This window comes from Gymnoscopelus microlampas, assembly GCF_963454915.1.
Source record: "Gymnoscopelus microlampas genome assembly, chromosome: 4".
Classification (NCBI taxonomy): Eukaryota; Metazoa; Chordata; class Actinopteri; order Myctophiformes; family Myctophidae; genus Gymnoscopelus; species Gymnoscopelus microlampas.
Window position 1 is genome coordinate 6,236,101 of NC_139941.1, and position 72,089 is coordinate 6,308,189.

At 42.6% G+C, this 72,089-nt stretch overlaps 1 protein-coding gene across 1 annotated transcript; it reads right to left on the reverse strand.

Annotated features, from left to right (window-relative positions):
• Positions 1–10,409: 10,409 nt before the first annotated feature.
• LOC311043169 (kelch-like protein 21) lies at positions 10,410–44,389 on the reverse strand (the record flags this gene model as incomplete). Its single annotated transcript, XM_084054353.1, has 13 exons — positions 44,275–44,389; positions 42,040–42,158; positions 40,216–40,410; positions 30,608–30,742; positions 30,320–30,511; positions 29,336–29,479; positions 27,678–27,864; positions 22,767–22,916; positions 13,976–14,095; positions 13,384–13,560; positions 11,905–12,051; positions 11,260–11,416; positions 10,410–10,563 (listed from the first exon to the last, which is right to left on the reverse strand). The coding sequence occupies exons 2-13, from the start codon at positions 42,118–42,120 to the stop codon at positions 10,410–10,412; spliced, it is 1,839 nt and encodes a 612-aa protein (XP_083910479.1). The 5' UTR covers positions 42,121–42,158; positions 44,275–44,389.
• Between the last annotated feature and the right edge of the window lie 27,700 nt (positions 44,390–72,089).

Here is a 72,089-nt window from a genome sequence, read left to right on the forward strand (position 1 = left end):
CACTTCTAAAGAATTTGTCACAGACAGGGCTCAAATATAAGTGTTTTACTTTGGAGAACTGCTGCTACCAATTTAAAAAATCACTTATTTAATTGGGCTATATGAGCTTATTTAATTGGGCTATATATGAACTAGAGAAACAATGCTAAATCCCTGTAAATTCATTACAAGGCTACTGAACAACGCCACTGGAAGCAAATCAGACCCAGGTGTTAAGTGGTGCAGGTATGTAGCAGAGTAGTGTGTATATCTGTCTGTCTCTTATATGTCATCATGATTTGTGTGCATGAGGATCTCATCTTAAAGGAGAATTTTGGACGAAAGTTTTCTTACCTTTACTATGACGTTATGATATCTTAGGATGAATGGTACAGTAGAAACATTTCAAAACTCCATCCCTTGTCCGCCACAGCTTAAAACGTGCGCGGATAGGCCTTAGGTTAGATCACATATTTTAACATTTATTTATTTTATTTTTTTGTGAGATTTGACGTTCATAATGACAGAACACTGTCCAAAAAAAACCCAACAGAAGTCTCGCTAGACGAGATTTCAATCTCGAGATTTAAATCTCGTCTAGCGAGACTTGGGTTTTTCTTTTTCTTTTTTTTTTTGGTTGCATAGTGTTCTATGCAACCAAATTTTTCTACTGTACCATTCATCCTAAGATATCATAACATCATAGAAAAGGTAAGAAAACTTTAGTCCAAAATTCTCCTTTAAAGGCATTGTAGGGAGTTCAGACATAATCAAAGAAAAAAACTGTTGTCAAACACCGCCCCTCCAGCAGTTCTTTTCCCCGACCACCAGGGGGTGACGCAGGGGGGACTTTTTAAATGAGTCATGCCCAAAATAGGTTGCCTTATGCGGATACAATTCGCGGAAATGCCCGACCCTACGGTTCTCTGAATTTATATTTTTAAATAGGCTCTTTCATGATAAATTGACCACATATATGAAGCTAAACAACTAAATTCTATCCAAACGATTTTTTAAAAGTAAATTATGTGCCTCAAAAAAGAAGTTTGAGAGCGTTTTAAAACCGAAAGTAAAAAAGTTGATACGGGCACGGACGCGCACGGACACGCACATGCGTGCGTTAATTTACGACCCGGACATAAACAACATGAACATAAACAGAAGGGAAAATACGGATTTCAGACAGAGGACTGTGTTTCAATGAAGGAAAACACCCCAGCATCATTATATAGTGGCTGATAGAGGGGAGAAAATGCAAAAAATATATATATACATATTTTTTAAATTTAGGCTTAATGTTCCCTACAATGCCTTTAAGATGAGATCCCCATGCACACAAATCTTTAGTAGACCTTGTATTGTGAATTTGTACTGTTGTACTGTTGTTCTCATGTCTTACTAAATAAAGTACATCAATCAATCAAAAACTGTTACATCTGGTTACACCACTGTTTCCCAAACAGTGGGTCGGGACCCATTTTTATAAATAAATGATAGTTATACAAAGCAGATATACACTCACCGGCCACTTCAGTATATCAAACTTTCATCTGCATTGTCTTTGTCCCACTGTTCCTTCCTACCACATAACTTATCGAATACAGGACGAGTGGGCACCTGAGAAATCTGGGCAACTCAATGTGAAGTTGGCAATTTTTTCAAAATGTGAAAATTAAAGTAAAGAATAAAAGTGTACTTTGGAAAATGGTCTGAAATAATGCAAAGTACACATGATTTAAACATACATGGTACATCATTATTTTTTATCAGACCTACATATACCCTTCAACTTAATGTTTATGCCATAATGACTGGCTATCTCCACAGGTTTTGTAGCAATTGTTGAAATATCAAGCATACAAATCATGTATACTTGTTTTTTACATTTTGGAGGAAAAAAAGAGCTAATTTAACAGTGACATGCCCAGACGTATCAGGTGCCCACTCTTCCAGTTACCCACCTATCACTCCCTCAAGGCAAATAACAACTCACTTATTCTAGGAGTGTACTGTACAAATGGAACCAAATGGACCCGTAAACAAGAGGTTGAAGGGTAAGGTTGGGTTTGATAATTATGCACTGGTGCATGTTCAAATCATGTACATACTTTACATTATTTACGACCATTTATCACAGCTTTTAATCTTTATTTTTGGCCATTAAGGTGATCACAATAAGGCAGACCGGTGCTCCTTTCTTGGATATTCTGTGGTTATGTGGTTTTATATATGCCTTTTTATGTCAACCAACTATACTGCTCAAAAAAAATAAAGGGAACACTTTGATCCCTTAATTATTTTGAGTTTTTTCATGAACTGTGTACATAATGCTAACGAAAACTACTCAAAAGAATTAAGGGATCAAAGTGTTCCCTTTATTTTTTTGAGCAGTTTATATTTGCAGCCTAGTGCTCCAGCACGTTATAAGCACAAATTAACACTATGTGGGCGTATATGTCCATAAAGACAGCCTGCTGATGTCTGGACCTTAACTATATTATTTATAGTATATTTGTTCAACTTACATTTAAGATTCTTGAATTCAAATCTCGAAATATTTCATGGTTTGCTGATGCGCTGGTGTTTTGATTAAATGCTTACGTTGTGTTGTTGATTATGTTGTAAATACTTGCACCTGTAGCAGACTATCTTTAAACAACTGATTAAGTTCAACCATTTCCTCCACATTAATTTATTTACTTGTTTTTGTCTTAAAAAGGTCCAAATAGCACATTAATGAGTGAGAAAATCATTAAACCACTTTCAACCCACAAAATTACCTACCTGGGCTCTATCTTGGAGGCTGACCTCTCTGGTGACAAAAATGCTGAAAAAAACGATCAAAACGGTCCACAAAAAAACACGCTATTTGCGGAGTATTGATCGTAAAGTCAGTAAGAATACTCTGAAGACTCTTGCAGTGGCCCTCATACAAGGTCATTACGATTATGCATGTACTTCGTGGTATCACAACACCTCCAAGGCCTTAAAAACAAGGCTCCAAACATCCCAAAACAAACTCGTAAGGCTACTTCTTGGCCTCAATTACAAAACCCATCTAACCCCTGATCATTTTTGATAGGATTGGATGGCTCAGGGTTGCGGACAGAGTACAGCAACTTGCTATGGGCCTGGTCTTCAAGATATACCACAACATTGGGATCCCCCTGTATTTGTCAAAATACTTCCAAAATGTTAATGATGTCCATGATCACAATACCAGAGGCAGCTCCACAAACCTTGTCCAACCCTTTTTTGGCTCAACAAAGGGAAGTAACTCGTTCTCATGCTATTCATCAAAAATGTGGAACGCCCTACCAAAAGGAGTAAAGGAGTGTAAAACCCTACTCTCTTTCAAAACAGCCCTAAAGATACACCTTCAGGAGGCTGCAATTGGAAAATGGCCCCTGTCTAAGTCCTAACCTAACCTACCCCCCTACCCCCCCCCCCCCTCTCTCCTTCTCCTTTTGTACATATTTCTCACTCTTCATACCAGTAACCTGTAAACTGATTGTATGACATTCTATAGTAGTTGTGTATATCTGTCTGTCTCTTATATGCAGGGTTGAGCTCTAGGGGGTACGGGCGGGTACGGCGTACCCTTAGTTCTGAGACTGTGGGGGCTGGGGGCTCGCGCATGCTCCACATGCACTCACCGTCGGCGGCGGTCGTTAACACCTTAAAGTTTAAACAATAGCCTCTGAAGGTTCGCGCCGTCAGTGGCGAGACATTCTCAATAGCGTCTACCTGGCTGCTTTGCATAACATTAGGCTACTGGAGAAAAGCCATGGACTTGAATTGAATGTGCACTGCAGAGTGTGAGGGGGATTGCTTAGCAGAGCACCCAGTTCTCTGAGACAAGACAAAGACAAGGTGTCTGATTATTTTAACTGCTTATGTGTGGGTGAGTCTATGTAAAGGGATTTTATATAAAACTAAAAGGAAAATAAAATAATTGATTAATTGAAACAAAAATAAAAACAACAAATTAACAATGCAACAAAATAATAAGAAATATAAATACATTAATAATCACATGTTGAATACAGTATTAGTAAGTGGCTATGTGCACATGCCTGCGCACGTGCGCGCGCACGTGACGTCATAAAATACAGTACCCTTAGTTCAAAAATCCACAGCTCACCACTGCTTATATGTCATCATGATTTGTGTGCATGGGGAACTCATTTGAAACAAGCTCAGTGCTTTTTATGAGTCTTCCAGTTTAGTAGACCTTGTATTGTGAATTTGTACTTCCATGTACTGTTGTTCTCATGTCTTACTAAATAAAGTACATCAATCAATCAATCAATCAATTCTCTTGGGAAGAATTATGATTATTGGCAGAATCAAGGAAAGTTAAACACCTACAATACAATACAATAAAACACCATATTTTGTCCCCCTCTATGGGGATGCATAATGCAATTCCAAGGTGAAAAGCTGTTTGGTGAAAAGCCCGGCCAAGTCCCGAAATACCTGTATGATCAAGACTGTGCATCATAAATATATTTGATCGGGTCTGACTTTTACTTTCGTATCTACGATAGTCTTGGCTAGCACCCCCCAGTATGTGCTGCACTTTCACCAGTAAAGCCCGTACTTCTCCGTACATGTACACAAAATATATATAAAGTGCTTACCCGGTTGCCCGAGATGTTAACTCACGCTTTGGAGTCTTTGTGCAATGTATTAGTCCTTATTTTTCAATAAATAAGTGTTTTAAACCCGTATGTGGCCAAACGTTATTTCCCCCCTAGTTTACTTCTTTTTTACATTGAGTGTAATACTGGCTTTCACCGGATGCGCCCCGTCACTGCCGCCCATTGAGGAACACAGGGAATTAAACGGGACGGGATTAAAACAGTCATCCATTGAAACAATATGGACTAATACATTTCACAAAGACTCCGAAGGGCAAGTTAACATTTAGAGCAACCGGGTACGCACCTTACATGTTTGTTTTCTGTACATGTACGGAGAAGTAGGCCTACGGGCTTTACTGGTGAAAGTACATGACGCACTGGGGGTGCTAGACCAGACTATCGTAGATACGAAAGTAAAAGTCAGACTCGATAAAATACATCTATGAGAGTCTTGATCCAAGACTAGTATGGCGTATGTGTGTCTCAAGTACAACAAACACAGTCGTGACATAAATGAACAAACCTCGTAAAACTGCAATGGAATTAAAGTCCGTAAATCAATAAATAAATGTTAGACGTTTCTTTCTCCTCCCGCTTTTTGTCGGCTTTGACGTTCAAAGGAAGCGTGTTTTGTGTTGTGTGTTACCTCTGTGTCCTCCTGACAACAACACACATCACACAAGCAGTTCCGGGCATAAACATGTGTGTGACTGTGCGCGTGTGAGAGAGAACTATTTCTGACAGCAAATGCACAATTCAAACGGTTTTCTAAGCTAGTTTTTTTTTGTAGTTGTAATGTAACAGTTTACAGCCCTGTTTAGCAACACATAAATTTACTCCCTTTTAATTGTACATACATTATTTTGTTTGGATTGTTTGTTCCACTTTTGCTTTGATAATGTAAACATATGTTTTCTCATGCCAATAAAGAAAACCCATTTGAATTGACTTGACTTGAACAAATACTCTGTTTTCTTTTTAACAGATTTATGATAATCTGAGGTTATATATCAATCATCTTCAATTTGAATACAATATACGTGTGTGTGAGATTATCAGTAGAAATAGGGGAGAGCATTGATGCTCTGTAAATGTTGCTGTAAATTGTAATACTTTGGAAAGTTCTATGATTGAGTCTTTGCCTCAGGGTGCAATAACTAACTGAGGCTCCTCAAAGTGAACGTTCTGCCCATGCAGGGCTTCATCAACTTGATGAAGCCCTGCATGGGTGAAAGCTCGTAGATCTGCTATTTTCACTACTTCTTAAATGTTTTTTTTCTCCTAATTTATGGAATTCCTTAGACGTTATTTATTTATGCAATTCTTTGTTTTTTTTTATCAATGAAACATTTTGAATTTTGGGGGGATTTGAAAATACATATTTTGAAATAATTATAATAAAAACAAAATATAGGATAAAAGAAAGGGATATTTACTCGTGGCCCGTAAAACTTGTCCGCGACCCACAAATGGTTCCCGACCCGGTGTTTGGGAAACAATGAGATAAGAGGTGTCCCTGATGATTATCACGCTCTGACATCGCTCTGTGACATCACTTACTCACGGATCAACTTCAGACTCATGTGTGTATCGCAGAGGGACCGCGGTGCCCCATGTGAAGTCGTCAGATCAGCGGTTGTCCAGAACCGCAGATCCAACTAACATGCCCATATAAGGGCATGTCATATATCGTTGCTGTCCGGCAGGAACCAGCTAACTCCATTTTGACGCTTTTGCATTTTTTTTTCATGAATCAGTGCCACTGAACACCCTTTGCGTCTGTGTGTTGAAATGAAAAGCATTAAAAAGCGCTTCTGACTAAACCAGCTAACTCCATTGGATCCTCAAACCTTCTTGCTGGTTTCGCTAACTCCTTGCTCCACCCCCTTTTGACCTCCAACCTCATTGTGTGAGCTTGGAGGTCCATTAAGCTGTTCCTATCAATGATGAACAAAACCTCCTAACTCCACTTTTTTTCATTTCCTGAAAAATGAACATTTTGGAGTTAGCTGGTTTCTGCTGGACAGCAGAGATATTGGCATATACTGATGACATTAGGGATCTCAGGGACAAGGACATAACAAACAGAGATGTCTATAGATTTTTTTAAAATGGGTCATTTTATCATCTACTCAGGCTTTTGTGAGCACCCCGGACAGTTTTTAAGTTGATTTCAGTATTTAGATTTGATATTAATTTTATCAGACACGCCCCCTTCCTATACAAACCCATTGTAACTTCAAACTCCATTTTAACCATGTTAAGGTGACTCTCCATCAAACAGACAGTTCAGACTACTTCAGACTGCAATAAACCTGGTAGTCGGTTGGCAAAAGTTGGCATTTAGTTCAGCATAAGCAGTCGGCCGTTGCGCACATTGTTGTGCTAATGTGTTTGGAACTGGCAGGCTGGACTGCCAGTGTTGCCAGGTTTGCTTATTATAAGCAACTTTGGGCTTGTTTCCCTGCTAAGTCGCTGGTAAATACGTTTTTTCTTCACTGACATGCAGTGGTGTAAAGTAACTAAGTACATTTACTCAAGTACTGCACTTAAGTACAATTTGAGGTAGGCTACTTTTACTTTACTGCAATATTTCCAATTGTCTATACTCTTACTTCTACTCCACTACATCTCAGAGGCAAATATTGTACTTTTACTCCACTACAATTATTTTAACATTTGAGTTACTAGTTACTTTGCAGATATCAATATAAATCATTACATTATAAAACATACATGAACCACTTTAGCCATATTTTATACCAAGGCCATTTGAAAATAGCCGATCTACAAGCTCAATCGACACGTTGTGAGCTTGTAGATCTGCTATTTTCAAACATTTTGGTACTACTACTTTTGGTACTTTAAAGTAATACAATGCAGGTCCACAAATAATGATTTTTAGCAGCCTCTGCTGGTCATTACCATCACTGAAGGTTGTTTGTTTATTCCTGCGTTACCCAGAATTCCATTTGTTTTAACCGGAAGACGGAAGCATTTCAAAAAGCGTTCTTTTAATTGTTTTATACTGTCAGTGGATCGTTTCTCTTAGCCAGTGGAGCATTAGTTACCGTGAGCTGTGTTTTATTTTGCTGTTGTTTTTCAATCTTCAAATACTACAATCTCTTAAAAACAGCGTGAGATTCCTTTTGGTTATTAGCGCGGTAGTTCCTGGCCAAACAGGAAACCGGTGCAGTAGTTCCTGGCCAAACAGGAAACCGGTGCATTTCCGTTTCCATTTTCCGGCCGGATGACGTCATTTTCGCGGGAATGACTACCCTAGCCACCGTTTCAATAGAAAATAGTTAATAAAAGGCTTTCGGGGGTGAAATTCATGGAGTGGGTGTTGTGAAACATTTGCAAGTTACCTAGTATTACTTAAGCACATTTTGATAACAATACTTTAGTACTTTTACTTTTTTTTTATTACAGACTTTTATTACTTGTAACAGACTCAGAGTAGGTTACATCTACATTGCACTATTGGATACTTTTACTTAAGTAAAACATTTGAGTACTTTTTCCATCACTGCTGACGTGTACACGCCATTTTTAAAAACGGTTATTCGAATAATCGAAAATAAATTAATACGTTAATTTATTGAAATGAACACCCAGAAAATAGATAAAACTGAGCACATTTCCATCTATAGGGCCAAATCTAATTTGAAAACATATATTAAGAGTATATGAAAGCCATTCAAAATGTTTATACTACTGGAATCTTACACACCTTCTCCCAAATAATTAATTACATCACATTACGTAAATGTAGGTTTTCATAGACCAGGTCGCTGATTTCACTCACACAATCTGGCAACCTCGAAGGCAGCGTTGCAGAGTGGCTCTACAGCGTTGATCAAACCTTAACCCCTAGCTCTCCCCCCTCTTTTCTATCCGACGATTCTAACAGTCGGTGCAAGAACTGAACATGTCGGGTTCCCCCGAGTCAGCCGAAAAGGTCCCGACGGACTACCCGACGGACCCCTATTCGACTGAACGACGATATCCAACGCTTCCCGACGCTGCGTGGGGCCAAAATCGGTACGGTGGAAAGCTACCTTAAGATTAATCGTAAACACCCGTCGCTGGTTATGGTGACTGATATTGTCCTTCTATCTAATACGTGAGCACACCGTGTTTTACCAGGTTGCAAAACCTGGTCTACATCTACACTCGCTAGTCCTGACTTTTGCGTGACTTTTTCCTCATTGGCTGGTCCTTTAGCCAATGAGGGCTCAATGTCCTCTCAGAATATGGGATCTAAACTAAAGACGACCCACAATACTGTGTTCGGCCACTGTATGTATCTCTATGGTCTGTGGCGCTGTTGCGTGAAAAGAAAGTGTGGTCGTCGCCACCAAACAAACTATTGACTTGACTCCTCATACACAGCGCCGCCTCCAACAGCGACCCAGAAAAAACAAGACAACGCACACAAGCCCTTACTGAGGCACACAAACTGATTTAGCTCTGTTCATAAACTGTTTACTGCCATTTTGGTCATTTTTGTTAGGTCATTTGGTTCCGTGCGGGGACGCTGGAGAGAGCAACCTGGTATAATATGACTGTGTCATATCTTGTTTCAATTACTTTTTTCATGTTTTAATTTTTTTTGGGTGTAAAATGAAAAAACGAATACAATAAAAAATGTAATTCAAAAAGTAATCGGAAAAAACACGGCCATAGCGGATCACAATGTTTCTTATTCTAAATTACAGTGCAGTACATTTATGGATAATGAACTGAAGCAATGGAACAAACTCTGGGTTATTGGGAAAGTCAGTTTTACCATAGATGGATAAACAATAAAATACCACCAAGAAAATAACCAGGCTCAGGTGAGATAGTAAAGTCAAAATTATGTTACCTGACTTCACTGCCCACAGCAACCCAATATTCAATTATAATAATGTTATCAATTGAGAGAGGCAAAACCCTGATGAAGACATAATATGTCGAAACGTTGGTAACTTACAAATAAAAAAGTTTATTGCATCGTGGCTGCGAGTCTGTGCGACCTCTCCTTTTCCTTTATCAATTGAGAGAGGGAAATGCAAAAACAAAGGAAAATCTAGTTAGGTGGGAAAGGGTGTGGTGGGTCTAGTTATGCTACAGGCAACTCCCCATATAGGCCTACTGTAGTCACATGGGGAGATGCGTCATAATTAAGAAAATTAAGACTCAAAACAATTTTTTTCTGGCTCTGTACAAAACTTAATTCCAAACAATATTTTGATCCACTCAAGTCAAAAAGTGACAATATAGAAATCATATATTATGTACAGTCAACAAACAGGGAATATACTGAGAAAATATAATATAAAAAATATATATATAATGAGAAAAATACAGTCTGTTGATAGTGAAACAAAGAAATATGAAGTTAAACACTTAAACCCCAACATCCGAACTGAAAAAAGCAGATCGACAAGCTCATAACGCGACCGCAATCGGCTATTTTCAGTGAAAGACTAGAAAAATACTAGTGCAGAGCCATGAGGGACTCCGCTCAACCATATGGGGTTTAAGGGGGTTAACTAAGCAGGTGACTGTCATGCTACAGTAGTGTACATCCAGTGGTGCCAGGGACGTCAGGGCTCATGAATCCAAGAACATTTATTTGCACTACAAATACCACATATTCATTTATTCATCTAGTTGTGAACATTGTAATACCATTAGCCATAATCACTATCACTACCATACTCATCATAAGAATCATAAGAACTACCACCAAATGCAGTAGCATCGCCACCAGCATCAACCTCCTCCTCGTCATCATCAATCATCAGAATCATCAGAATAAGCTGGAAATGGGAAGTCATCCCTCAGCCTGAAAGACATGCAGTTGAGACCGTAGCAAGCATAGTGGCACTGTCCCACGGTTTTCCACGAGTTTGTCTCTTCACAGTAGCGCTCGATGCTGTTGGGACCCCTGCATGAAGAGAGACCAATACCCATGAGAGAAATATCTGTTGTGGACAAGTCCCAATAATTCCACAATCACAATTATTTGAGATAATCGTAATTATTTTGCACTGCACCACCAGACCATACACATCGGCGCGCGCGCCATGGTCAGCAGTTTTCACGGATGTGGCAACACCGGCGCTTGTTTCACGCACATGATTTGGCAACCCGTGAGCCAGCAAACACAAAAACGCTAATAAACAGCTGACATTTGGGGAAAGCGAAAAACGGGCTTCGGTGTTCCGTGCATATGGTAATGGTCAATGGCTGTGCGCAAATGCAGATCAATTGCTCCAGCCACTGAGGAGACCGGGCAGAAGAGAGTTTGGGCACAGACAGACGCACGCACAGAGCGTTGTAGTAGAATTATAGGATGATTATCGCCATAATCGCCACCAATTGAAAAATCTTCATACATTTTCAAACATATTTTTTAAGTATAAAATGAGTCATTTCTATGTATATTTGTAATTTTTTTTTGTCATATCTATCCTGTGCAATTTTTGTTTACGAAGCCGAAAAAGGCAAACAGAAATGTTTTATTTACATAAAAGTGTTCAATGTCAAAAAGACAATTCAGTTTTCAAACGCAATTATTTGTATGATAATTAATCATCAAATGATGATGGTGACAGGCCTCCAGCAGTGTCTCCCGCTGTACCTATGCCTCCCTCCTAGCACGCAGATCTTTCCATCCACCACCACCACGCCAAGCTCACAGCGTGGCACTTCCATGGGGGCACACACGCTCCACTGGTCGGTCTTGGGGTTGTAGCACTCCATCGTGTTTTCCGCCTTGCGGTTGATATTTATTCCACCTATTTGATCAACAATGATTAACAGGATAGTGACTGTCAGTGGGCTCTATTAGGTTCTCAAACTACAGTGAAGTTGAAGTGAGTCCATTATGGAACTAAGAGTGGTGGTCGAAAGTAACTGAACAAATTTACTCAAGTACTGTGCTTAAAGTACAATGTTGAGGTGCTTTTATTGTACTTGAATATTTCTGTATTTAAGTGTTTAAATGGGCTACATTTTATTTCTACTCCACTACATCTCTGAGGCCAAGTTTTTTCACTTTTTACTTCAACACAGTTACTTTGCAGAATTAGATTCATACAAAAAAAAACTGATAAATTGTGTAATATTTTAGGTTAAGCTATTCAGCAGCACAAATGGGCCATTCTGCATAATGACTAATGAGTATTCTTATGTGTTTAGTACTGCAAGAATGTTTATGCCAATATTTTTACAAGTAAAAACGCTGAGTACTTCTTCCACCACTGACTAAGAACAGGTATGATACCTATAAGGTAGATCTTTCCATTCAGAGTGCAGACAGCTGGCTTATCACGGGGAATCTGCATAGGAGAGACTTCTGTCCATACAGATGTTTCAGGGCTGTACTTGGCCACCTGGGCTGGGTTTGGCTTATGCAAACTTGGAGGGCCACCTAGGGCCCAGGAGGGAGGAGGGAAGCACGCGCACGCACGCACACACACAAAAACTTCAGTGTCAATAGAAGGATAACACGTAATAATACCAAAGGCTTTGGACATTTTCAGTTAACTCTTTGACTGCCAGAAATAAAACATCGTTTGCTATACTACTGCCAGCGATTTTCCAGTGTTTTCACTAACCTTTGAAAAATCATAGAATATTTATCTCCAGTACGATCAATCCCCCGATCGCTTTAAAAGACGTATCCGAGTCTCGTGGAATCAGGGGGGGGGGGGGGGGGGGGTGCCGTCGCGTTCGTCCATTCCATAATTATTGGCAGTTGAATGTAGGTTGTTTTCGCCAAAAAGCAACAGAAAGCAGACACTACACCACTGAAAACACAAAATCTCGTCATTGGCAGTCTGAGCCTTAGCAAACGAGAAATCCCTTCATTGGCAGTCAAGAGTTAACCATCATGCTCAGAGTTCGATTTGCACAAATAACAGAACAAACTAGAAAAAGTGTCCCTCGGAGCAGAGGTCTCTGCCAGGTCAGGTAGGTTATTCTGGACCAGCAATGTTCGGAATTCAGTCATTATAGAGGTGAGTGGCATCTGTGTTAGTTGAGGGATTAATGTTGATGAAGTTAAAGGTAGGGTAAGTGATTTACTTTGGTTAAAATAAGTGTTAAATAGCTCTATATTCTGATACTCATTGCTATAGAGTGTTTGTTCAGTAAAAGGAGTCACCCATGTCTCTCCAGTTGAAAATGCATTTTCATTGCCCTCTCCTGATTGGCTTAGATTTCATCACCTACCTGAAAATGTACTATATTCTGTTAACTAAAGAGCTGGAGAGATCCCTACGACCATACAAACCCTCTGTAGCAATGATTACTATCAGAATATAATACAGGTTTTTCCTTGGCCTCTAGGGAGTGTGCGTGCAAAGTTTCACGCCGATCAGTCCAGTTTTGTGTATCAACGCAAATTGGCCTGTTTTACACAGCCTGTTTCACATAACCGCTATAACAGGCCGATGTGAAACAATTGGGGCAGACGCTCTGCTCTGGCATCCAGTTCACTTTGATCGGGCCAACGATGCCGGTGATTAGCTGTTCACAGATGGACAGACAGGGTGCAAAACTTAGTCTCGGCCACGTCTTCGGCCTGATGGAGACAATAACCACTTAAGCCCTATATACGTAGTCGTACAGCAAATAGCATGGGGGGTATCAAAAGCATGGAAAGCATGGAAAGCATGGAAACCCCCCCCCCCCCCAGCAAATTGAACCCTGATTACTCTTCAGCAGACTGAAACGGCCGATGTGCAAACCTGTTCCATACCAATGAAATAGAGCAGTCCATCTAGTGTGACCACAGAAGGCTGTTTGGAATCACAATAGGTTGCCACCCCGACACACTTGATGAGCTGCCAGGTGTTGGCGTTGGGGTCGTAGCGCTCCATGGAGTCCTTCCCCTGGCCACCCACTGCATACACATAGCCGTCCAGCATCACCAGGCCTATGTGTATGTATAAATAAACCTGATCATTACAACTGATGACCATGGCCATGTGCAAAATGCAGCATATCCTTGGGTAAACCAAGGCAAGGCAAGGGAACTCTTTTAGAGGTTATTCAAAAACAAAGTCACATTAAATTCAACTGCAGTTTCAAACCAAACATCAGTATGGGGGAAAGGGTTATTTAAGTAACTTTGAACGTGGCATGGTTGGTGATGGGGCTGGTCTGAGTATTTCAGCAACTGCTGATCTACTGACATGTTCATGCACAACAAAAATGAATTGAGTTGCAAATGTGATTAGGTTGATTAGAAATTTGCATTCAGGAGCAGAACCTGACTAACTATTGTTGAATTGAAAAGGTTACACACAGTATATGACTTTAAATTGAATGCCATAGTTTGCCGATCTTACTCAAGAGAGCGCGTGTTTCATTCAATGGAGCCATCTTCAACCATGAGTTACGGGTAACGTCATAGCGCCACATGGCCCAACTGTGTCTCAGAAAACCTCCGGCCAAATACACAGTAGTGCCTATGGTGGGAGAAGAGCAGAATAAAAAAGAGTTATGATTGATGATTGTCAAATAAATTAAGATTGTAAATAATATGCATACACAACTTGAATGCTTATATCTAAATTATTATGATGGTTCACTTGTTACTGTTGAACAAGGCCTGACCTGTGAACCTGACAATAGGTTGAAACTCTCTTGCACCTTTAAAGGGCAAGACCACTTGGTAGAGGTTTGGGTTGTGTAGTTATATTGCCATGATGTAACTCCAAAGGTGGACATCAAAAATAATTGCTCCATTGATTAGAAATTGATAATTAAAAATATGCTCCTCATTGACTTACATTGTCCGGTGAAACAGCTCTCAAATTCACTATTTTAGCATGTAAATGAATAAAAACAAAGCTGATTCAGACAATATAGAACATCACCAAACCCAGTACTGTTTTTTTTAATAAAAATGTCAACCTCCTGTTGATTTTACTATTTGAAGATCCGGACTGCGACATAACCTGCCAGATGGGCTATATTCTGTAGCTACCTCAATGCCTAAATTGTAAATTCACTTGCACCCAACTGAATGTGTAGTGCAGAAATTGCTGCAGATCAATTCAGAGGCAAAACAGTAGGATCCATTACAGGCAATGGTGAAAACCAGATTTTCAAACATCAGCATCAAGGTGAATGACTCTTATTACAGCAAAGCGGGAAGTGGTTAAAATCTTTAACATCTTCTTTACAACCATAGCCACTACACTGGTTAACAAACTGCCCGCCTTCTCTGGACGCATTGGTAAAGAGCACTCCCAAGTATTCTACAAAAATCTAGGTGTACGCAAAGATGATTTTAAACTCACCATGGTGACAACAGATGAGGTGTTTAAAAGATGTAGCGCACTACAACAACACAGAGCCACAGGCCTCGACAATATTCCCTCCAAATTTCTAAAAGATTCAGCCGCCTCCATTGCTCCAATCATCACATAATAAACCTCTCCATCAAACAGGGACGGTCCCTAGTGACTTCAAAATAGTAAGAGTGATCCCTCTGTACAAAAAAAGGAAGCAAATTAGACCCCGGCAACAACCACCCTATTTCTATTCTTAGCTCCATCTCGAAAGTCATGGAGAAAATAGTTTATGAACAGGTTGATTTGCGGTTTCTTGCGGATACAAATCTAATTTACAAACTCCAATCTGACTTCAGAAAATCCCACTCCACTGACACCTCCAGAAGGCCTTTGATCACACAAGTATCTCTGTCTGTGGTGGCCTTACTCTATTGCAAGGCTGTGTTCAGTTCACTGAGTCTTGAGTGTCGGGTGTAGACGCTCGCGCTCACTCTCTGCACTCTGAACGCAAATAATAGCAGATAATAACAAAGAAGGACAAAGAATGACAGGTAATGTCACAGACTAGAGAACCAAAAGTTTGGAAATTGAGAAACGAAGCGAAAGAAGAAGCAAAAATGACAAAGAGTAAAGTTGACAAAGAGCTGGAGGAGATCCAAAAATCTCGGAACTTCATGTCGGCTGAGCTGAGCACGGTTGCTAAACAGGTAACCATGCTGCCAGCCCTGAGTTAAGCAGCTCAGGTCACTGGTAAAAGAGAAAGATGCCAAAATCGAGGGACTTGAACGGAGAGTTGATGAATTGGAGCAGTACACAAGAATCGAGGATGTGATAATCAGCGGCCTGAGTGTCAAGCCACGGACCTATGCAAGGGCTGTGGCTACAGATGGAAGCGGCGCAGATCTACCGTCGGAGGACCAACAAACAATTGAAGAGCAAGTAATACAGTTGTTTGAGAGCAAAGATATCTACCTGGATGCCCAGAATATCGTCGCCTGTCACACTCTCCCTAGGAAGGATCGTAAAGCCCAACCCGCCATCATTGTTCGCTTTGGAAACCGCAAACAAAAAGCTGAACTTCTGATGCAAGGAAAGAAATTGAAGGGATCTAACGTCTATGTTAATGAACATTTGACAAAAAGAAACGCCGAGATCGCTAGAGAGGCCCGCATCTTAAGAAAAAACAAAAAGATTCAATCCACTTGGACCAGGAACTGCAAAGTTCTGATCCGACTCAACGGAGACTCACCAGAAGAAGCAAAAGTACTGACGGTAAGAGAGCTTAAAGACCTAGACGCATACCAGTGAGTCCCTGGTGAAGATGAATCATAAAGAATATTTTTTTAACACCTAATGTTTCTTTTTTTTTTTTTTTTTTTTTTTTTCGTTTTTTTGGGAAAGAAACTTTGGCTAGTTTTTTTTCAAGCACTGGCAGTTGCCCAATAGTTCTAATTTTCTCCTCAATTATCTATCTATCTCTGCATGGAAGTTGCATGGATTTGCATGGCATAGAGTTCCTTTTGTTCCTGCTTGAAATTATTCTACTTCCCTTTGTTTTTGTATTTTTCGTCTCTCCTGCATGGAAGCTATATTTTATATTATTTTGGAAATACATTATTGCATGGCCTCTCGTTTTTTGGAATGAAAATTCTCCTTTTTTCCAGCAAGGATCGTACTGGCATACTAAACTCTTATTTTTCGCTTCTCCTGCATGGATGATATATTTTTTGATTTTTTTGGAAACACAATATTGCATGCCCTTTCTTTTTGTGGAATGACAATTCTCCTTTTTTCCTGCAAGGATCGTACTTGAATACTAAATTTTTATTTTTTGTCTCACCTGCATGGATGATATACTTTTTGATTTTTTGGAAATATATTAATGCATGGCCTTTTTTGTGGAATGACAATTCTCCTTTTTTCCAGCAAGAATCATACTTTTATAAACTCTTATTTTCCGTTTCTCCTGCATGGATGTTATATTCTATGATTTTTTGGAAATATATTATTGCATGGCCTTTATGTTTTTGGAAAGAAAATTCACCTTTTTTCCTGCAAGGATCATACTTTTATACTAAACTCTTTTTCGATGGAACTAATACCTTTCACGTGGAAAGACACTTTATGGCCATTATTATGGGATTATTGTATGTTGAGATTATTGGGTGCATTTCTCCTTTCCGACATGTCGCCTTTCCGACGTTGACGAACCCTATACCTAACCCTAACCCTAACCTTAACCGCACGCGGAAGCCACTAGTCGGAGTGGTGAGATGTCGGAATGGAAGGAGCACCCCGAGATTATTATCGATATTGCTGGGACAATATCTTCCCCATTGAATGGCTGCTTATTTTGTATGTATGGGTATGTATTGGCTGTGGTGTGCGGCCCTAGTGGACGTATTTGCGATTCTGACGTATTCACGTCGGGGTCGTGGATGCGTCTACGGGGGCTGTATACTACAGCTAGGTATGTATGTGCATGCATAAACATGTGTGTTGGTGTAGAATGGAATATTTTAATGACTGATGGCAGACTCTATTGATGATTATCTATTACCGTTTGGAGGAATGGAGGATGGGGATATTACAAACAAAGATAATACTTCAGAAAGTGTCCATACATTATATAGTAAATATGAAAACCTGAACTTTAAAACGTTTGATGTTAAAGAGCATAAATATATGGGATTGAAAATGAAGTTGACCCTGACAACCACTTCTACAACAATATAAGCAATACTTGTGAGTACTATACAGACGAACAATTTATCAGTAATGTTAAGATGGATGTTGCCCTATCAATTATACATTTTAATAGCAGAAGCCTATACAGTAACTTCTCAAATATTAAAAAATATATTACAAAATTCAAGAAATTCAATGTTATAGCTATATCAGAGACCTGGCTTGATATTAAAAAAGGCTATGATATCGAATTAGATGGATATGAGCTGTTTACAACAAATAGGGACACCACAAAAGGAGGAGTTGCAATATATGTGGACACAGCATTATGCAGAATGGTTAAAAGCATGTCAAACACTATTGATAATATTATAGAATATCTAGCTATTGAGATTATAGTTGAGAAATGTAAAAATATAATGATCAGCTGTGTATATAGAACTCCAGGTACTTGCTTAGATACATTTAATAATAAATTAGCTGGTATGTTTGGAAATTTAAATAACAGTAAAGTGCATATAGTTTGTGGTGATTATAACATAGACATTCTTAATCCACATGGAAATAAAAAAACAACAGATTTTATAAATCTAATGTATAGTAGTAGTTTTTTCCCCCTGATCTTAAAACCAAGTAGAATAACAATAGACACTGCTACTTTAATAGACAATATATTTACAAATGAAATTGACAGTAAAATAACAGGAGGACTGTTGATAAATGACATATCCGATCACCTTCCTGTCTTTGCAATTTTTCACATTTTTTTCAGGAACGACAAGGAACCAAAAACAAACAATTATAATTTTTCAAGATTAAAAACACAGGAAACCATTGCAGCCCTCAACTTGGACCTTAGTAACCAGAACTGGCAGGAGGTTTATGCAAATGAAGACCCCAATAAAGCCTATGATGCCTTTCTATCCATACTACTTGAGCACTATGACAAAAACTGTCCCATAAGGAAACAAGCCACCAAACACAAGAACGTCAATAAGCCATGGTTAACAAGAGGGATTGAAAATGCATGTAAAAAGAAAAATCTACTCTACAAAAACGTTTTAAAAAATAGAACAAAAGAAACCGAAAATAGATATAAGACTTATAAAAATAATTAGTAAATATTATACGATTTCAGGATATTGTTGACCGTAATTATTATTCAATTTTTATATCAGAAAAATCTGGATTAGAAAAAGTAACCTTCGGCGTCCTGCAAGGTTCGGTTCTAGGTCCGAAATTATTTATACTATATATAAATGAGATTTGTAAAGTGTCACCAACATTAAATTATGTCTTGTTTGCTGATGATACAAACCTTTATTGTTCTGGGAAGAATTTGGAGCAGCTTCTGAATGCAGTGGAAGGGGAATTGAAGAAAATAAAGACGTGGTTTGACATTAACAAGCTATCATTGAATCTAACTAAAACAAACTATATAATATTTGGCACCAGGAAAATAAAAAATCAAGCTACAATTAAAATCAGTGTTATGGAAATAGAAAGAGTATATGAAAATACGTTTTTGGGAGTAATAATAGATGATAAACTATGTTGGAAATCACATATAAATTATGTAAAAATAAAAATGTCAAAAACTATTGCAATATTATATAAAACTAAATATATCCCAGAAAGCACTGTATTTAATATACTGTATTGTTCACTCATAGTTCCATACATTACTTATTGTGTGGAGATATGGGGAAATGCATACAAAACGAATACCAACCCTATTTTTATATTACAGAAGAAAGCTATAAGGATAATAAATAGATCAGGTTATTATGAACCAACTAATAAACTCTTTATTAAAATTCTATGATATAGTAGCACAGAAAACAGTTTTATTAGCATTCAAAGCACAACAGAAACTGCTTCCAAGATGCATTCAGAATCTGTTTCAAATTAAGGAAAATCAGTACAAGCTGAGGGGTATACTTATGTTTGGAATTACTACAGCTAGAACAAATATTAAAAAGAGATGTACATCGGTTATGGCAAGAGAAATATGGAATAGTTGTGAAAATGACCTAAAGAAATGCAGTTCAATCTATAAATTCAAGAAAATGTTTAAAGACAATATAATAGATACATAAAAAAATATTATAAACCATTACATGTTATTTTTTGTAGATGAAAAGACAAATTTTGTCTTTGTCTTTGTTTTGTTTTGTTTTGAGTATTGATTGATGTTTTGTTATTGTTTATTTTATAACATTATAAGGGTAGGCATTATAAGCTACGGCTTCAGCCTACACCTTTTCGGTCCATGAATTTTATTATTATTTTTCTTCCTTGGAAATGTCAAACTCTGTACATGGCTTAATGACCGAAATAAAGTATTCATTCATTCATTATGAATGATAAGCTAAAAGCAATAGGTTTTGATGATACGTCGGCGAGTTGGATGTGATCGCACTACCCACACCAGTCTGCCTTCCACCCCTCCCTCTCTATCTTCATCTACTATAGAAACCGACACTTGACCCCTCTGAGATCAAGAACTACAGACCGGTTTCCCTTCTATCCTTCCTATCCAAAACTCTCGAACGTGCTGTCTTTAAACAACTGTCCTCGTACCTCCACCAGAACAACCTCCTGGACTCCCACCAGTCTGGGTTCAAAGTGGGTCACTCGACCGAGACTGCCCTCCTGGCAGTGACGGAGTCGCTCCATACCGCTAGATCGAACTCTCTCTCCTCCGTCCTGATACTCCTGGACCTGTCTGCAGCGTTCGACACAGTCAACCATCAGATCCTCCTCTCCACCCTTAAGGGGATGGGTGTCTCAGGCTCTGCACTCTCCCTGTTTGCATCCTACCCGACGGGTCGCTCCTACCAGGTGATGCTGAGAGGGTCTGTATCAGAACCACACAGACTCACTACTGGGGTTCCTCAAGGCTCGGTTCTGGGTCCTCTTCTTTTCTCTCTCTATACTACATCTCTTGGTGCTGTCATCCACTCCCATGGCTTTTCCTACCACTGCTATGCCGATGACACCCAGCTGATCCTCTCATTCCCCCCCTCTGACACACAAGTGGAGGCACGCATTGCTGTTTGTCTGGCTGACATCTCGGAGTGGATGTCGACGCACCACCTGAAGCTCAACCTGGACAAGACCGAGCTGATGTTCCTCCCGGGGAAGGGTTGTCCGCACCGAGACATGGCCATCACCATTGATAATGCTGTGGTGACGTCAACTCGGACTGCGAAGAATCTGGGTGTGACCCTGGACGATCAACTGTCGTTCTCGGCAAACATCGCATCAGTGACACGGTCCTGCAGATTCCTCCTCTACAACATCAGGAGGATTCGCCCTTCCTCACGGAGAAGGCAGCCCAGGTGCTCATCCAGGCTCTTGTCATCTCCCGCCTGGACTACTGCAACTCCCTCCTGGCTGGTGCTCCGGCATCTGCCATCAGACCTCTGGAGCTTGTTCAGAAAGCTGCAGCTCGTCTGGTGTTCAATCGCCCCAAGTTCTCCCACACAACTATCCTTCTCCGTTCTCTACACTGGCTCCCCGTAGCAGCTCGGATCCAGTTTAAAACCCTGGTGCTAGCCTATAGGCCAGTGAAAGGAAAAGCTCCTTCTTACCTCCGGGCTATGGTCGATGCCTACACCCCTGCCCGACCACTTCGGTCTGCCACCTCGGGGCGACTGATTGCCTCGTCACTCAAGGGTCCTTCTGGTCGATCGACACGGTCACGACTTTTTTCTGTTCTGGCCCCACAGTGGTGGAATGAACTTCCCACTGATGTCAGGTGCCCATCTTTCGCCGCAGGCTGAAAACCCACCTCTTCAGGAAACACTACCCTTCCTCTTTGTCTGGCTTACTTGTTGTTAACTAGTTGTACGAACTCTTGTTTTATTGTTGTACTGTTTTATTGGATCTTGTTTAGTCGAGTCGAGTTTGTATTAACTCGTGCTCATTTGATTTTGCTATTTTGTCTCATCTGTTTAAGAAAGTAGGTAGCTGATATATAGCACTTTTACCTTAGCGCTAGGTATACTCTTGGTTGCTTGTTTTTGCAGGAAATGCACTTAACTAATCACCTTCTGGTGATTAGTAGTTTCGTTCCCTGCCTATGTTGAATGCACTTATTGTAAGTCTGCAGGCTGCAGGTTGAAAAAACTGTCAGCTCTGAACTATAATCCGCATTTGGCTCGCTGACAACAAACTATCATTACACCTGGGTAAAACTGAATCCATTCTTTTTGGGTCTAGTCCTTCACAATCAAAGCGGGTGATGATGTTATCACAAAAAGGAGGAAATTACCTACCTGGGTTCCATCTTGGAGGCAAACCTCTCCCGTGATAAAATGGCAGAAAGAGTCATCAAAAACGTTAATCAAAGAACACGTTTTTTGTATAGGATTTCCTCTCTAGTCAGTAAGTACACCTTGATGATTCTTACAGGGGCCCTCATCCAAGGTCATTTCGACTATGCATGCTTCTCATGGTATCACAAAACCACTAAGGACATCCAGACTCCAGACATCCCAAAACAAGCTGGTAAGGCTACTTCTTGGCCTCAAACATACAACCCCTGCTCATTTTGCTATAGTTGGATGGCTCAGGGTTGAGGACAGAATACGGCAATTTGCAATGGGCCTGGTCTACAACAGACACCAACAGATCCAGTTTAGAGGACCTTGTATTGTGAATTGTACTTCCATGTCTTTCTAAATAAAGTACTTCAATCGATCAATCAATCAATCAATGGGCAGTAACTAATACATTTACTTGAGGTCTGTACTTGAGTACATTTGTAAAAATGAAAATCTTATTTTTTCCCCCCTAGCTCATTACTTTCACTCTGCTACAATCCAAATAGAAATATTGTATGTTTGTCTCGACTACATTTCTAGGAAGGGACTCTTGGGACTCCATCACAGAAACACATACATTTTCAATATAATGAAAATAGCCAATCTAGAATCCCAATTCGTCTCATCATTTTATACTTTCAAACTATCTTTTAAATAGTGGAAATAGCCGATCTACAAGCTCTCAACGTGTTACAGTACATAGATCTGCCATTTCCACTATTTTTGGAAAATGTATGAACATGTTTCATGTTGCATGTTACATGGAAACGATTATGATGATTATGCAAAAAAAAAAAATCTCAAACAGGCCGTCTCCTCACCTGACATCACCACAGAATAATTTCCGTACACGCCAAAGGGCAGACGTCCCAGAGTCTTCCACCGGTTGGTCAGGAGATTAAAGCTCTTCATCTTGTCAGTGATCGGGTAGTCCTTACTACTACGACATTGTCCTCCCACCGTCACGATCACTTCAACAAGGGGGGGGGGGGGGGGGGAGACAGAGTATGACTAGATTTAAGAGTTCAAGGAGAAACCAGATCAGGGTTCCCACACACATTTAACAACTCATTTTCAAAACTTTTCCAAAAGTACTTTATCCCATTCCCAGGCCTGTAGCAATCATACGATGCAATAATGAGGCTCTTACTGTACACCTGTGTGCTATCATGGCACCAAGACAGACTCGTGCCAGTGTCATGTGACAAAAAGAACAGATCTACAAACAAACAGCGTGTCACGGTGCAACGTGTTGTTGTAGATCTAACTAAATTCCAGGAATTTCATGACTGTGGGAACCCTGCCTGAACCAAATGGATTTAACCACTTGTTGAACCCCCCGGCTTTCATATTCTGAGGGGAACATCAGCCAAAAATAGCAGATATGATCTACAAGCTTGTCATCTTTTTAACCACCAAGATTGTCAACAATTTCCAAAATTGCCAGAGTTTGTAGATCTTTAAGCTCACAACACGTAAAATTGCAGCACGTTATGAGCTTGTAGATTTGATATTTCCGCGTATTAGTAGTTCAATTCAATTCTATTAAAGTGTCAAATCACAACAAGTTGTCTCAAGACACTTTACATGTAGAGAAGAGACCCGACAGTCCCACCCTGAGCAAGCAATTTTGTGACAGTGGCAACGAAAAACTCCCCCTTAAAGGGATATTTCACTTTCAAAAAAACGTTTGGTCATTTTATCGTCTACTCAGGCCTTTGTAAGCCCCCCAGACAGTTTTTAAGATGCTTTATTCAATATTTAGATATTTGATATTCATTTTATCAGACACGCCCCCTTCCTATACAAACCCATTGTAACTTCAAACTCCATTTTAGCCATGTTAGATTCATCGAAAACACCCGTCCTTGGTTCTGGTGACTCACCCTGCCCTCCTAATGCGTGAGGGGGCCGTGTTGTTCCGATTATTTTTTTCATTTATTTTATCATTTTTTTTATTGTAATGTATTTTTTTCATTTTTCAAAAAATATATAAAAAATAAATGAAAAAAGTAATAGAAAAAACACGGCCCCCTCGCGTATTAGGGGGGGCGGTATGAGTCACCAGAACCAAGGACGGGTATTTTTGATGAATCTATCATGGTTAAAATGGAGTTTGAAGTTATAATGGGTTTGTATAGGAAGGGGGCGTGTCTGATCAAATGAATATCAAATATCTAAATACTGAATCGAGCAACTTAAAAACTGTCTGGGGGGCTCACTAAAGCCTGAGTAGACGATAAAATGAGTGAAATATCCCTTTAACTGGAAGAAACGTCGGGCAGACCCTAGGCTCTAGGCCTTCAGCCTCGACCGTGTCGGGGGGAAAGAAGAGAGAGAGAGGGAGAGAGAGACAGAGGAGAGACAGAAAGAGATACAAGTAGTAACAATAACAATAGTAGCAAATATAATAATGTAAGATAGTATATGATAATACAATATAGTACAACAATAATGTGTATACAGTATATAATGGTATAATATAAGAATGTTAAGATAATATACAGTATAGTGTAGTGGTATAGTGTAATGTAGTAGAAATCCAGGGGGTCCGTAGTGACAGTCCATGGAACTGCGACGTGTACCAGTGGGACACAAACCCACACAACCAAAAGGGAGGATGAGAAGAGAGAGGACGGGAGGAGAGAGGAGAGAGCGGGGGAGGTGGGGAGGGAGAGGGGAGAGAGGATGACTATAGGGTGACTGAGTCTATACACTTCGGCTATAGGCTTTATCATAGAGAAAGGTTTTTAGTCTAGTCTTAAATATACAGTGTAATATACAAATATAGAGTGTGTCTGCTTCACGGACGGACACTGGGAGAAGGTTCCACAGCTGAGGTGCCTGAAACTTAAATGCTCTGCTTCCTGTTCTAGCTTTTTTTGGGGTTTCCTGGAGCCGTAAGCATTTTTTCATACTGTGGACACAATGGTGTTCTGGCTGGTTTATAGGGCTCGATGAGTTCTTTGAGATACACTGGTGCGTGTCCATTGAGAGCCTTGTATGTGAGGAGGAGAACCTTAAACTCTATTCTGTATTTAACCGGGAGCCAGTGGAAAGAGGCCAATGAAGGAGTGATATGATCTCTTCTTTTGGTTCCTGTCAGTATGCGCGCAGCGGCATTCTGGACTAGCTGCAGGCTATCTTGGTCAAACGTGACTCCCAGATTCTTTACAGTGGCCCTGGAGCTCAAGGTAATACCATCTAGGGTAAAATTCTCATCGGCTAATTTATCTCTGAGGTGCTTAGGGCAAGTACAATAACTTCAGTTTTGTCCGAGTTGAGGAGTAGGTAATTACGGGTCATCCAACTCTTGATGTCTATAAGACATGCTTGAAGTTTAGCCAGTTGATCTGTTTTATCTGGCTTCATCGATAGATATAATTGTGTACCATCTGCATAACAGTGGAAATGTATAGAGTGTTTCCTAATGATCTCACCTAAAGGAAGCATATATAGAGTAAATAGTATTGGTCCAAGTACAGAGCCTTGTGGGACTCCGTATTTAACCTTTTCACGTAATGAAGGTGTATCCTTAACGCTTACAAACTGAAATCTGTCAGACAGATAAGACTCAAACCAGTTCAGTGCAGCACCCTTAATGCCAACCAAATGCTCTAGTCTCTGCAACAAAATATGGTGATCAATAGTATCAAATGCAGCACTGAGGTCCAACAAAACCAGTACAGAGAGAAGGCTGTTATCTGATGCAATCAGGAGGTCATTTGTAACTTTCACCAATGCCGTCTCAGTGCTATGGTGTGCTCTGAATCCTGAAAGAAAAGCTTCAAATAGCTTGTTGTTATATAAAAAGTCACATAACTGCTTGGCGACTGCTTTCTCAAGGATTTAGAGAGAAATGGAAGGTTCGATATATGTCTATAGTTAGCCAAAATGCCTGAGTCGAGAGTAGGCTTCTTGAGGAAAGGTTTGATGACAGCTACCTTAAAGGACTGTGGTACTGTACGTAGCCCGTCACCAGAGACATATTGATAATATCGAGTAGGGATGCACCAACCGGGGTCAGGACCTCTTTAAGTAATCTAGTTGGGACTGGATCCAAGAGACAGGTCATTGGTTTGGAAGATGTGACCATTAAAGTAAATTTGAGAGCTCGACCGGAGAGAACTGTCCAAATATACACTGTCGTACAGCCACTTCTGAGGATACTACATCCGAGGGTGGTCCAGTAGGGGCTGAGAGTAGTAGGTTATCAATACTATCTCTGATAGTGAAACAAATCATGAAATCATTGCTGCTAAGGGATATAGGAATACGTGGATCAGTAGAGTCATGACTTTTTGTTAACTTGGCTAGAGTGTCAAACAGGAACCCATGGTTGTTTTTGTTTTCCTCTATTAAGGATGAATAATAGGTGGCTCTGGCATTGCAGAGAGCCTTCTTATATATTTTAAAGCTGTTCTGCCAGGCTATACAGGATTCTTTCTGTTTGGTTGAACGCCATATCCTTTCAAGCTTACGTGACGTTTGCTTGAGATCTTTAGTTCCAGAGTTATACCATGGGGCTAGCCTCTGTTGCCTTATTACCCTCTTTCTTAAAGGAGCAACAGAGTCAAGCGTTGTCTGAAGGGCACCTGCGACACTATCAACAAGGTGATTGACCTGAGAGGGGCTATAAGTATAGAGATTTTCCATTGTGTTGGAATATACTGAGTTGATGGCTGATGGTATTGCTTCCTTAAATTTGCCCACAGCACTATCGGATAGATTTCTACCAAAGACATTTTTGTCCAATGGTGAGTAATCAATTAATGTAAAATCAAAAAGTGGTCGGAAATGTTCTCATTATATGGGAAGACTATGAGATGTTCAATTTCAATAACATAGACCAAAACAAGGTCGAGGGTATGGTTGAACTTGTGGGTAGGTTTTTTTAAATGGTTCTATCAGAGTCTAGGACTAGACGTGATAGAAACTCTGAGAATTCAGATAGAAATTCAGTGTAGGCCCCAGGAGGGCGGTACACTGTAACAAATAATAAAGGCTGTTATGATTTCCAGCTTGGGTGTGAAAGAGTGAGAACCAGACTTTCAAACGTTTTGTAAGTCAGCCTGGGTCTGGGGCTGACTATTAAACTTGAGTTGAAGATGGCTGCAACTCCACCTCCAATCTGGCCGGTGTCTCGAGGAATATGAGCATTTGTGTGACTTGGTGGGGTGGCTGTATTTAGACAGACGTATTCTTGCTCACCCAGCCATGTTTCGGTAAGATAAAGTAGATCAAGATGATTGTCTGATATGATTTCATTTACCAATACACCTTTATAGCGTAAAGATCTAATGTTCAGAAGTCCACATTTAATAATTTTGTTTTGTGGCACTACTGCATTGGTTTTGATCTGTGCCAAGTTTTTATGCACAACTCCTCGAACCCTTGGTTTCATATGCCTAGGGGGTCAAGTAGTTTCAATTGCTCTGATTTGTAGGGTAGGTGGCTGCTCTGGTGGAAGCACAAAGAAGCGTGTAGGACTGCAACTCTGCTTCCTGGTCCCAACTCTGGGTGGTCATAATATTTTGATAAACTCGTCCATATTTCTAGAGATGAGCGCCGTCTCTCCCCATCAGAGTTTGCCAATGATTTATAAAGCCCACATTATTATCTGGACACCACCTTGATAACCAGTGGTTGAATGAAGACATAAAAAAAGATCTTGATGTATTTTTTTTTTTCATTTTGCACCACCATTTGCATGGATGTGTGAGGCAGGGTACCTGTGGTCCTGCCTGGGCGTGTCGTACCGCAGGGCTTGGCCTGGTTCTTCCCCCGGGTCTTGGCTCGTTTCTTGGCCTCAGAGATGAACCTCTGGCAGCCCTTGTATTCTTTCAGCACTTCCAGGGACTCATTCACAGTGTGGAGGTAGGACGGGCTGATGAGAGGCAGACGGATCTGCTCTAGCACCTTACAGAGCACATAGAACCCTAGTTATTTACTAGTCCAACTGGATATTATTGGGTGAACAACATCATAGTACCAGCAAGTACCATATATACAGTAAGATCATGTCAAGCATGTTTTGGACAGCGTGCACTGCTGTTCTAGCAACTAATAATAATAAATAATACATTTGATTTATAACGCACTTTACATTTTTAAAAATCTCAAAGTGATACAGGGTTTAAAAACATGGAATAAAAACAGCAAATGCAACCAAACAATTACATGGGGCCCTACTAGACTAAAGGGTCAAATGAAAAACTAGGTCAAATCAGGGCATAGAGAAGGAAAAAAAAGGCCCAAGAAAATTAAGAAAACTCTTTGTTAAAAAGGTAAGTTTATAGTCATGCATTTAGAAGTCCCCAGACTTATCGGGTGTTAACCTCTGATCGTCTGGCAACGTGACACTAAAGGCCTCTACACACCAATGTCAAGCCGTCGATAAGCGCCTGTGGCCGGAAATCGTTTGTAGTACATTTGGTGTGTGTACATAGACGTCGGTGCTATTGAGGCGACTGAGTTGTTCCATCCGACCCTAAAGCCCCAAAGGTTGGCCTTGCTCAAATCAGAGCTGTCTGTCTGTCTGTCTGTCTGTCTGCGTGCTCTATCACATTTGCTAAGCGCGAACCAGAAAAATAGGAGAGAAAGATTGAGCGAGGCAGAGAGCAAGCGCGTGTGTGTGTGTGTGTGTGTGTGTGTGTGTGTGTGTGTGTGTGTGTGTGTGTGTGTGTGTGTGTGTGTGTGAGAGAGAGAGAGAGAGAGAGTCTGTGTATGCAGGAGCAACCTTTACTTAAAGCCCAGCATCTGTATACTGGGAGAACCTTCGTAGAAAATAGCAGATCGACAAGCTTAAAGGGACATTGATCCCAGGATGAATGGTACAGTAGAAAAGAAAATCATAATTCCATCCCAGGTCCGCCACAGCTAAAAATATGCGCTAGATCGCATATTTTGATAGCTTTTTTTTTTTTTTTTGTGAGAGATCTGACGTTCATAGTGACAGAACACTATGCACTGTGATTGTCTTGAATGTGCCCCACCGGTAGTCTCGCTAGACGAGATTGAAATCTATAGATTGAAATCTTGTCTAGCGCACGTTTTAGACGGACCCGGAATGGAATTACGATTTTTTTCTACTGTACCATTCATCCTAGGATATCATAACATCATAGAAAAGGTAAGAAAACCGTGGTCCAAAATTCCCCTTTAAGTTACAACACGTCGCAAGCTATTTTCAGCAAAGACATTTAATGTAGGCTGAAAACAGAAAGCACTCACTAGCATAGAGCCCTGAGGAACTCCGCTGAACAACACATGGGGTTTCAGTTAACACCTTTTAGCCCCAAACGTCTCTAAATCTGATCTCCCATCGTTGTCTCTAATAGTCAGCACAACTCAGTTTGGTCCGCAGAGGCTTTTATAAGAGATAACTGACCTTTTCAAAGCTCTGCCTGCGGGTAGGATCCTTGTCTAACCATAACATGGCAGCCTCAAACGCCATGTCCTCCTTGGGCACGTTGAGATGGTCACTGGTGAGAATCTTTGTCAGTCTTTCCATAGAGAGAGAGAGGAACTCCTCCTAGGGGTAGAAGAAAAAAATAAAGTAGATTAGCTCACCGTTTCAGTTCTCAAGAATTTAAGGATTTAAAAACAGCCGAGAGATTGGCTATTTTGTCTATTCATCGGACGAGAAATATAGGGCTTAAGTGGTTACAATATGTTTGAAAAACACAAGAGTATGTCTGTGCACGTGTGTGTGTGTGTGTGTGTGGGGGGGGGCATTAGCTGATAGTTCAAGTTCCCAAACTTCATACTCCTCTGAAATACTAATTGGTGATAGATGGTTTGGTTCAGTGAAATGGACTTGTGACTGTAGCTTATTAATATCCTACTATAATTCTAGTAACCTCTGTCCGTCTGTAGTGGTGTCACAACCCGGTTCTCCTCAGTGGCTGGACCAATTGCTCTGATTTTGCACACAGCCATTGACCATTACCATATGAACTTAACTGTGAAGCCTGTTTCTCAATTTCATCAAATCTCAGCTTCTTATTAGCGTTTATGTGCGTCTGTAGTGGTGTCACAACCCGGTTCTCCTCACTGGCTGGACCAATTGCTCTGATTTTGCACACAGCCATTGATCATTACCATCCGAACGCAACTGTGAAGCCCGTTTTTCATTTCATCGCCTCCCGGGTTGCCAGATCCTGTGCGCATATCCCCCCTCGGATGCGTCGACCGGGTATGGTCTAGTTATATTAATTATAATATTATATAATCACTGACCAATGACTAAAAGTTTCAACCCAGGTCTGGGTAAGTTGTGGTGGTTAAAAGGTTGAGCGATGGCAATAAAACAAAGTTGTAGGAGATAGAGCCAACAACAGACAAACAAACATATGATCCCTCAATCACTGACCTGCTGATAGACGACACTGAAGTGTTCTAAGATGTAATCCATGCTGTGTTTCTCCAACATCTTACAGGAGTGCGCGTCAGCGAAGCAGTAAATACCAACACAGTTGTTTGTGTCCATGCGACGCCCCAAGTAGTCACAGCAGGCCTCTCGAACAGCCGTGATGTCCCACAAGTTTGATGCTGCCAGCAGAGCCTAGGCCAAATGAACAAAAACGTTTATTAAGCACCGAGGTTATGTAGGAAAAAAACTGAGACAATGAATAATGTTCATGATAAAACATAACATTACCTGCACATTTGCCGTGGAGATGGACACCTTTGATGTGTAGGCGTAGCTCACCAACAAACCAATGGTCTGAGGTTCCACTCCGCTGATGGTCACCCTTTCCTGTGTGGTTTCCTTCATGCCAGATGTAAACATGGCCTGTGCAGATTGAAAAGGTGAATGGTTGGCTTGGAGTGTTCATAGTTATACCTTTAATTAATCTCTGGGACCCCAATCTACGCTATAACAGGGGGGTGGGCAACTTTTATGATGGAGAGGGCCATTATATTTCCACACTCACTCCAGAAGGGCCACATTGCATATACTGTCGGGCAGACACCGCTTATCTCCGTATGTTGACTTTTTTCGTAAATTAAGGCCATTCTATGTCACACAAAAGTAGCAAAAATAGCCGACCTACAAGCTCAAAATGAGGCGCAGTACGACGCGTTTTGAGCTTGTAGGTCTGCTAATTTAGCTATTTTTGAATTGGAATCCAGATATTCTTTTTTGCTATTTTTTGAGTAGGAATCCTGAAAAGTTACATTTCTATTTAATTTCAAATTTATTTAGTTATACTTATGTTAACTTTATTACAAATACATTGGACATAAAAAAGAGAATAGCATTTTAATACTAGTCATTAACTCTCTCGACTTATCAGACATCATCATAAAGCCGTTTTTTTTCCTTTTTTTTCCCACACAGAACCAGAGATAACGCGATCCGAAGATTTACTGCTCCATTCACTTCCTGGTTAACTTATTATTTAAAAATCCTGTATCTCGGCTCCTGTGTACTTTTTTTTTACTATGTATTTTTGGCCGGGACATGTTATTTTCAAAGGCGTATAAAAGCGAACGGGAGGTCGCGATGACATTTATTTTCCCCGCGGAAGCACAGTGAAACCCTCTGTGATTAGCAACCATCAGGGGATCGATCATACTAAAGATAAGATATATAAGATAAATATTCTGTGACTACTTCAAAAGGTAAGAATATCGAACAATCGCTGGCAGTGGGTGCACGCAGCCAGAAATAAGTCTGGCAGTGAAAGACTATTATTATCTACTATCATAGACTGAAGTCATTAAAGAGGTCATGTTTGCATGTTTGGAATTGTAACAGCTGAAATCATCACTTTTAGAGATGGTTCATTGGACGAAATAACCACAGTTACAAATCATTACATTAATTTTTGTGTACAGCTGGTTGTTCCTACAAAGGAAATTAAAATCTATCCGAACAATAAAACATATGTGACCAAGGACATAAAGAATATAATAAATGAAAGGAAAACAGCCTTCATAAGCAAAGATTTCGGTGCACTCAAATTGACAGAAAATAAGCTAAAAACAAAAATGAGGCAGGCAAAATTGGCACATAGACAGCACCTAGAGGATGCGTTCAAAGCTAAAAATCACAAAAAGGCGTGGGATACTATGAAATCCATGACAGGAATGTCAGCCCCAACCAAACCTATTGTGACAGACAATGAACTTGGCTTTGCCAATGACCTAAATACTTTCTATGCCAGATTCGAATCATTGGGCGATTCCTCTAAGTGCACTGAAATACTTAAGGCTGTAACACCTGCCCCCTCAGACAGAATTATCATCACTGAAGAGGATGTCAGGAAAGTGTTTCGGTGTACTAACACAAGGAAAGCTAATGGGCCGGACGAGTGCAGTGCTTTTCTCCTCAAAAACTTTGCATCCGAGTTGGCTCCTGTGTGGCAACCAATATTTCAAACCTCTGTAGACACACATATAATTCCTCTGTGTTGGAAAACCTCACACATAAAACCATTACCCAAAATCCAATGTCCAAAAGAACATAAGGATTATAGACCCATAGCTCTTACTTCAGTGACCATGAAATCACTGGAAAGAATACTGTTGCAACATCTTGTGAGTATAACTAAAGACAAATTTGACCCCTGTCAGTTTGCTTATAAGAAAGGTTGCGGTACAGAGGATGCGGTTGTCACACTGGTCCACTTCATTACAAAACACCTAGATAAGTCTAATAAGAATCATGCAAGGGTGCTGTTCTTAGACTTCTCTTCAGCCTTCAATACAATACAGTCTGATATTCTGGTGTCAAAGATGGTACAGTTGGAACTGAATCCATACTTAATTCACTGGTATGCTTCCTTCCTTACTAACAGAGTACAGAGGGTGAAAGTGAACAAAACCCTCTCCTCAGCATTAACCACTAATGTTGGTGCTCCCCAGGGTTGTGTAAGCTCAGCTGTATTGTTCACCCTTTATACTGACAGCTGTAGTACTGAGAAATGTCTGCCTGAATGTCGCACTGACAAGCCAGACCAATACATTCTAAAGTACTCTGATGATACAGTTTTGATTTCTCTTTTGGATAGTTCCAGTGATCCTGGACTGCACCAACACAGAGTAAATAAGGTGGTGGAATGGAGTGATAACAACGCTCTTATCATTAACACAAAAAAGACAGAAGAGATTGTTTTTGGTGCCCCACTAGAGATACACAGATCCCCTATTACTATTCATAGTGAACAGATCAACCAGGTATGTTCGTATACATACCTAGGAGTAGTAATAGACCACCTTTTGTCATGGAAAGACCAGATTGAATCAGTGGGTAAGAAGACAAAACAAAGAGTCTATTTCCTTCGCCGTCTGAGATCTTTTGGTGCTAGTAGACAGATTCTTCTTTTGTTTTTCACTTCTGTTATTATGAGTGTCCTGCAGTACTGTAGTACCACCTGGTATGGATGTCTGTCTGTAGCTTTAAAGTCACAACTGCTGCAACAAGTGAACATTTGTTCAAAGATTGTTGGACAACCACTTCAGAGGCTCTATACATCTACGTATGATAACAGTATGATAAGGTTGGCAAGGAATATCACTTCAAACACTAGCCATGCTTTGTATGGAGAATATAGGTTGCTGCCTTCAGGAAGGAGATACAGTGTTCCTACATACAATAAGGTCAAACTGAAGAGGTCCTTTGTCCATCAGACGACATTGAGGCTTAATCAGGAGTTATAAGCCAGGGGTAGGCTGAGTGGTGGACATTGCTCTTGTCTTTGCATGTCTTTATGTATGTATCTGTATTTTGTTGTTTTCTTGTGTCATGTCAAATGTGTGTACTGTTATATGTTGCATACATGGCTGTTTCTGGGTCGCAAGACAAATTTCAGTGCAAACTGACAATAAAGTATTATCGTATCGTATCGTATCGTATAATAATATACCAGTGTTCCGCTATTAACATGCGGGCCCATTAAGTGAAGGTGGGGGCCGCATGCAGCCAGTTGTGCGCCGCGGCGGCCGCCGCATCCACCACGACCGCCACGGCGGGTGGCGGCCTTCGTGGCGGCCGCCACAACCGCCGTGGCAACCGCCGCGTCCGCCAGATCCCCCGCCATAACCGCCGCCTCCGCCGCGTCCGCCAGATCCCCCGCCATAACCGCCGCCTCCGCCACCGGCGCCGCGTCCGCCAGAACTTCCGCCACCGGCGCCGCGTCCGCCAGATTTTCCGCCATAACCGCCGCGTCCGCCAGAACTTCCGCCACCGGCGCCGCGTCCGCCAGATTTTCCGCCATAACCGCCGCGTCCGCCAGAACTTCCGCCACCGCCGCCGCGTCCGCCAGAACTTCCGCCACCGCCGCCGGCCGCCTCCGCTGTGCCCGCCAGATCCTCCCCCGCCCTTCTGGCACGAGTGCCAAGCAAGCCTCTGCCAGCCTCCGCAGACAGAGCAAGAAGTTTTTTCCGTGCGTAATTACGCACGTGTTCTGCTCTCCCCCCCCCCCTCTACACCGATAACTCTTTGCCCAAAATAGCCGATCTCCAAGCTCACACTCCGCGCATATAGTCAATAAGATGGTTATTATTATTCATATTATTATTAGAATGACAAACAGTGCATATAGTCAATAAGATGGTTATTATTATTCATATTATTATTAGAATGACAAACAGTGAATGTCTGACGGACAGAAAGCCTTCTCGAATGATGCCCCGTGAAAATAGCCGATCTCCAAGCTCACAACGCCTCACGCTGCAAGGTGGTCTGTCTGTCTGTCTGTCTGTCTGTCTGTCTGTAAGTCTATCTATCTATCTATCTATCTATCTATCTATCTATCTATCTATCTATCTACAGTGTCGGCCCTATGGGGGGGCATTGGGGGGCAATGCCCCCCGCAGGTTAGACTTTGTGCACCCCCAGTTCAGATTGGCCAGATTTTTTAATTTAAAAAAAAAAATTTAAGCAGCGCAGCGCAGCGCAGCGCAGTATAGCCTGCCTTTTTTTTCTCCCGCTGTGGAGTCTGTGCCTGTGGAGATGCAATGCCGACATTACATTAAAGACATTATAATGCTATAATTGTATTTGTTGTTGGTGCATATAGGGGCAAGGTAAATTAACTGAATTAACCGAAATAGAGTTACAAAGCACCCCAAAAATAAAATATCCATCCAATAACCGTGTGTGTGTGTGTGTGTGTGTGTGTGTGTGTGTGTGTGTGTGTGTGTGTGTGTGTGTGTGTGTGTGTGCGCGCACACACAGACAGACATCTTTCCTCTACAAATGAGACTAACAAGTCAGTCGAATCCCATGCTATGAGCTTGTAGATCTGCTGTTTTTGAAAGCATCTCTCTGTCTTGCGCGTAATTACGCACGTAACTCTGTCTGTCTGTCTGTCTGTCTGTGGGTAAGTCTATCTATCTATCTATCTATCTATCTATCTATCTGTCTGTCAAGAATTACATTTCTCTCTATGAAGCGATATCAAGCGAAAATAAAACTTCGTATTTGGAAGGTTTTCTGGCCGACATCTGCTTGTGTGCGTGCGCTCACCACCGTGATGGAGTGTCTGTCTGTCTGTCTGTCTGTCTGTCTGTCTGTCTGTCTGTCTGTGGGTAAGTCTATCTATCTATCTATCTATCTATCTATCTATCTATCTATCTATCTATCTATCTATCTATCTGTCAAGAATTACATTTCTCTCTATGAAGCGATATCAAGCAAAAATAAAACTTCGTATTTGGAAGGTTTTCTGGCCGACATCTGCTTGTGTGCGTGCGCTCACCACCGTGATGGAGTGTCTGTCTGTCTGTCTGTCTGTCTGTCTGTCTGTCTGTCTGTCTGTCTGTCCAATCCAAAACAGCGTGTGTGTGTGTGTGTGTGTGTGTGTGTGTGTGTGTGTGTGTGTGTGTGTGTGTGTGTGTGTGTGTGTGTGTGTGTGTGTGTGTGTGCGTATGCGCGAGCGTGCGTGCGTGCGATGCGAAGCGTTGAAAGCTTGTAGCCTAGATCTGCTATTTGCACATAGCCTAGGTATAAAATAGGGCTAAAGTGGTTAATGTAAGTCAGTCGAATCCCATGCTATGAGCTTGTAGATCTGCTGTTTTTGAAAGCATCTCTCTGTCTTGCGCGTAATTACGCACGTAACTCTGTCTGTCTGTCTGTCTGTCTGTCTGTCTGTCTGTAAGTCTATCTATCTATCTATCTATCTATCTATCTATCTATCTGTCAATAATTACATTTCTCTCTATGAAGCGATATCAAGCGAAAATAAAACTTCGTATTTGGAAGGTTTTCTGGCCGACATCTGCTTGTGTGCGTGCGCTCACCACCGTGATGGAGTGTCTGTCTGTCTGTCTGTCTGTCTGTCTGTCTGTCTGTCTGTCCAATCCAAAACAGCGCGTGTGTGTGTGTGTGTGTGTGTGTGTGTGTGTGTGTGTGTGTGTGTGTGTGTGTGTGTGTGTGTGTGTGTGTGTGTGTGTGTGTGTGTGTGTGTGTGTGCGTATGCGCGAGCGTGCGTGCGTGCGATGCGAAGCGTTGAAAGCTTGTAGCCTAGATCTGCTATTTGCACATAGCCTAGGTATAAAATAGGGCTAAAGTGGTTAATGCATGTTTCATAATATCGTAATATATGTCTGACAAGTAACTAGTAACTACATTTTTCAAATAATTGTAGTGGTAGTAAAACTACATTATTTGCCTCTGAGCTGTAGTGGAGTCGAAGTAAAAGAATTGGAAATAGCTCAATTAAAGTACAAATACCTCTAAAGCTACTTAAGTACAGTATAGCCTACTTAAGTAAATGAGTTAAATTCCAGCTGTCTTTATTATTATTATTATTATTATTATTATTATTATTATTATTATTATTATTATTATTATTATTATTATTGTTGTTATTCATATATATGTCATGCTATTTTATTATTAATATATGTTATTATTGTTATTATTATTATTATTACCCTTATGACAATTATCACTATTAATATTATGATTATTATTCTTTTTATGGGGGGGGGGGGGGGGGCGGGACACCACTTTGGATATAATAATAATCATCATCTGCATAAGATAGGCTATACGTACTTTTATGGATACTCAGAGAGAGACAGAGAGAGAGAGAGAGAATCTGACTATATAGTGGTTAATTTAATGTACCTGTTCATTAATAATCATCGTATTAATCTTAACACTGACAACAGATACATTGAAAATATTTAATATTATTTCAAATACACAACACACATTTTTTTTGTAGACATGCATTGGAAAATACAGCCTAATAGCACAACAGCAAATGAGATGTACACATGTATCCATATTGACATGAAACGATGATTCATTTACCAAAGTCACATTGTAAGCGTGGGATCACTCGATGTACATTATACAAAACCAGCACAGCACAATAACACTCTATCAAATCTAAATAAAAAATCTATGGATAACAAGGACTTTACACAAATAAAAATCATGCCATTGGTATGACATTCAAATAAACCCCCCCCAAAAATCCAATAATTACAAATGATGTTTCATCAACCATGTACATTTTCTATATCGGTGTTAAACACTCTTTGACTTGGCTCGTAGCTTTCAGTATGAAATAAAATACAGTCTTGGCAAAACATAGTCCAGTCCTTTCCACGTCACATTTTTGGTCAATGTTGCAAGATGGATGTAGCTGATAGTAATAATCCAAATATTACTAGATCAATTCTGTTATATTAGTTAGGCACTTCATTAAATCAACACTCAGAAAGCGAGCAGCAGGCATTCATCATGGGAGTATTCAACAGTAGGCTACGTCAGTGGTTCTCAAACTTTCTCATGTCAAGGACCCCCAAATTGACACTTAATAGCCCGCAGACCCCCATTTGAAAAGATATGCCAGGGACCCCTATAAGAGAAGATTTTTACGGCTCTATAGCAGTGATTCTCAACCATTTTAATTTTAAGGACCCCCAGTTTGACATGCATTAGGGCTACGGACCCCCATTTAATGGCATTTCCATCTCTGGGACCCCAATTTATATTGTAAAATCAATGTTAATTTAACTCTGAGAGTGTAACGGGTCCATTTGGTTCCATTTGTACACTCTCAGAGTTACAGACCCATAAGGGTCCATTTGGTTCCTATCCATCATTTAGCTGGGTACCCCCTGGAACCCCCTCAAGTACCCCTGGGGGCCCCGGACCCCACTTTGAGAACCAACGGGCTACGTGCAAATAGCAGATCTAGGCTACAAGCTTTCAACGCTTCGCATCGCACGCACACACACACACACACACACACACACACACACACACACACACACACACACACACACACACACACACACACACACACACACACACACACACACACACACACACACACACACACACACACACACGCTGTTTTGGATTGGACAGACAGACAGACAGACAGACAGACAGATAGACAGACAGACAGACAGACAGACACTCCATCACGGTGGTGAGCGCACGCACACAAGCAGATGTTGGCCAGAAAACCTTCCAAATACGAAGTTTTATTTTCGCTTGATATCGCTTAGAGAGAAATGTAATTCTTGACAGATAGATAGATAGATAGATAGATAGATAGATAGATAGATAGATAGATAGATAGACTTACCCACAGACAGACAGACAGAAAAACAGACAGACATTTGTTTTGATATCATTTCAACGGGGCATCAGTTTGTCATTCTAATAATAATATGAAGAATAATAACCATCTTATTGACTATATGCGCGGAGTGTGAGCTTGGAGATCGGCTATTTTGGGCAAAGAGTTATCGGTGTAGAGGGGGGGGGGAGCAGAACACGTGCGTAATTACGATATTATGAAACATACATTAACCACTTTAGCCCTATTTTATACCTCGGCTATGTGCAAATAGCAGATCTAGGCTACAAGCTTTCAACGCTTCGCATCGCACGCACGCACGCTCGCGCATACACACACACACACACACACACACACACACACACACACACACACACACACACACACACACACACACACACACACACACACACACACACACACACACACACACACACACACACGCTGTTTTGGATTGGACAGACAGACAGACAGACAGACAGACAGACAGACAGACACTCCATCACGGTGGCAAGCGCACACACACACAAAAAGATGTCTGCCAGAAAACCTTCCAAATACGAAGTATTATTTTCGCTTGATATCGCTTCATAGAGAGAAATGTAATTCTTCAAAGATAGATAGATAGATAGATAGATAGATAGATAGATAGATAGATAGATAGATAGATAGATAGATAGATAGATAGATAGATAGATAGATAGACTTACCCACAGACAGACAGACAGACAGACATTTGTTTTGATATAATTTCAACGGGGCATCAGTTTGTCATTCTAATAATAATATGAATAATAATAACCATCTTATTGACTATATGCGCGGAGTGTGAGCTTGGAGATCGGCTATTTTGGGCAAAGAGTTATCGGTGTAGAGGGGGGGGGAGAGCAGAACACGTGCGTAATTACGCACGGATAAAAAACTGCATGCTCTGTCTGGTCGGGACCAGGGGCTGTGGAGGCTGGCAGAGGCTTGCTTGGCACTCGTGCCAGAAGGGCGGGGGAGGATCTGGCGGGCACGGCGGAGGCGGCGGTTATGGCGGAAGATCTGGCGGACGCGGCGCCGGCGGCGGAGGCGGCGGTTATGGTGGAAGATCTGGCGGACGCAGCGGAGGCGGCGGTTATGGCGGAGGATCTGGCGGACGCGGCGGTTATGGCGGAAAATCTGGCGGACGCGGCGCCGGCGGCGGAGGCGGCGGTTATGGCGGAAGATCTGGCGGACGCGGCGGAGGCGGCGGTTATGGCGGAGGATCTGGCGGACGCGGCGGTTGCCACGGCGGTTGTGGCGGCCGCCACGACGGCCGCCACCCGCCGTGGCGGTCGTGACGGCGGTTGTGGCGGCCGCCACGACGGCCGCCACCCGCCGTGGCGGTCCTGGCGGACGCGGCGGCCGCCGCGGCGCACGCCACTGCCACATTTGGATCTCGCCCCTCCTGCATTTATGCTATAACATATTGTGTTATTTTAACTCACGGACTGTACAAATGGAACCAAATGGACCAGTAATGGGTCCTTTTGTTAAGTCTCTGAGTTACAGACCTGCAACTCGTCAAGGACCCCTGTGGGCTCCCCGGACCCAACAATGAGAACCACTGGTTTCTTATTTACATTGTGTCAACAATTAAATGATCTTCTGTTCACATGTAAGCAAATGCAAAATTTAATGTCATTCGCTTAACAACAGCAGGACAATAAATGTTGTGTGTATTTACCTCAAAGTAAGGGCTGAAGGAGGCCAGTACGTAACGATGGCAGGGGAACTCCTGTCCCTCACAGCACAGGATCAAGTCACACAAGGCACTGTTGAGGCGCAGCCTGTTCAGGCCCTCTAACACCATGGTGGGATGGTTGGGTTCCTCAAACATCTTAGCATCCAGTGAGGGTAGTAGAGGTGCACTGGTGCCATCCTCCTGAGGTGCAACGGCAACATCCAGAGGGAGATTTATTATCAGACAAATAAACAACTGTGAATAATGTTGCTGATCTGGTAATGGTGGCTTTGAAACTATCCATGTGAAATGTCATATTGTCCAGTGGCGTCAGTTCAGCAAAAGCTAGGGTATGGCAGCTCATGCACGCGCGCGCGAAATTTTTGTGCGGTTCTGGGCGGATTGGGTTCGTTTTTTTCCAGTTTTTGGTTACTTTATTTCGGTTTTAGGGTTAGGATTCGGGTTAGGTTAGGGTTATGTTATTTAATTCTTATTTTTGCCTGATTTTACCGATTTATGTTTTACCGAACATTATCAGATTGGCAGCTGCTAGATCCTCTGATCTCTGATGACCATAACATTCTCCTCTTCAATACCTTCGGTTTTGGTCAAATTACCCCCCAACTTGGAAGCACCAGGAGGTTGTTTGTTTATAATTATTCACAACGTGGTCGTTAGTTTGAGTCGTGGCGGGTGTTTATCACTTTTTTTTTCTTTTTCCTCGGTAGCTTTCACTGTTTTAAAATACTTGCTTAAATATGCACACTTTGCAGCTAGCACAGATAGCTCATGTATATCCTCTTATATGTTGTTGAGCTCCTGATTATTTTCTTTCCGACTTGTATTCCACCGGCGACACGTGATTTAATTCACTGCTTGTTCACAAGAACGCCTCGTCCAAAAACACTCGCCCCGGGTATATCTGGCGGCCTCGGTCGGCGAAAAACATAGGGGCGAGTGTGTTTTGGGGCGAGTGTTTTAATTGGGCTGCCTGGGTTTCTCCTCTCGTGTCTCGACACACACACACACACACACACACACACACACACACACACACACACACACACACACACACACACACACACACACACACACACACACACACTCGGCCCGCCCCCTGATGACAGGCTCCACTGCTCCTCCGCTGCGCACAGCCAGTTAGTTGATAAAATCAAGATTTTAAACGCAAAGTAGACCTGAGGCCGATTTAAAAAAAAATCTAAATCCTTTCAAAAGTTTTTTGAAAAACCTATGTTGCTATATCAGTGGTGCTCAAGCTTTTTCAAGCCGACTGACTATCTGAAAAGAATTTGTGAAATATTTGAGTTAAAAATGTTTGCTTTAAAAAATTAATAGCCAATCAATGTGCTATGTATAATATACAGTAGCTAAAATCTAAAATGACACTGATACTTTCCCGGTTTTAATGGCTTAAAGGGAAAGTTCACAGATTTTGCACCCAAATCCAGTTTTAATTAAGTTGAGGACATAATAAATTGTTATGTTGGTGGTGTGTTTTGAGGGGGGAGGGGTTATTCATTTTCAATACGTTTTCCACCCATGTGATATCACAGAGGTGAATGTCAGTACTTCCTGGACTTCAATGGACTAAACAGTATGGCACCAAAGATCACAAGGGGTGGCACGAGGCCATGTCTGTTTGGTCCCACATTTTAAACATGAATGTATAACTTGCTTTTTCATCCACTTTCAACATGGCATCCCTATTTTGGGCATGTCATTATATTGTAAAAATTACTCTATTGTATTCATTCAACGTTTTTCAAAAATCTTCAAAACGTTTTTTAAATAGTGAAACAAACTCACATGGTCAGTGTCCAGTCTCATTCTCTTGGCAGCCTGTGGTGATTCACGCCCACAGGCAGCAGCCTGGATGTTGTCAGCCATGGCTGAGGTGGGCTAAGGTGTGGTGGAGTGGGCAGCGTCTGAAGAGACAACACACAACATTACTGTTACATCTGGTTACACCACTGTTTCCCAAACAGTGGGTCGGGACCCATTTTTATAAATAAATGATAGTTATACAAAGCAGATATACACTCACGGCCACTTCAGCAGCTATATCAAACTTTCATCTGCATTTGTCTTCGTCCCACTGTTCCTTCCTACCACTTCACCTATCGGATACAGGACGAGTGGGCACCTGAGAAATCTGGGCACCTCAATGTGAAGTTGGCAATTGTTTTCAAAATGTGAAAATTAAAGTAAAGAATAAAAGTATACTTTGGAAAATGGTCTGAAATAATGCAAAGAACACATGATTTAAACATACGTGGTACATCATTATTTTTATCAGACCTAAATTTACCCTTCAACTTCTTGTTTATGCCATAATGACGGGCTATCTCCACTGGTTTTGTAGCAATTGTTGAAATATCAAGCATTCAAATCATGTATACTTGTCTTTTACATTTTGGAGAGAATAAATAAATAAGGAAATTAAAAGTGAGATCACTCCCTCAAGGCAAATAACAACTCACTTATTCTGAGAGTGTACAAATGGAACCAAATGGACCCGGGCGTAAACAAGAAGTTGAAGGGTAAGGTTGGGTTTGATAATTATGTACAGGAGCATGTTCAAATCAGGTATATACTTTACATTATTTACGACCATTTATCACAGCTTTTAATATTTATTTTTGGCCATTAATCACAATAAGGCCGGCCGGTGCTCCTTTCTTGGATATTTTGTTGTTATGTGGATTTATTTGCCTTTTTATGTCAGCCAACTATATTTGCAGTCTAGTGCTCCAGCACATTATAAGCACAAATGAACACTTCGTGGACGTAAAGAATGTCCATAAAGACAGCCTGCTGATGTCTGGCCCTTAACTATAACTATATTATTTATAGTATATTTGTTCAACTTTTACTTAATTCATTCAAATCTCGAAATATTTCATGGTTTGCTGATGAGCTGGTTTTGATTAAATGCTTACGTTGTGTTGTTGATTATGTTGTAAATACTTGCACCTGTAGCAAACTATCTTTAAACAACTGATTAAGTTCAACCATTTCCTCCACATTAATTTATTTACTTGTATTTGTCTTAAAAAAGGTCCAAATAGCAGATCAATGAGTGAGAAAATCACTCTCATTAAACCACTTTCAACCCACGTAATTCCCTTGGGAAGAATTATGATTATTGGCAGAATCAAGGAATGTTTAGAATATTTTGCTGCACTACAATAAAACACCATATTTTGCGCTTTAATGAAAAGAAAACCCCACAGAATGTAACAATGTCTATCATGTTCTGTCCCCCTCTATGGGGATGCATAATGCAATTTCAAGGTGAAAAGCTGTTTGGTGAAAAGCCGGCGAAGTCCGGCCAAGTCCCGAAATACCTGTATGACGTTAGCCTTGGATTAAGACTGTGCATCATAAATATATTTTATCGGGTCTGACTTTTACTTTCGTATCTACGATAGTCTTATCTAGCACCCCCCAGTATGTGCTGCACTTTCACCAGTAAAGCCCGTAATTCTCCGTACGTACCTACACAAAATATATATAAAGTGCTTACCCGGTTGCCCGAGATGTTAACTCACGCTTTGGAGTCTTTGTGCAATGTATTAGTCCTTATTTTTCAATAGATAAGTGTTTTAAACCCGTATGTGGCCAAACGCTATATTTCCCCCCTAGTTTACTTCGTTTTTACATTGAGTGCAATACTGGCTTTCACCGGATGCGCCCCGTCACTGCCACCCATTGAGGAACACAGGGAATTAAACGGGACGGGATTAAAACACTTATCTATTGAAAGATATGGACTAATACATTTCACGAAGACTCCGAAGAGCACGTTAACATTTAGAGCAACCGGGTAAGCACCATACATGTTTGTTTTCTGTACATGTACGGAGAAGTACGGGCTTTACTGGTGAAAGTACATGACGCACTGGGGGTGCTAGACGAGACTATCGTAGATACTAAAGTAAAAGTCAGACTCGATAAAATACATCTATGAGAGTCTTGATCCAAGACTAGTATGACGTGTGTCTCGTACAACAAACACAGTCGTGACATAAATGAACAAACCTCGTAAAACTGCAATGGAATTAGTCCGTAAATCAATAAATAAATGTTAGACGTTTCTTTCTCCTCCCGCTTGTTGTCGGCTTTGACGTTCAAAGGAAGCGTGCTTTGTGTTGTGTGTTACCTCTGTGTCCTCCTGACAACAACACACATCACACAAGCAGTTCCGGGCATAAACGTGTGTGACTGCTCAGTGAGAGAGAACTATTTCTGACAGCAAATGCACAATGCATACGGTTTTCTAAGCTAGTTTTTTTTCTAAGTTGCAATGTAACACAGCCCTGTTTTAATTGTACATACATTATTTTGTTTGGATTGTTTGTTCCACTTTTTCTTTGATAATGTAAACATGTTTTATTACATTGCTCTCTCACTGTTCACATATGGGATCAGCGCCCCCTGGCGATGATTTACAGAAGCTTCACATTAACTCCCTCGGGCCAATCCTCATTGGCCCGGTGGGCCGTCAGTCGCTTTCCGGAAAACCCTCCCCCGAGGGTATAAAGGACCCGGAAAGCGGAAGTTACGTTCTCTTTCGCTTCTTCTGCCTCGATGAACACAGAGCTACTTAATCACATCTACAAAACAGAATGAGCCTGCGGGGAATTCGACGATCTCGACAGCGACGAGTCGGTTTCTCAGTCCACCGAGAGTCCCCGGAGCTCGTTACTCTCCCTTTTCTTTTTCCACGGAGTGGAAGACATTTTCCTCGATCTACACAGCGGACGCTGCAGCTAGCTTAGCCTAGCTTCACTAGCTTCAGGCCTACCGGCTTTTAGCTTTAGCCTAGCCGGCCGGCTTGGCTTCATTCATTCTTCCTCATGTCTCGGCGTGCTCTTCCCACCGCTGCGGATCGCCACGACCGGGGTCCCGCCATGGATTTCCCCCCCCCGTCGCCGATGCAGCACCCGCACCTGTGCCCAGCTGCTGGACGAGTGGGACACCCACGACCATTGCATCATTTGTCTGGGTTTCGCCCACGCGGACGCCGCGGCCTACGAGCAGCCTCCGAGGTGCTCTGACTGTGCCAGCCTCCACCCATCGGAGCTTCAGAATCGCCTGTTCAAGGCCGAGAGGTTCTACCTTCCTCCTCGTACCACTTAAGAGGAGCCCGAGGAGTACGACGCGGCCTCCCGCTACTTCTCCTCCCGCGGACAGCCCGCCGCCTACACAGCCAGAGGGGAGGCTTTCTCTCGCCGGGCTCGCCCGTCTGCAGCAGCCGGCTCCGCCCGGGCCTTGGACCCACCGGATCAGCATCGCTCTCTCCACGGAGGGGACGGACGCAGACCTGGCTTAAAATCAATCGGTCCCCGCTCCCGTTCTCCCGCGAAGGGAGACAACACAGCGGGACACAGCGGCGGCCCTCACCGAGCTGGCTCCCACTACTCTTCCCCGGCGAGGAGCGGTTGCTCAGGCAGAGATGACGGTGAGGACGAGACCCTCGCCACCTACCAGGTGGAACAATACGACGACGGTGATGATTACCAGGTCGTCGACCAGTTCGAGGGGGACGGAGAGGTCGTCATCCTGGAGACTGAGGACCGCGGCCCTCCTCTCCCAGCTATCGGCCCACCGCTACCTGCGACTCCACTCGCCGATGCTGTACCTACGGTAATGGTGGAGACGGCTACAGCCCAGGTTGAAGCTGCACCTCCCCCACCTGACATGAGCGAGGCTCCATTGGTGGAGGTCTACAAACTGGCCACCGTGAGATGCGGCCTCAGATGGCCCGCGGACGAGGCCGAGGTGGCCCCCGCCAGCGCTTCCGAGTGGCAGGGACTAGGCTCCGTGGAGGAGAAGGTCCCAAAGAAATGTAAACTTCCCCTGGCAAAGGGCTTCGCCGCCGGCCTCACGGCGTCTTGGAGCTCTCCCCTGGCTCCGGACGCCAATCCAAAAAAGCTGCGTTTTGAGATCGACTGCGCGGGCGCAGGCGAACTCGGCCTCTCGGCCTTCCCGCCCATGGACCGTAGTTTGGCCAACTTTATGCTGCACAGCCAGCCGCGCAGCCAGAAGGCGCCCTTCTCTACAACCAAGGAGACACCGTGCCTCACCACCGAGAAGGACGTTGCTGGATCCGCTGCCACTAGGGCGGTCTACAAGGCAACAACATCAAGCGCCAGGGCCCTCAATGCTGCTGCTCTACTACAGGGGTCCCTGATGGTTCTTATGACGGAGGCGGGAGACGCCGCTACGCCACAACAACTGGCTGAGATGCGGCGCCTCCAGCGGGAGATTATGCTCCTCAATAAGAATACTACCGAATGGAACGGTAGAGTCCTGGGAATGTGCGTCGCTCACGAGAGAGGACACTGGCTAGATCACGTCTCCTTCAAAGGCCCGGACGACAAAAAGCACCTCCAGAACCTTAAGATAACCGCTGGCAACCTTTTCCATAGCGCGATGGATTATCTGCAAGACAGCACCGCGACACGCAAAGCCCAGGACGAGGCGGCCCTGTCCTGTTTACAGGCTCCTTCTGGACCACCTCTCTCTCGGCCCCAGGCCCGTCCCTCGCGGCAGCCAACTAGAGGTAGGGCGCCACGGGTGCAATACGTTAGTCCGACAGCGCATTCCTCCGACAGCGCAGTGCTCCGACATTAAACAGTAAACCCGAACCAAACCCGCACCCTAACCCTAACCGCACGCGGATGCCACATAGTCGGAGAAAAGGTCTGTCGGATTAACGCATGCCTCCCGGGCGCCACAGGTCCGTCAGATTAGTTCGCGCCAGAACCAGTCCCATTCTGCCCCACCAGCCGCTGACAGAGGCGAACAGCGCGAACGTCGGGACGATGGCCGCGGCCGCGCACGTCCCGCCAACAACCGGCCTCAGAGAGGCAGTAACAGGGGTCGCTACTCCGCGCAGGGTAAATGACATTGTCCAACCCTGCAAAGTGAGCAGGGAAAGTTTGTCCCCCGGTTCCCTCTCCCCCCAGACGGGGGATTTTCGACTGGATTTTGTGGCCACGGGCCTCCATCCACGCTCACCGAGGAAGAGGAGGAGACCTTCGACAGAGCGAGTGGAGACGGCGTTCGATCGCTCCCGAAGCCCCGCAAAGAAGCACACACACCCATACGCACATTTTATGAGACACGATTTTGTGAATGTGCATGTTCCTGTGTCACCTGCTGCTGTATTTGTTCAAAATGTTGTTATGAAAACAGATTCTGTATTAAACAACCAAAAAATACAACAAAGCACAACCAAAGTACTAATGAGCCACCGTTCATCAGGGACCCCTCACGAGGGGTCCCTGGTGAGCGGGGGACGCAACAAAGGCAAGATGGCGGGCCAAAACCGTCATCTCCTACATGGGTCACGCCAAAATTTTTCTTGGTCCACAAAACGCCCCAAGTTAAGACTAGGCCCCAATGTTGTTCTGTCACAAGAATCGGCCATTTTGAGGAAAATGACGTGTTGGCGCACACATTGGCTGTGAGCGAACACGTGACGCCTTCCAAGATGGCGACGCGCATGAGCCCTCATGTAGCACCAAGCATGCTAACCAGGCTAACAAGCACAGCCAAGACGAAGGCTCTCAAACTGGCCGCGCATGCGTACTCAGGAGTAACAACAAAAAGGGTTGCCGAGCCAACGAGCACGACAAAGATGGCGGCGCTCGTACACCCGACACAAATAATAACCCCTCCGAATCCGTTGTCGCTCCGCATCGAGCGATGGAAAGAATGCGACGCCAACCCTTGGGTGCTCCGTACAATAGCACGGGGCTACAGGCTGCAATTTTCCAGGAAACCACCCATGTCCAACAAAGTATTGTTGTCACACGCGAGTGGCCAAGCGGCGGTAACGTTACGAGAGGAGATTGCATCACTCCTGCTAAAGAACGCTGTGCGGGAAGTACTACCGGGAGGCGTGCGTTAATCCGACAGACCTTTTCTCCGACTATGTGGCATCCGCGTGCGGTTAGGGTTAGGGTGCGGGTTTACCGGGAGAAAGCCGTCTAGGTTTCTACTCAAGATACTTCCTCGTCAAGAAGAAAGGAGGGGGGCTACGTCCCATCATGGATCTAAGAGCTCTCAACAGGTATTTGAAAACTTTTCAGTTCAAAATGTTGACGGCAGCAGCGTTACTACGCACGGTCCGCCAGGGCGACTGGTGGAGCTCAATAGATCTCAAGGACGCCTATTTTCATATCCCTATCTACCCTCCGCACAGGAAATTCCTGCGTTTCGAGTTCGAGGGTCATGTGTACGAGTACCTGGTCCTTCCATTCGGAATGTCTCTTAAGTCCCAGGGTGTTTGTGAAATGCACTCAGGCAGCGATAGCTCCCCTGAGGCGGAGGGGTGTCCGCGTCGCGACCTACATAGACGACTGGTTGCTGAGCGCGGCCTCGCGCCAGGAAGCGTGCCACCATACCAACCTGGTGGTGTCGCACCTGACCTCCCTGGGGTTCACGCTGAACCTAGCAAAGTGCGTACTCACTCCGTCCCATCAGGCTACCTTCATAGGTATCGATCTAGACGCGGTTTCTCTCAGGGCTCGCCTGTCTCAGGAGAGGATAGCCTCCTTCCTGAGGTGTCTGGCCATGTTTCAACTGGGACACAAGGTCCAGTACAGGGTCTGCATGAGGGCGGCAGGGCTTATGGCCTCGGCCATCTCTCTAGTGCGCCTCGGCAGGCTACACATGAGACCTTTTCAGAGGTGGATGGGCTCACTCCGGATCCACTCAGGGCTCTCGCCGCACGACGGTGTCCGCGGAATGCATGCGATCCCTCCAACAATGGAAAGTACCTTCCTTTCTATCGGAGGGCGTCCCGGTGGGGAGGGTCATCTCGAGAAAGATGATCACCACCGATGCCAGCTTGACCGGCTGGGGTGCAACATGCGAGGGCCGGACGGCCAGGGGTTTGTGGGACCGCAATACGAGGACCGCCCACATCAACTTCTTGGAGTTGATGGCGTTTTTTCTGGCAGTGAAACACTTCAGGCCCCACATCGGGGGTTGTCACGTTCTGATCAGGACGGACAATACCACGACCATGGCCTACATCAACAAGCAGGGAGGCTTGAGGTCTCCTACTTTGGACGGTCTGGCACGGAGGCTGATACTGTGGTGCGACACGCACCTGAAATCAATCAGCGCCTCTCATGTACCTGGACTTCTGAACAGGGGTGCCGATCTTCTGTCCAGGGGCAAGGTTCACTACTCGGACTGGTCACTGCACCCCGCGGTGGCGGATCAAATCTGGATCAGATTTGGACGGCCTCAGGTAGACCTTTTTGCATCAGGGGAGAACGCGAAGTGCTCACTGTTCTTCTCAATGAGCGGTCAGGCCCCGCTGGGCCTGGACGCCCTGGCGCACGAATGGCCAGGGGGGCTGCTTTATGCCTTCCCTTCACTGGAGCTGATCCATCCCACTCTGGAACGGGTCAGGCTCCGAGGCCTGACGGTGTTGCTGGTGGCTCCGGCAGGGGGCACTTGGAGGTCGGAGATAGCTCCCCTGCTATACGAGCGGCCTTGGCCCCTCCCGCTGCGAGAGGACCTGCTGCAGCAGGCGGGGGGCGAGATTCATCATCACAGGCCTGCAGACCTAGACCTTTGGGTCTGGCCTGTGAGAGGGACAATCTGACTGCGACAGGACTGCCACCTAGGGTGGTGGCCACTATTCAGGCCGCTAGGGCACTCTCCACTAGAACCGTCTATGGGGCAAAGTGGAGTGTGTTCGAGGAGTGGTGTCTGGGAAGGTCCCCGGTCGTGGTCCCGCTCCAGGCCTCGGTCGCTGACGTCTTGACTTTCCTACAGGATAGATTGGATCTCGGGAATGCCTTCTCGACGATCAAAGTGTACTTGGCGGCCATCTCGGCCAACCATGTTGGCTTTGGTAAGAAAACCGTGGGACAACAGCCCCTGGTGTGCCAGTTCATGAAGGGCGCGTTGCGTGAACATCCTGTCTCACGATCCTTGTTTCCCACGTGGGACTTGGTCCTGGTGCTCGACTCACTCTCTCGTCCTCCTTTTGAGCCATTGGAGACGGTGGAACTAAAGTTCCTCACGTTCAAGACGGTACTCCTGGTTGCGCTGACAACAGCGAAACGGGTGAGCGATATGCATGCTCTTTCGGTGGCTCCGGAGTGCATGAGGTTCGCTGGTGATGGCAGCAGGGTTGTCCTCAAACCTAACCCGATTTTCGTTCCAAAAAAAACACCTGGCGGTGGTTATGCCAACTGAGCTGGTGGCTTTTCATCCGCCTCCTTTTGCCTCAGATGAGGATAGGAGGCTACACTGTCTCTGTCCAGTAAGAGCCCTGCGGCTGTATGTCCAGAGGACTGCGGCCCTGACCCGCCCCAGCCAGCTCTTCGTCTCCCTGGGCCCTGGGCCTGGGGGACTGGCGGTGACTAAGTCCACAATTTCCCGTTGGATTGTGGAGGCCATCCGCCTGGCGTACGCTAGTAGGGGGGCCCCAGTGCCTGAGGGTCTGAGGGCGCACTCTTCTAGAAGTGTATCGACGTCCTGGGCCCTCCTCAAAGGAGTGTCTATTCAGGACATCTGCACGGCAGCGAGTTGGTCGTCTCCTTCGACTTTCGCTGTTTTCTACAGCCTGAACGTGGCGTCGTCTTCTATGGCGCACACGGTCCTGGGCGTGGCTTCCACCTGAAGGTGGTTAGGTGCTTAGAACGATCTTACAATCTGTTCATACCCCTTACTTTAGTGTTGATGGCCGAAGGTTGGGCCTTAGATTAATAAGGCGGACTTCGGTCTATCAGGGCCCCCCACTAACTAGACAGGCTGTGCCTGGTTTTTAGTTTATAAGGCAGACTACGGTCTGTCAGGGCCCCACTAAATGTCTTGATCTCTGCCTCAGACCCGGGGGGTCTGTTGGCACCTGGATGCCGTGGGCCCCGCCCCCCCCCCCCGTGATTTGCGGTTACATTCAGGGGGTTTATGTCTCCCATATGTGAACAGTGAGAGAGCAATGTAATAAAACTATAGGTTACTTACGTAACCCCGGTTTTATAAATTGCGAACGAGCTGTTCACAAAACTTCTTTTTTTTTCACTTCTTTTTGCTCGGCAGAAGGAAGCTGGTGTGAAAGAGAACGTAACTTCCGCTTTCCGGGTCCTTTATACCCTCGGGGGAGGGTTTTCCGGAAAGCGACTGACGGCCCACCGGGCCAATGAGGATTGGCCCGAGGGAGTTAATGTGAAGCTTCTGTATATCATCGCCAGGGGGCGCTGATCCCATATGTGAACAGCTCGTTCGCAATTTATAAAACCGGGGTTACGTAAGTAACCTATAGTTTTCTCATGCCAATAAAGAAAACCCCTTTGATTTTACTTGACTTGGACTGACCAACCTCCTCCTAGATGTAGGCTCTTCATCACAAATACTCTGTTTTCTTTTTAACAGATTTATGATTATGATAATCTGAGGTTATGTATCATCTTCAATTTGAATGCAATATACGTGTGTGTGTGTGTGTGTGTGTGTGTGTGTGTGTGTGTGTGTGTGTGTGTGTGTGTGTGTGTGTGTGTGTGTGTGTGTGTGTGTGTGTGTGTGTGTGTGATTATCAGTAGAAAGAGGGGAAGAGCATTGATGCTCTGTAAATTTTGCTGTAAATTGTAATACTTTGGAAAGTTCTATGATTGAGTCTTTGCCTCAGGGTGCATTAACTAACTGAAGCTCCTCCAAAAGTTAATGTTTCACCCATGCAGGGCTTCAAGCCCTGCATGGGTGAAAGCTTGTAGATTTGCTATTTTCACTACTTCTTAAATGTTTTTTTTTCTACTAATTTATGGAAATCTTTAGACGTTATTTATTTATGAAATTCTTTGAATTCCTTTTTTTTTAGTTAATGTAAAAAAATTGAATTTTGGGGGGATTTGAAAATAAATCTTTTGAAATTATGATAAAAACAAAATATAGGATAAAAAAATAAAGGGATTTTTACTTGGCATATAAAATATAAAACGTGTCCGCGACCCACGAATGGGTCCCGACCCGGTGTTTGGGAAACAGTGAAATAAACCATGCTGGTGTCCCTGATGATTTTTTTTAATACATCTTTATTTATAATCTCATGAAATTGCAATACAAATATACAATACAAACAAACACAAACAACATACACAAACAAAGAAGTTATCAATACATAAATATAACATCATCAGAGCCAGGGGGATTTACTAACAGAAAACATGAAAGAGTGAACACAAAAAGACAGTTCTTGCAGCTTTCTTATTTGAGTCATAAATTGTTTTAATGTACTGTCTGGCTTCAATCTCAATGAAACATTAAACACAATGAATGAGGGTTTGGAATGACTAAATTTGGATTTATGTATGTGAAATGTAGCTAGAATAATGATCAAATTAATTATGAATTCCTCCTTTTTCTTTTACTTTACTATTATTACTGAAGCCAAACAGTACATTTTGCCAGTAAGACTAAAGTCAGAGTCAACATTATCAACAATATACAGATATACATCCTTCCAAAACTTGTTAGTGTGGGTACAATTCCAAAATAAGTGCAGCATTGTCTCTGGGTACATTTCACACAATGAACAGTTCACACAGATGTCTTTCTTGAACTTAAGATAATGACTTGTAGGATAATACCTATGCAGGATTTTAAACAAAACCTTCCTCATTTTATTGGTAAGAAGATATGTATATGGAAAATTCCAAATAACTTTCCAGTTCTGGCTATCAACAAATCTGGACCAATAGGATACTACATAAGGTGTACTGTAGTATTTTTCTGGAATAAAGCCATGTTACAGTTTGCATTTTTTAAATCAAGTGACAGGCAGACACTACCCACTGGAGTTTTCACAGGGTCAATATTGCATTATTAACTTTTCAATGTCTACTTTAACTATCTCATGTTGTAACAAGGAACTATTAAGCTTCCAAACGTACCATAATATTGTTAGAGTGTAAAGGAATGGAAATTGAGACTGCATTATGATTCATTAATGGTGTTGCATTGATATTGACTGATATTTTGTCAATGTTCATATTTTGGGATACTAGGCAAAAGTCCAATCGAGACTGCCTGGTGGCACCTTTATTACGCCACGTGAAAGCAATTGTATTAGGATTATTGTTTCTCCATATGTCAATTAAATTGAAACGCTGCATGAATATTTTCAGATTCTCATTAACTGCAGAAGAATCTCGTGGTGGCCAACAGTCCTTATTATAATCCAAAATCATATTGTAGTCTCCTCCAAGTAATAACCCTGAATTTGGAAATGTATCAAGAGTGTGTTCAATCTCATTCACTAAGGTTTCAAGAAGCTTATCATTCTCAGTTTTGGAGTTATAGCCATAAATATTGACAGCAATAATAGTAAAGTTGTCCATATTTATAACTTAATAAATAAAATGTCCTGCTGCATCACGGACAGAGTGTAAAATAGTACCAGAAATGTGTGTTTTAAAGAAGCAACACCTGCAGTGTTCAGAACCATGTGCTAACCAGGTCATTACCCCACTGAGACTTCCAAAATCTAACATCATTATCAACCGAATGTGACTCTTAAATATAACAGAAATCATTTTTTTGCTGCTTAAGAAACAAAAATATTGCTTTGCGCTTCACAATATTTCTTAACCCCCTCGCATTGAGAGTAACATAAGACAAAGACGTATTAACAACAAATCAACAAACAAATAGAACAAAAAAACTAGGAAAATAAGCTGTGCCCTGCTATCAAGAGCTGCACCATTTTAACTTCACTAAACAAACAAAGTGAAACATAGCATCACCACAAAAAAAGGCATCTTATACCCCATCACTTAAAAGTAAAAAAGAGGGGAAAAAATTGCAAAAAAGAAAACGAGCAACCTTAAAATTAATAGTTTTACAAAAGGAAAATTGTTGCTCACCAACCTCGTAGACAATTACCTGAGTTGCCTTAATTGGGCTTATCAAACTCAATGGAATGATCACCAGGTGGCCTCTCCCAGGAGGGAGGATACGGACGACTCCGAACGGGATAGTATGGGAAAGTGCTTCTCCCCCCATCCAAACCACTGATCAAGGAAACTCTCACACGCCTGCCCTGGAGTTCCATGATGTATCTCTAGACTAGGTTTAGGCTAGGCACATTTTATTTAGCTTGTATGAGCCCCCTACTCTGGAACCGCTCCAGGTAGGCCTCAGGTTTTAGTATGATGCACTCTCCTGCTAGGCCCTAGGCCAAGGAGGGTGCATATGTTTTAGTCGGATGCACTCTCCTGCTAGGCCCTAGGCCAAGGAGGGTGCATGTGTTTAGTATGATGCACTCTCCTGCTAGGCCCTAGGCCAAGGGCGGTGCATATGTTTAGTATGATGCACTCTCCTGCTAGGCCCTAGGCCAAGGAGGGTGCATAAGTTTTAGTCGGATGCACTCTCCTGCTAGGCCCTAGGCCAAGGAGGGTGCATATGTTTTAGTCGGATGCACTATCCTCCTAGGCTCTAGGCCAAGGAGGTTGCATATGTTTTAGTCGGATGCACTCTCCTGCTAGGCCCTAGACCAAGGAGGGTGCAAATGTTTAGTATGGTGCATTCCTCCGTTAGGCCTTATGCCAGGGGGAATGCACAAATATATGTTTAGAACATGTACTTTCTGTTAGGCCTTATGCCAGGAAAAGTGCATAAAAAAAATCTCTATCCTTATCCTTAGAACATGTACTTTCTGTTAGGCCTTATGCCAGGAAAAGTACATAAAAAAAATCTCTATCCTATTGCTTTAAGGTGTTTTCTTAAAAGGTTTGACGGTACTCTCCGACTGTGAACTTACACCTCTTCCAACAAATATACATATCTTTTTGCTTCGCACCCAATCCCACTTGTTTGAAATCATTCAATGTGTTAATGATTTAGGAGCGGTTGATGGGAAAATATGGTACCTATTTTATCAGCATCCATTTTAAAAGTTTTATTTTTAACACTTTATATTTTTGGGCCCCTGCATATTCTAATGTCATGACAAATGGAAATTTCCATTTGCACATGCTTAACTAAAAACATTGACATAAAATACCTACGTGACAAAAACATGCTTAAATTGTGTAAAAACAGGATGCAAGCTGTAGGCTGATTTTAAATACCAGACTGTCTGAAACTTTGCTCAGAAACTGTCTAAAAGTTTTACACCTGCCTGTGTATCCTGTCGAGGCGGCGAACGCACTACAAACCCATAGTGATACAGAACTGCCGACATACTCCCGTTGACCTCAGGCGATCTTATCTACACCTGTTTCCTCTAGCAGTTGGGTAGACTTGAGAATACCATGGCAACCACTTTTGAACGTCCCATAACTTTGACGTGCATTTCAAAGTTATCCAATCCAAACTCCCTTTCTGGGGAGAGACCCTTACTGGTTTCCTTAGTTCTACGGACTCTGTTGTTCGTGCATTCGAGGCGCCTCCCGTTCTTTTCCCTGTGTGGACTAATTGCTCTTGAGCGTTTACGAAACAATCCTCTGATACGTTGAGTATTTGATTTCACTTGTCTTGCATTATTGGTTCACATATTCCACAGTGTTGTTCCTGTGTACTGCTGTATTGAAATTAATGAATATGCTGGTTTTGAGCTGATGTGATCCTGGTTTAAAGTCGTGTATGTACCCTCTGGGCAATAGGACATATTGAACAAGGACACACTCCCCTCTTGGAGTGGGGCTCCTGCCGCATCAGTTACTCACCAACCTCGTAGACAATTACCTGAGTTGCCTTAATTGTGCTTATCAAACTCAATGGAATGATCACCAGGTCTTAGGTGGGTATCACCAAGAGTCAGTTCAGTAACGCCTGCAAACGCTTGTCCACCAACGAAGTATGCAGTCTTTCCCTCTTGACGTGCCTTGGCCACCAGAGGCCAGAGCTGCATCCTCTTCTCTCTGACAGCCTGGGCTCAGCAAAACGTAGATTCTTGCTCTGAAGGATGGTGGTTTCCAGACTGCATCCCGGTAGAAACGTGAGGTGAATTGGAGAATAATTCCTTGTGGCTTGGTGTTGTTGTCTTTCTTCAGCTGGCCGAGGTGATGCACTGTATCAACGACATCAGGGAACTTTTTTGGTATTGGAATTTTGGTCCCAGTCCGGCCCTGGATTGGCAGATCTGTATCACCTCTCTGCGGACGTTCTGGTCTTTACTTTCAGCTACTCCGTAGAGTTGTAGGTTCCATCGTCGTTTTACTTCTACTCCACCACATCTCAGAGGCAAATATTGTACTTTTACCCACTACAATAATTTGAAAACTTTAGTTACTTTGTAGATTTTGATAATTATTACTAAACATAACTCCAAACACTAAACCTAACTTCTAAATGCCTAATTCTAACATTAACCCCAGCTTGAATCGTATCCTAATTGTAAGACTAACTCTAAAAATATGTTTTAACCATAAAACCATTCGCTTTTAAGGAGCAGGAAAATGATGGTTTCTCAAATTCTTCAATACTTGTGGGAACATTTGGTCATCACAACCATAGTAATAAAAATACACACATATACACACAGTGGCATTGTGTTCTCTCTGTATTCTGCCCTCAACCTCACAACCCTGAAATCCGCAAAGTAACTAAGTACATTTACTCAAGTACTATACTCAAGTAGAATTTTGAGGGACTTTTACTTTACTCGTTTCAATTTTTCCATACTTAAACTGACACTCCACTTCAGAGGCACATCATAAAATTGCTGAATGTTGTTATTATATATCTTGCACATATAATTGACGGCCAAACTCATGGGGCTACACATGTGTGTGTGCGCGGTCTCCACGCACACACATGGCCCAACTAACTCCACATTTTACCCCAAAATTCCTCAATATTCTGCCTCTGAACCGGCTGCTTCCCATACCGTTACTCTACTTCCATGATGTACAATAAATATGAAACGCATTATGCCCCAATACTATGCAAATCTCTTCCCCAGCGCGAAATTCACTTCCGGGTGCTTATTTTGGTCTGACATCAGAGAACCCACATATTTGGGCATAACTGATATAGGCAGCTCCATATACAGTTATTATTACTGTGACTTAGACAGCCTATAGTTTAATTGTGTGAATAGTGTCATTTAATTGTGTGAATAGTTTCATTTGTGACAAAGGATATTAAACGTAGTTCACGCAAAAAAATACTTTTCTATCAATTACACACCCCATGAAGCCTTGAAATCATGGATTGTTTTTGGTTTCCGTTACATTCCTTAGCAAATAATTTGATGACTGGGTGAACTACTCCTTTAATAGCGGTTCACAATGTTTCTTATTATGATTTACAGTGCAGATACATTTATGGACAATGCATTGGAACAAAATCTGGGTTATTTTCCCAAAGAAAATAACCAGGTTCAGGTGAAAGTAAGGTTGATGTCACCTGAGTTCACTGACCACAGCAACCCAATACTCAATTATAATAATGTTATCAATTGATATACGATGGAGAGAGCGAAAACACAATCTAGTTAGCTGGGAAAGGGTGTAGTGGGTCTAGTTATGCCTACTGTATACAGGCAACTCCTCATACACTGTAGTCACATGGGGAGATGCGTCATAATTAGGAAAATGAAGACTCACAACACATTTTTAGGCTCCATACAAAACTCCATTCCAAACCATATTTTTATCCACTCAAGTCAAAAAGTGACATTAAAGGAACACGGATCATATATAATGTACAGTCAATAAACAGGGAATATAATGAGCAACATACTGTCTGTTGACAGTGAAACATAAAGAAATATTAAGTTAACCACTTAAACCCCAAAATCCGTATTGTGGGGAAAGCTTTCACTGAAAATAGCCGATCGACAAGCTCACATCCCGACACGGTGCATCGCGTTGTGAGCTTGTCGATCGGATATTTACAGTGAAAGCTTTCCCCACAATAACAGAAAAGACACTAGTACATAGCCCTGAGCGACTCCGCTCAACCATATGGGGTTTAAGGGGGTTGAACTAAGCAGGCGACTGTCACGCTACAGTAGCGTACATCCAGTGGTGCCAGGGACGTCAGGGCTCATGAATCCAAGTACATGAACAAATCTTGGTCATCATAATCTATATGAAGGACCAAAATCACTATCAATCTCCTCCTCGTCGGCAGCTTCATCATGATCATCATCATAAGTTGGAGCTGGGAAGTCATCCCTCATCCTGTAAGACAGGCAGTTGAGAATGTAGCGACGAGTAGTGGGCATCTGTCCCACGGTTTCCCACGAGTCCGCCTCTTCACAGTAGCGCTCGATGCTGTTGGAAAAAAAGACAATTCAGTCGTTAATCGCAATTATTTGTATGACAATTAATCATCAAATGTCATGTCATGATGATGGTGACAGGCCTCCAGCAGTGTCTTACTCGCTATACCCTTGACGCTGTCCTAGCACGCAGATCTTTCCATCCACCACCACCACGGCAAGGTCACAGCTTGGCTTTTGCATGGGGGCACACACGCTCCACTGGTCGGTGTTGGGGTTGTAGCACTCCATCGTGGGTTCTGTCCAGCCCTTGATATTTGTACCACCTTGATCAACAAGAATGAACAGGGCAGTGACTGTCAGTGGGCTCTATTAGGTTCCCAAACTACAGTGAAGTTGAAGTGAGTCCATTATGGAACTAAGAGCGGTGGTCGAAAGTAACTAAACACATTTACTCAAGTACTGTGCTTAAAGTACAATGTTGAGGTGATTTTATTTTACTTGAATATTTCAAAAGGCTTTAAATAGGCTACTTTTTAATTCTACTCGACTACATCTCTGGGGCAAATATTAACCTTTTTTGAATACAGGACTTTTACTTACGTAAGCGTGTATTTATACTTTCTGGTATTGCTACTTTTACTCAAGTAAAAACACTGAGTACGTCTTCTGCCACTGACTAAGAACAGGTATAATACCTATAAGCAGGGGTGCATATAACTGGTGCGCAAGTTCGCATACATGGTCAAAATAAATGTTGCGTGGCACACAGTGGTCTAAAGTAACTAAGGACATTTACTCAAGTACTGTACTTAAGTACAATTTTGGGGAATTTTTACTTTACTGGAGTACTTCCAATTTTCAGTACTTTTACTTGTACTTCACTACATCTCAGAGGCAAATATTGTACTTTTATTCCACTACAATTATTTGAAAACCCTAGTTACTAGTTACTTTGTAGATTTTGATTATTATCACAAAACATACATTAACCACTTCAGCCCTATATACATTTCGGCCATTTGAAAATAGCGATCTATGAGTTCAGAATGCGATGCAGTGCGACACATTGTGAGCTTGAAGATCGGCTATTTTGAAAAGACTTTTATACATTTTCAAACTTGTGAAATGGGACATTTCTCTTTAATGACTACTTTTACTTTTGGTACTTTAAGTACATTTTGATACCAATACTTTTGTACTTTTACTCAAGTAAACTTTGGATTCCGTACTTTTACTTGTAACAAAGTATGTCTACATTGCAATATTGATACTTTTACTGAAGTAAAAACATTTAGTACTTTTTCCACCACTGGCGGCACATCAAACAAAAAAAGCTCTTACGCTCTTGCGTACCACCGCGGGTACCAAGAATGTATTTATAGAATCAGTTACTAGCTCTGGTGTCACGTACTTCAAATATCTATCTACTTCCTGTAAGTATACTAAAGAAATAAAACTAGTGTTGACTAATCTTTATTGGCTCTTATTTTGAAATCCACCATTTTTAGAGGAAGTCTGTTTCTGTTGAAACCAAGCTGTCATGATGCTGGTCAAAAGTAAATAAGAACCCACGTGGATTAAACGCAAGATTTTGGCCAATGCAATACGAAAACCATTTTCCTGTGACTTAAACGATGTAGCCTACACACTTTGGAAGTGCGGTAAACTCTTTGAACAGCCGCAGCATCTAGGTGAGTGCTTAAACTCTCGCCAAAGTAGGCTAACGTCGAGGTAAGGAAAAGGTGTCCACACAGAGCTGTAGCTCCAATAAAATGCTTACTGCAATTATCAAGTACACAATGAGCGTCTTTTTTCTATTGTTTTACTGTTTTTCATTTTGTCTTGCACCATCGAGTACTGGATGTCTGCAGTCTGATGCATTTTCATCACTTAAGTTAAGCAGCCTGCCATCATTTAGTTCTCTTAACGGATGTAATGCTTTTTCTCTTAATGGATGTAATACTTTTAAATGCGCAAAGAAATATTCATATGGCACTGTTGCACTTAACTATGTCATGTGCAGGGGTGCACATAACTGGTGCGCAGGTGCGCATGCGCACCCAAAATAAAAAATGCGCACCACATCAGGCGACGTGAGGCGCTTTTGCGCACCAACAGCTGGGACAGGAATTTACAAGCTTTTATTTTTTAGCAAAACTAAAAAATAAAAGCCTGGAGATCGAGCCTAGGAATTTACTTCCTGAAGCCACACTCACTCTAAAGCACCCGTCGGCCCCATGTACAGCCATTAGGCACAGGGGTAGAGATATGACTCGCGTCGCCTCGCGTCGCCTCGCATGCATTGCCTCGCTGCGTGCACGCAGCCAGCAGCGGCTGTTCGAGGCACTCGTCACCGATGATGAACGCACCGTAATGGTGGAAAATATGCCGTGAACGTCCCAATCTGGCGGATAAAATCAGCTCAGCAGCACAGGGCACCAACCTTGGGGGCTTTATCTAACAGCGTGAAAAAAAAAAAGCGGCGAAAATCGGCGGAATTTAGAAGCAGAGCGTCCTTTTTTTCTCTCGCCCCCCCCCCCCCCCCCCCCCCCCCCCCGTTGACAAAACTGTCCGGTGGGCACCGTGCTAAATCCCCCCCCCCCCGTTGACAAAACTGTCCTGGCTGAACCCCCCCCCCGTTGACAAAACGGGACGGGCGCCATGCGCACCAAGTCACATGTCCAGGTGCTCTTCTGCGTACCAGACCTAAAAAGTTATGTGCACCCCTGGTCATGTGCTCAAAATCAGCACTGAAACGCTTGCATTGTAGCCTATTTGGTCATAATGGCCTATTTTTATATTAAACAAATATTTATTCTGCTACATTTTAGGGTACATACCAAGCAACATCTCCAGGTGCTCCCCTGAGAACTACACCAAAAATGTTATTTGCACTTCTGTCTATCAGGTAGATCTTTCAGAACAGGTATGATACCTAAAGTATATGATAGATTTTTAAGAACAGGTATGATACCTATAAGGTACATCTTTCCATTCAGAGTGCAGACAGCTGGGTTATCACGGGGAATCTGCATAGGAGTGACTTCTGTCCATACAGATGTTTCAGGGCTGTACTTGGCCACCTGGGCTGGGTTTGGCTTATGAGAACTTGGAAGGCCGGCTACGGCCCAGGAGCGCGCGCGCACACACACACACACACACACACACACACACACACACACACACACACACACACACACACACACACACACACACACACACACACACACACACACACACACACACACACACACACACACACACACACACACACACACACACAGATGGATATCACTTAATAATACCCAAAGCTTTGGACATTTTCAGTTCATCATTATGATCAGGGTTCGATTTGTAAAAATAACAGAAAACAAATAACCACTTAAACCCCAGCATCGGTATTGAGGGGAAAGCTTATGCTGAGAATAGCGGATGGACAAGCTCATAACACGATACGTGGAAAGCTTTCCCCAGAATAACAGAAAACTGAAAATACACTAGCATTGAGCCCTGGGGTACCCCAGTTACCAATATGGGGTTCAATTGGTTAAGCCCAATATACTTCATCGTACAACAAATAGCATGGGGAGGGGGGAATTATCAAAAGCAGAGGCATGGAATCCCCCCTCCAGCAAATTTAACCCTGATTACTCGTCAGCAGTCTGAAACGGCCGTCGTGTACTTGTTCCATACCAATAAAATAGAGCAGTCCATCTAGTGCGACCACAGGTCGCGGTTGGGAAAGCGGTTTTGGACCCCAATAGGCTGCCATCCCGACACACTTGATGAGCTGCCAGGTGTCGGTGCTGGGGTCGTAGCGCTCCATGGAGTCCTTCTCCCGGCCACCCAGTGCATAAACATAGCCGTCCAGCACCACCAGGCCTATGTGGGGTTGTGCAGGGGAAAAAAGACATCCGTCTTGATCACATGACTATAGACATAATGTGTACCGATTTGCGTGATGTTTGGACAAAATGTGTAGGAGTAATATACTTTTTTTTTTTTGCAAAACTCTGCCTCCTGGTGGCGCTAGAATAGGCCAATGTGAAAAGGGTGGCATTTCCTCCTTGGCCTAGTGGAAATGTACGGCAATCGGGCGCTGCATTCATGATTTGAGGCATTTTGTCCAAAACCACTACTGAAAACTTTAGATGCCAATCAGGATGGAATAGGACATAGGTGGGGTTGGCGAAAGGGCCTACTCTGTGTGGACTTTGCATGTTCTCCCCGTGTCTCCTAGGGTAGTCAATACCCTCACAAAAACATGTAGTAATCCTGGTCACTATACTGCCTCCCCCTGGTCAGCCGGGGCGCCTGATGGAGGGGAAGGGAACTGGTTGGAATAACGTGTAGTGTAGTGCCAAGGATCACTTAGAAAATTGGCACCTGGTGAAAAAAGGGTTACAAAAATCTAAGGATAAACATTTAAGATAAAAAAAGAAGAAGGATGGAATAGGACAAATCCGACAGATCTGTCTTGTTCACATGACTATAGAGATAAGGTGTATTGATTTGCGTGATGTTTGGACAAGATCTGTAGGAGTAATGTAAAAACAAATGTTTTAAAGTGGGCCTCCTGGTGGCGCTATAAAAGACAGATGTGAAAAATGCAGGGCAGGTTTTTCCTTGGCCTCTAGGGAGTGTGCGTGCAAGGTTTCAAGGTGATCAGTCCAGTTATAGGTAAAAACGTAAATCTTCCTTTTATAGCGCCACCATGAGGTTGATTTGGAAAAATTGGGTGGAATTTCTTCCTTGGCCTAGTGGGAATATTTGTGCAAAGTTTCACAGCAATCGCACGCTGCGACCACTCCTGCAAACTTTGGAAGCCAATGTTAGCCAATCAGGATGGAATATGAAAAATCACACAGATCCGTCTTGATCACATTACTATAGAGATACTGTGTACATATTTGCGTGATGTTTGAACAAAATCTGTAGGAGCAATATCAAAAAGTGTTTAGCAAAAATCGGCCTCCTGGGGGTGCTATAACAGGCCAATCTGAAAAGATTGGGGCAGAGGTTCTGCTCTGGCACCCAGGGAATGTGCCTGCACAGCTCTGCTGCGATCAGGCCAACGCTGCCGGAGATTAGCTGGTCGCAGATGGACGGACGGACAGGGGGTAACGGACCCGGGGACAGCAAAACCTTTATTTTGAAGGGTCTAGCCGGAACAGTAATCACGCTGGAATGCGGAAGCCAGGGTGCACCGGCGACCGGCTGCGAGAAAGGGTGGGCTTTAAATCTAGCTCAGCGTGAGCAGGAGAAACGTTTGGTACGGACCACACGGACAAAGGGAAAGTCATGTAACCTTTTTAGAACGATATATTTGGATGGATGGATGGATGGACCTTGAGTTTTGTTTGTTTGTTTGTTTGAAATAGGCCCCTCCCACATATTTTGCAAGCCAATTACATTGTCACTTCACTCCTGAGATCACTTGTATTTCATTTTGAGGGAATTGATCCACCCAAAAAAAATCATGTTTTTTCATCCAACGGTTACATTTTGCGCATTTGTGGTGCCCCCTATGGGTTTAAGTGGACATGCTTTTAGCAATTTGTTTAGTATACGACCCTCGTCATGTGATTGAAATTTGGGATTGAGTGGACATTTCGTTTGTAATTGGCCTAGACAGTGGGGTGCTAGAACAGCGGCGGTCGGGGGAAATTAAATAAATAAATAGACCAGCGGTCGGCGAGATCCGACAAAATAGTGGGGGGACATCTTGGACCTTCTGCAACTCATCAGTCAGACTTAACCTCTTTCATGTCCAGCTGAGTTTGCTACACAAGGTGCAAAACATAATCTCAGCCACGCCTTCGGCCTGGCGGAGACAACAAGCATCAGAATGGAGGGTAAAGGGTGATAATGAACGTGACATGGTTGGTGATACCAAACGACATGTTCACGCACAACAAAAATTCATTGAGTTGCAAATGTGATTAGTTTGATTCTAAATTTGCAAAAAGGAGCAGCACCTGACTAACTTGTGTTGAATTGAAAAGGTAAACCAAAGTATATGACTTTAAATTGAATGCCATAGTTTGCCGATGTTACTCAAGACATGACGTATTTCATTACAGTTTACAGTTTAAAGTTTAGGCATTTAGCAGACGCTCTTAATCCAGAGCGACTTACAGTCACAGTCATCAAGGGAGTTCATGGGAGTCATCTTCAACCATGAGTTACAGGCAATGTCATAGCGCCACATCTCCCTCAGGAATGACACCCACACAGTAGAGCCTATGGTGGGAGAAGAGCATCATTAAAACGAGTTATGCATTGATGATTGTCAAATAAATAAAGATTTTAATATGCATACATAACTTGAATGCTTAGATCTATATTATTGGGATGGTTCACTTTCCACAGTTGAACAAGGCCTGACAATAGTTTGAAACTCTTTTGCACCTTAAAGGAGGAGTTCACCCAAAAAATGACTTATTTTCTATCAATTGCACACCCTATGAAGCCTTGAATCCATGCATTCTTTTTTATTTTTGTCACATTCCTAAGCTAATAATTTGATTTGCGTCTCCTAACGGCTAATGTATCCGGTAGGAGACACAAAGTAGATTATTTGTGTCTCCTACCGGAAATACACACGGTCATCAAATTATTGTTTTAGGAATGCCACAAAAACAAAAATAAATCCATGAAATAAAGGCTTCATGGGGTGTGTAATTGATAGAAAATAAGTCATTCTTTGGGTGAACTCCTCCTTTAATTTCTAATCTCCTGTACACAGTACATGCTTGCTGCCAATATGGACCTACCAAAGTAAATGTATAAAATGCATATATGCAGATATCTTTGATTTTCTTCTTTCAGAAAACAACAAAATCGATGGAGGTCGCACAAAAACAGGTCGCACTTCTTTACACCTGTAAACCTGTGATGTGACAATAAAGTTAATTCTGATTCTGATCAAGCCAAGACAGGTCCAGTGTACTGCGTCATAAGCTGCCAGGTGGGCTATATTCTGTAGCTACCTCAATGCCTAAATTGCAAATTCACTTGCACCCAACTGTTTTGTCTCTGAACAAATTCTGAGTCAAAACATTAAGATCCATTACAGGCAATGGTGGGCAGTAACTAAGTACATTTACTTGAACTTGTAAAAATGTGTAAGTTTTTTTTCCTTCTTTTTTTTCCCTCTAGCTGCACACTTTCACTCTGCTACAATTCAAATGGAAATATTGTACTTTTTTTTGTTTAAAGATATTTTTGGGGGCTTATATGCCTTTATTTTGAGCTTTTGATCTGCTATTTTCACAATATAAAATCATTTAAATATATAAAGAACCAAATGACATTTAATCATTTTATACTTTCTTTTAAATAGTGGAAATAGCTGATCTAAACGCTCTCAACACGCCACGTAGATCTGCCATTTCCACTATTTTTGGAAAATGTATGAACATGTTTCAACATGGAAACGATTATGATTATGCAAACAAAATAATTGTGGTTATCTCAAATAATGGCCATTAGACGATCATGTAATATGTGACAGGCCCTCTCCTCACCTGACATCACCACAGAAGGACTTTCGTACACGTTTGAGGGCAAATATCCAAGAGTCTTCCACTGGTTGGTCAGGAGATCAAAGCTCTTTATCTTCCTAGAGTAGGAATCTTGACAATATCCTCCCATCGTCACGATCACTTCAACAAGCGGGGTGGGGGTGGGGGGGGATTTAAAAGTTCAAAGAGAAACCAAATCAGGGTTCCCACACATTATGTTTAACAATTCATTTTCAAAACTTTACCAAAAGTATTTTATCCCATTCCCAGGCCTATAGCAACCATATGATGCAATAATGAGGCTCTTACACCTGTGTGCTATCAATGCACCAAGACAGACTCCGGCGAGGGTGTCATGAAACAAAAATAACCCGGAATCGAATGTCTGTCACATTTCTGTGTTTTCACTGCTGTTGTATCTACACATCACATTGCAACACATTTAAGCTTGTAGATTTGATATTTTCGCGTATTACTAATAAGACAAAGGGCTGAAGTGGTTATTAATAAAGAGGAATAGAACATATAACACATCACCAGGCTCGTACACAGTCATCAGGTGAAATGTAAATGTGAAATTAATCCAGCAAAACAAACTTAATACATTTTGACTTCTGAAAAAGTACAAAAATCTAAATCAAAGCTTGAAATGTAAAATCAAAATAATGAAATCATGATGCAATAGTTCTTAGCAAACTAAACCCATATTTTTTATAACAAGGTATGTTTCTGTACAGCCAGAAAAAACCTTGATGTATTTTTTTCATTTTGTACCACCATTAGTTGCAATATGCATGCATGCATGCAGTGGTGGAAAGTAATTGTATATTTAAAACATTTACATTTTTAATCATTTTACTTCTACTCCACTACATCTCAAAGGCAAATATTTTACTTTTACTCCACTATAATTATTTGAAAACTTGATTTACTTGTTACTTTGCCGATTTTGATTATTATTACAAAACCACTTCAGACCTACAGTACATATATGCACTTTGGCAATTTAAAAATAGCCGATCTACAAGCTCAATTGTGAGCATTTGTAAACTTGTGAATTGGGACCTTCTGCATAATGAGTACTTCCGGACTTTAAACCGGACTTGTACTTATAACAGACTATTTCTACAATAGGGTATTGATACTTTTACTTAAGTACAAATGTGAGTACTTCTTCCATCACTGCATGCATGCATGTGTGAGGCAGGGTACCTGTGGTCCTGCCTGGGCGTGTCGTACCGCAGGTCTTGGCCCGGTTCTTGCTCCGGGTCCTGGCTCGTTTCTTGGCCTTAGAGATGAACCTCTGGCAGCCCTTGTATTCTTTCAGCACTTCCAGGGACTCATTCACAGTGTGGAGGTAGGACGGGCTGATGAGAGGCAGACGGATCTGCTTTAGCACCTTACAGAGCACATAGAACCCTAGTTATTTACTAGTCCAACTGGATATTATTGGGTGAACAACATTATGCAATAATTATGCATTTCATAGTACCATGTATACAGGAAGATCATGTCAAGCATGTTTAGGACAGTAGGCACTGCTATTCTAGCAACTAATAATAATAATACATAATAATAAATTTTATTTATAACACACTTTACATTTTTACAGGGTTTTTAAAAAATGTCCTAAAAATAGCAAAAGCAACCAAACAATTACATGGGACCCTACTAGGCTAAAGGGTCAAATTAAAAACTAGGTAAAATCAGGGCATAGAAAAGGGACAAAAAGCACTAGAAAATTAAGAACACTCTTTGTTTATAAGGTAGGGTTTTAGTAAATTTTTAATAGCATCTGTGGACTGTGGTGCTCTCAGGTGTTCGGGGAGGGCATTCCACAGACAGCAACTGCATTGCATTTAGAAATCCCCAGACGTATCGGGTGGCAGAGACCTCTGATCGTCTGGAAACGTGACACTAAAGGCCTCAACACACCGATGTCAGGCCGTAGATAAGCGCCTGTGGCCGGAAATCGGTTGTAGTAGGTTTGATGTGTGTACATAGACGTCGGTGCTAGTGAGGCGACTGCGTCTGAGTTGTTCCATCCGACCCTCCAGCCCCAATGATTGGCCTTGTTCAGCCTGAGCCAATCAGAACAGGTGTGAGTGTGAGTGAGTGAGTGAGTGAGTGAGTGAGTGAGAGAGTGTCTGTGTATGCAGGAGCAGCCTTTAACTATTTAAACCCCAGCATCTGTATTCTGGGGAAAAAATTACAAGCTTACAACGCGTCACACTGCGACACGTTCTAATCTTGTCGATCTGCTAAGATATTTAATGTATGGTGAAAACAGACAATACACTAGCATAGAGCCCTGAGGGACTCCGCTCAACAACGTAAGGGGTTTAAGTTTACACCAAACATTTCCAAATCTGATCTCCCATCGTTGTCTCTAATAGTCAGCACAACTCAGTTTGGTCTGCAGGGGCTTTTATAAGAGATAACTGACCTTTTGAAAGCTCTGTCTACGGGTAGGATCCTTGTCTAACCATAACATGGCAGCCTCAAACGCCATGTCCTCCTTGGGCACGTTGAGATGGTCACTGGCGAGAATCTTTGTCAGTCTTTCCATCGAGAGAGAGAGGAACTCTTCCTAACGATAGAAATAAACACAGTAGATTAGCTCACCGTTTCAGTTCTCAAGAATTTCAGGATTCAAAAACAGCCGAGAGATTGGCTATTTTGTCTATTCATCGGACAAGAAGTATAGTGCCAAACAGTAATGTTTGAAAAACACAAGAGTATGTGCGTGCACATGTGTGTGTGTGTGTGTGTGTGTGTGTGTGTGTGTGTGTGTGTGTGTGTGTGTGTGTGTGTGTGTGTGTGTGTGTGTGTGTGTGTGTGTGTGTGTGTGTGTGTGTGTGTGTGTGGGGGGGGGGGGGGGGCACTGGATAAAGCCCCGTTCAAAGTCACTAGATGTCACTACTGTAGATGTGCGGGGAGGGGGTGAGAAATGTTGTGCGTTCTTTATGGACACATGCATGCTCAGTTATTTTCAGTTATCAAATCAATGTTATTTTGAAGCTTAGAGGCGTAATACACCTATTCATCCACTAGATTAGCCTGATTATCAGACTGAAGCTGCGTGAGCCCCACTCAGAGAGTGGGCGGGGTCTATTGTCTGGAACCAGGCTACCACCACCCTGGGCAAGACCTGGGATGTTGGTTGTCTAGGAAGTTGACAACCGGAAATGGTTGAATTTGGCGGAAGTACCGCCCAAGGAAATGACGTTTATGCTTTACAAACCTGTTAACATTCTCCGTGAATGAAACAAGTGTTGTGATTGGTCAAAAAATATAGTTTCCGGGGGAAACGGAAATCCTGTCCACTCAGGACTTCCTAGACACTCGCTGCTTTAGGTCGTGACCAGGCTCTTCTTTTCGCAGATGAGTGAGCCTGGGACCGAGGTTAGGCTACCACTAGATGGCAGATGTGAGAGAGTATTGGCTCGAAGATAACGTTGCCATGTCTGCTTATTATAAGCGACTTTGGGCTTGTTTTTTATTTGGGCTTGTTTCTAAAGTACAGTTGCTTATTTGCCAACTCTATATCAATTTATGGGTCCTTGGCATGAAAAAGGTTGAAAACCACTGGTTTAAAGCGCTCATGTGGCCTAGTCGATTCCTTTGGGCTTTCATAGGCCTGGTTGCTTATTTCTCTCACAAAACCTGGCAACATTGCTAGTCTGAAGCTAGCATGTAGCATTTAGCCAACACAGGCAATAAAAGTCACTCCTGAGTCCACAAACTAGACAAAAACAATGCTTGTCTACAAAACTTGCGTTTCGCCCCCTACTGCACTGTGCTATATTATTTATATGTGTGTTTAAGGAACGACTGGGTTCATTTAGGTCGCGGGCAGTGGCGTAAAGTAACTAAGTACATTTACTCAAGTACTTCCAAGCGACGTGGGTCTTTTTTTGGAGAAGGAGGGACAGAGGAAAACTTTTTTCCTTAATACTGCCCAAGGGCGCCAAGGGTACTACAGGCAACGAACACAAGAATACGAACGTCAAGTTGACAGTAGATCTCAATCATACGGACGGGAATGCTGGCTGACGTTGGGGCCAAAGGGAGCGGAGGGAGACAAAACAAAGCGTCGGCGCTCGTTACGTTGGACCTTGTATGTCACTTCAGTGAAGTGGACTGTAGCTTTAATATTACATTCAATGACTGAAAGTTTCAAACCAGGTCTGGGTGAGTTGTGGTGTTTAAAGGTAGAGCGATGGTAATAAAACAAAGTTATAGGAGATGGAGCCAACAATAGGCAAAATAACTTATGATCCCTCAATCACTGACCTGCTGGTAGACGACGCTGAAGTGTTCTGAGACGTAATCCATGCTGCGTTTCTCCAACGTTTTATAGGAGTGCGCGTCAGCGAAGCAGTAAATCCTCACACAGTTGTTTGTGTCCATGTAATCCCCCATGTAGTCACAGCAGGCCTCTCGAACAGCCGTGATGTCCCACAAGTCTGATGCTGCCAGCAGGGCCTAGACCAAATACCGATTTTTTTTTTTTTATTAAGCACCGAAGTTATGTAGGAAAAAAAGCGGAGACAATGATTCAGGTTCATGATAAAACATAACATTACCAGCACATTTGCCCCGGAGATGGACACCTTTGATGTGTAGGCGTAGCTCACCAACAAACCAATGGTCTGAGGTTCCACTCCACTGATGGTCACCCTTTCCTGTGTGGACTCCTTAAAGCCAGATGTAAACATGGCCTGTGCAGATTGAAAGGTGAATGGTTGGCTTGGAGTGTTCATAGTTATACCTTTAAAGGACCCCCAGTTTGATATCCATTAGCCCACGGACCCCCAATTTGATACATTTCTTAAATTAATCTACACTATACAATATTGTGTTATTTTAACTCAGGGACTGTACAAATGGAGCCAAATGGACCAGTAATGGGTCCATTTGGTTCCATTTATACAGGCTTTGAGTTACACACCTGCAACTCATCAAGGCGTAAGGACCCCTGTGGGTCCCCGAACCCAACATTGAGAACCACTGGTTTCTTATTTACATTTTGTCAACAATGAAATGATCTTCGGTTTATATGAAAGCCAAAGGCAGAATTTAATGTCATTCGCTTAACAACAGCAGGTCAATAAATGTTGTGTGTATTTACCTCAAAGTAAGGGCTAAAGGAGGCCAGTACGTAACGATGGCAGGGGAACTCCTGTCCCTCACAGCACAGGATCAAGTCACACAAGGTACTGTTGAGGCGCAGCCTGTTCAGGCCCTCTAACACCTTTTTGGCATGGCTGGGTTCCTCAAACATCTCAGCATCCAGTGAGGGTAGTAGAGGTGCACTGGTGCCATCCTCCTGAGGTGCAACGGCAACATCCAGGCGGAGATTTATATAATCAGACAAATATATACAGGTTGCTGATCTCGTGATGGTGGCTTTGCAACTGTCGTTGTGAAATGTCATATTTTCCCTTGTTAGTCTTTCAATAGTCTTCAGAATCAGGTTTATTGTCACATCACAGGTTTACAAGTATATATTAAAAAATACCTTACATTTTATTTTAAAATTTCTTCTTAGCATCAAGCTATATATGCTTAGTTGATTTTGATTTATATTAGGATAAATCTGCGTGACTGTAAAGACGACACGGAAGTGGGGAAGAGGCTTCACATCCACTTAATATTTTAGTCATGAACAGAGCTTCCGAGTCCCAGACTGTATGATCGGAAACATTTGAAAATTGTGGGAGGCAACAGTCTAGCCACGCGAGACTAGTCCCCCAATGACAGTTTAAAGGGGTAAGTTCACAGATTTTGCACCCAAACCCTGTTTTAATTAAGTTGAGGACATATTGTATTTTTTATTTTGAACACATTTTCCACCCATGTGACATCACAGAAGAGAATGTTAGTACATCCTGGACTTGGAAACCAAGGATCACAAGGGGTGGCACAAGGCCAAATCTGTTTGGACCTAGTCCCACATTTTAAACATATCGGTACTGTAAATCCATAACTTGCTTTTTCATCCACTTTCAACATGGCATCCCTATTTTGGGCATGTCATTGTATTATCAAAAATGGTTTTAAAAAAAATACTATATTGTATTCAACGGTTTTTCAAGAAAACTCACATGGTCAGTGCCCAG